Consider the following 72,089-nt stretch of genomic DNA (forward strand, 5'->3'; position numbering starts at 1 on the left):
ATGCATCCCACAGGGACTTTTAGCAATTAGAAAGTCTCCTTAAGGTAAGAGGACATTTGTTCCTCTGCCCTGGTGAAAGCCCCAGCCTCTGCTGTGGGTCAACTAGTGCCTGAACTGGTTCTATAGCTTGCATAAGTCTGCATTGATCCATGTTGGTGGATCAGGCCCAGGAAGATGAACAGGATACAGCATACTCCTGGGCCCAATCCAGCTCATAGATGCAGTGTCAAAGCAGATAAGGAATGGTTTGGGGAGGATTGGGGTGGGGAATGGGCACTGGCTTCACTCGGGGGGGGTATAGGCCGCACCGGATGTCACGTGGGGGGTTACGCGCCCTGGGGGAGGACGTGCTAACATCGCAGGGTTAGGAGCTACCTTGTCATACCATACACCGTTGGATGCGGAATGGCCAGTGGAGTACAGTGCAAAGGTCGGAATTGAAATTGCTCCTTTCATTCAAAAGTTATGGCCAAAAAACCAAAAGGAAAAAAATGCATGGAACCCTATGGAAAGTGAAAGTGAGCCGTATCGCGCGTTTACTCGCGAGAAGGCAAAATTGAATAGTCTGTTGGAAAGGGCAGGCTGAGAGGAATCCAACGACACTGGAATGGTCCCGATCCAATGAATGCAGCCCCCCAAAAACACCTGAGAAGCTCCCCCCTCCCAGCTGCAAGTCTGAGCCCAAAATGAAGCCACGTGGCCGCATTTACTCACAAGTTGGCGGAATTGCCTTAGTTGAGGCTGGCTGAGAGGCTCCAAGGACATCAGAATGGTCCTCATCCAATGAGTGCAGCCCCCCAAAACACGGGAGAAGGAGGTTCCTCCCTCCCAGCTGCCTCCCTCCCAGTCTATGGAGCCCTACGGAAAGCAAAGCAGCCTCACAGTTGTGCTTACTCACAAGTAGGCAGATGTGCCTTGGCTGGTGGTCAAGCCAGGCAAAGGGGAATGTGAGTACACCAGAAGGGTCCTGATCCGATGGAGCTGGAGTGCAACAGAAGTCAGCCTCCCCCCCCCCCCCCTAAAAAGAACCAAAAAGTGGCTAGAGCTGGTAAGGGGAGGTTTTCTGTTTTGCACTTGCAAAGCCAGCTGGGTCTTTATTCTGATATGCCTGAAATAGAAGAACTTTAAACTGGGCACTGAGAGGGCTGGAAATCTCACTGATTCTTTTTGGGGGGTTGTTATTGCAGGCAGACTTCACCAGTGAATGCAGGGTGCACTCCAGTAACCCACCAAAAATCAGCTTGTGACCCACTGGTGTGTCCTTGTCCACAGTTTGGGAAATACTGGATTAGTTTGTTGTTAGTACAGGCAAACAATACAATACACTTTACACGGAAATGGGGTTAGTAGGAGATGTTGCCTGCCATGTTATCAATTTAGATTATTCCAGCAGTAATCATGCAATTTTTCTTATTTAAACTCAATAACACCAACTTTCTTCTCACACAATGTAGGCTATTCAGCATTTACAGTCTCAAGCTTTTTTCAAGAGTAGCTGTTTGTTACCATCATTGCTCCAGATAAAACCTCTACATGTGCTAAACAACTCCTGAAAAATCACTTAGATGAAATGGTTTGCGATTACACATGCGGCAAAACAGAATGTATTGTGTAAATGCTCCCAAGCCCCTGCAGCCCCCTGAGCGTCGCGATCCTGGGGATCGCGCCGCTGCCACCTCCCTGCCTCCAGACTGCCCCTGCCCCTTAAGGGGGCAGAGGCCAGGGCCCACAGGCCCCAGTTTGAAAAGCCCTACTGTAAACCATAAACCAGAGACACTTACAAGCAGCAGCTGTGACAATAAGAGGTATATCATATATCATCTCAAGCTTGCCTCTAAATAGTCTCAACTTGCAAGTCCTTCCCATTAAAATCAGTGAGGACTCACTTCCAGCTAAGTCACCATATTATGTAACTTCCTTTTTTCCAGTAGATGCTTGTATCGTATCTTCTCTGTTTTTGTGTGCATTGATCCCCAGGGATAGAATACCCAGCTGAGTCAGTCCAGTCCCCGTGCAAGTGGCATCCTTTCAGGTGCTGACTGATATGACTGACAGCTTCTCTGTTCGGCGGGTTGAAAGCAGGAAAACAAAGGGAAGCGGGGAGTATCTGCTGAACATTCAGAAGGATGTTCTGCTGTGCTGTTGAGGAAGAGCATAATCCATAAAGCCAGTCCACGGGGTTCCACTTTGCTTTCTCGAGTTGGATCAGAGATGAAAACTTCCTGTGAGAAAGAGCAGAATTAGCCTCCCACTGCTGGCGACCGTTTCCAAAATATTGACCATCAACAAGAAGTACTTTTTGGAAAGGATCTGAAATGTAGGAATGCATTCCCCGTGATTCAAAGCAAGTCATGCTGAGATACGGGTCGCATTCCTTTTGGGGCCCTCGTTTGCGTGGTCGACGGTGTTGCTTGAAGTCGCCCTGCTCAAAATCGTGGATGTTTGTTGGGTGGATGCTCCAGTAGTTGCCTCTGCCGTCTTCACACCGTCCCGCTTTGATGAAACAATCATTGAGTGAAAGGTTGTGCCGGATGCTGTTCTTCCAACCTTGACCCTTGTCCCTGAAGAAAGGAAAGTTGTCTTCAGTGTATCTGTAAATAGCCGCCAAGTTCAACTTCTTGGTAGGGGAGGATAGAATGGCTTTGGCGATCAAGGCTACGTAGGATAGTGGCGGTTTGCTCAGAGTATCATCAGGCGTGCTGCTTGATCTGTTACTATTAGCATATAACTCAAGTCCAGCTGGTGTGGATGGTTTTAACTTTTCTTCATTGGCTTCACAGGCATTCTGAATTTCTTCACTGCTTGCAGAGATGCCAGTCATTGCAACGCATCCAAGTTTCAGTTTACTACTTGAGCTGCTCAGGGGTTTCTTGGTGAAACTATGTGTTCAGCACAGGTGTGAACAGCCAAAGTAAATGAATATGCACCTGAATGAATATGCTGCTGTAACTGGGTCAGGTGTGCATTTTATACTATGTGAAATCAGCTACCTATATTGACAGGAAGCCAAGGGGACAAATCCTTGCTGGATGGACAAAACAAAAGTGAAATAATGTTATCAAGTTAAGTATGAAGATAAGCCGACCTCGATGTTAGCCTTTCACATCCTGTGTAATCTGGGAAAACACCCTTCAGTGCTGCCCATTCAAACCTGATGACTAATGAAAAAAAAATTGAGGTTAGATAGCTTTGTGAAAGGATCAGACCCTTCACTGATATGCAGAACAAACTGAAATCATAGCTTTGGTTTCTGCATTCGACACCTAGTCAAACATGTTGCATTTGATAGAGTACATGTTTGTTTTAGAGGAAATACAAAATGAAACAAAACGTGGACCAGAGTCCACTGTAATTATCTCCAGCGTAGTACAGTGAGCAAAACACAAACAGTGTAGTTCACCATGTTGTCCCACTAAAGGAAATCCAAAAGTCACAGTATGTTAGGATCATCAAACCGAATGACACAAAAATTGCAGGCAGCAACTTTTGAGCTCACCAGAGTGCTTCATGAGGCTAAGCAAAATTAAACGCAGGGCAGGTGGGCATGGTGGCAGAGCTCAAATATCTTCAGATGGAGTGCAGGAGGAGTTGCACATTTATATCCCAATCCTATCCCCCGTTGGCCCAGAGGAAGCCCATCACCTACGGACGGAGGGCGCACTCTGGGCTGACAGGAGACCAGATGTGCCAAAAGAATTATGTAAACAATATTTTAACCGCTCTCCCTTTAGGCCTCCTTGTCTCCAGTGGATCTATACCAGCTCTTTAGCTTGTGCAAGTCTGAGAATCAAGGCAGGTCTTTCCCCTTCCTAGCCCCAAACCGCCCCCATCCTAACCTGCTCCCCCACTGGGTGATTCCAAGCTGCCTCTGCTGCCAAGTTACTAGTGGAGGTTCTTCAGGCCAGTGTCAGGTGGCCTCCAGGGCTTTGCCGTGGCAGTGGGTGGAGGGGGAGGGAGGTTTGATCAGACTGAAGCAAAGGCACTAAACTAGATGTGACTTCCTGGTCATGTGATTACCCTGAGGGACTAGAAGCCCTGAGAGCTGAAACATCAGCGTGAAGCTTTTAAAAGGTAGCTTTCATTTTATTTTAACCCATTTCTGTCCCACCTACAGGTACACATTTGATCCCTGTTGCGTATATGCAACGTTGGGCAGAAATGGCTTAACAAGACCCACTATTCTTGTGGAGGAAGATATTGCCACAATTGTGCCATGTGTCTGTGCTCTGCTTCTACATTTGTAAATGAACAACAGTTTACAAAAACAACACAAGTGTCCGGGGTTGTTTCATCCAAATTAAACTGAACCTGGTGGTGCTGCCACTGGACTTCAAATCAAAACAGTAAGGTTGAGTCTACTGTTGTGGTAGCAGTTTTGTTCCTGGCTTTTCTGCCACCCAGGGCCAGGAATACAAATGCCACCCCCTCCTGACCCAGAAGTATTTGTGGTGACATGATTATGTGTCCGTAATTAGTGCAATGCTTTGAGTGGCTGGAAGGGGGGCATGGCCTTCTGCTTTTTTTTTTTCCCCCAAAGTGAAAGAAGCCAGCAGCCACTCTGAACAGCTGAGTGCGCACTGCAGGACTAGTGGATGGTGGTGCAGCAATGCCCCCTCAGGCATACTGCCCAGGGGCACTGCCCCCCTCACCCCCCTCAGGCACACTATGTGCGGAGTGACAAGCAACATGTTGTCAACATGTTGTTGAAACAATATTGTGTTGTTGATTGGAGGCTGCATTTTATTTAAAAAGAAGGAAAGACATATTAAATAGTCATTCATGATAGTACAACTGGAGGAATAAAGCTAAAGCTTATAACAGAGGTCCCCAAAGCTTATATCCGAGGTTCCCCAGGACATCACAAGGCACTCACTGGGGTGTCATGGGATGCCCACTGCCCGAAAGTGAGACTATGCTGCAACCCTACAAACAGTGGCAGGACCTGGAATATTGTGTCTAGTTCTGGTCGTCACACTGGGAAAGGCAGGGATGGGAAAACCCAGCTTGGCTTGACTCAAGTCGAGTCTACAGTTACCATTCCATGTGACTCGACTCAAAAACGAATCATAAGAGGGGCACTTTCTGAGCCACCTAGTCACTGTTTCATGACTCTAAAGCCGGGGTGTCCAAAGTTTTTGGCAGGAGGGCCACATCGGCTCTCTGACACTGTGTTGGGGGCCAGGGGAAAAAAAAGAATTAATTTACATTTAAAATTTGAATAAATTTACATAAGTTTCCATAAATGAATATATTAAAGATGAACTTATATGAATGAATGAGGGTCTTACAATAGCTCAGTGCCTATAAAAGGCCTTGCACAAAGCAAGGCTGGCCTTTGCTTTGCTGCCACTGCTGCATCACAGATGTGAAAGAGCAAGCACTGGAGGGAGCTCTCATCCCACAGCTCACACGAGAGGTCAAACAGTAGCCCTCACGCTGAGAGAAGTTGCGTTGGGCCAGTGCGGGCTTCAACAAATCTCTGGAGGGCCAGAGGCTCATTGGAGACTGGGGGCTCCCTGAGGGACACATTGAGAGGCCTCGAGGGCCGCAAGTGGCCCCTGGGCCGGGGTTTGAGCACCCCTGCTCTAAAGGACTCAAGTTGTCCCACCCCTTTTAAAAAAGCCCACTGTGGAAAAAGTATGGGGCTGCTGCCAGGGTGTGTGTGTGTGTGTGTGTGTGTGTGTGTGTGTGTGTGTCAGAGTTCTCTTTGAATACTCCCCTGCTGTCCCTGCCCATGTGTAAACAGGGCAGAAGAGGGTGAGACAGACTGTGAGAGAGTGGGGACAGAAGCAGCAAGCGGGAGGAGGGTCATGCGCAGCATCTGTGAGGCTTACCAGAATGACCTGATCCTTGGTATCTCTACTCAGAAGTAGTCCCACCGTAGTTCCTCATTCAGTGAGGGTTCCTCCTCCCCACCAGCCATGTGGTGGAAAGTGTGATTGCTATGAACTGCCTTCTCCCTTCCCTGCCTTCTTCCCCTCCCTGGGCTTCTTCAGCCAATCGTAAGAACCCCCTTTGGCTCCTCCATCTGCTCTGCTAATCATGCATTCTGAGCTGAATGTGACGGGTCAGGAGAGAGATCTTGGGGTGCTGGTGGACAGCTCGATGAAAGTGTCGACCCAGTGTGCGGTGGCAGTGAAGTAGGCTAATTCCATGCTTGGGATAATTAAAAAAGGTATTGAGAATAAGACGGTTAATATTATGATGCTGTTGGACGGTCAGGCCACACCTGGAGTATTGTGTCCAGTTCTGGTTGCCACATCTCAAAAAGGATATAGTGGAAATGGAAGTGGTGCAGAAGAGAGAGACCAAAATGATTACTGGACTACCCTGGAATAATATAATTAAGAGCTACATCAGTGTGAGATGAGGGAAAATATTTATAAAGCACCATTTCAATGGCATGTGTCCCCATGCAGAGTCAGACTTATTTAAAGTTGGTCTCAAATACCTGTTGGAAATGCTGTTCTCCTCATGCTGATGTTTTTGACAATGTACGATGGTGGAAAGTTTGTGGAAATGGCTATTGGGAGAAATATATGAGATGACAGAATGTGCTATTAGGCACAATCCAAAAATGGTACTTTTAGGCTATTTAAAGGACTGTGTTGCTAAAGAGCATCTTGAGTTAGTGACATGCTTGTTAACTGCTACAAAAATCTGTATTGTCTCTAATTGGAAAAAAGTGTTAATGCATTTCAGGGATGGATTGGTCAAAAAAAGTCCTGATAATTGTCTTAATGACCAGTATATTACAGCAGAGCTCAAGATGAGAAATGTGCAGAAAGCTTGGTGTAAATATGGATTTTGTTTGTGATGTGAATGAAAGGAATGTTAAGATAATGTAAGATAAGATAAAATAATCCTCACGCATTGCTTTTGCTGCTATTAAAAAAAATTAAGAGATTTTGCAAGTAGGTATGATGTTATCTGTAGACCAGAAGACTTGGGCTGCAATCCTAACTACACTTTCCTGAGAGTAAACCCCATTGAACAAAATAGGACTTACTTCTGAGTAGACCTGGTTAGGTTTGTGCCCAAAATTGAGCTGGTAAGCTGACTTACAGCCCAAGTCTAAGCAGGTCTACTCAAAGTAAGTCCCATTCTGTTCAATGGTGCTTGCTCCCAGGAAAGTGTGCATAGGATCGTAGCCTAAAACTTTACATGCATTAAGCGCACAATCCTATTAACATTTACTCAGAAGTAAGTCCCACGGGGTTCAATGGAACTTTCTCCAAAGGAAGTGTGTACTGGATTACAGCCTAAGCCTTTTCTATGAGAGAGTTCACGCTGCTAACTGATCAAAGGGGAACATTTTCAAGTGGTGCTCCTCTTATTTAGCAGGGTGAGACTGTCTTTTTTCACCCCAGCACAGTGTCTTTTCTAGGGTCTGGTGTTTCTTCTACATCTTATTTGATTGTGAGCCCTTTTGAGACAGAGAACCATTTAGTTACTTTGACAGCCCAATCCCATCCTGCACTGGAAGAGGCAGACCAGCTGGCCTGCGCTGCATCCAGCACAGCTTTGGGGCTGGCTGTGGCACAACTCAGAGCAAAGGGAATTGATTCCCCTTGGTAACATGGTAGTGTCCCAAATGCGGCTACTCGAATCTGTGCTATCCAAAAAGGTGGTACTGATCTAAGCAGCTCAGTATCAGGCCAGACCGCCCAGGAGCCAGGTTGCCTGGGCCGCCTGGCTCCATCCCCCTCCTGGGCCTACTCTGCCCACAGACCCTCCTGCCCTCCCCAGAACACTCCCATTTCACCCTCCCCTCAACCTCCCCAAACTCCTGTGCCAGCCGAGGCAGGCTGGCACATACTTGTCCGTCTGGTGGTGCAGTAGGCTGGCACATACTTTCCTGTCCATCTCCACATGCCACCACAAGTCTGTGTGCTGGTCCACCTCCTCTGGCAGTGGTGCAGAAGTACCTCATGGCACTTTTGTGACACCCGGAGGCCAACACAAGGGACTTGCACCAGCCTAGGGTGCACTTTGGATTGTGCCCTTTTTCTGTAAACCTCTTTGCAAATTTTGTTGTCGTTGTTGAAAAGTGGGTTATAAATATTTTTATTTGTTAATTAACTAATTATCTCAAGGAAATGGAACAGGCCTAACTGAGAAAATGGACTGTAAATAAATATTTAGGGGACCCCAAAAGGGGGAGGGATAGAAAAGAGTAACTACCGGCTTAGAGAATCATGCTTCCCTATGTTCAAAAGCTCTATAAGAGGTCTGGTCTGTGATTCCAAGTTGTCCACTCTTGAAATAATATTTTTTATAATACCATGTTGCACTTATATTCCGACCCTCTCACCTTTTGCACATGCCAGTTTCCTTTGGGATGTGTGATGAGCCAAAAGTCAAAAAGCAAACTTTCTGACTGAAAAGCACACTTTCTAGGACATGGGCAAGTGTTTATACATGCCACTGAGCAAGTGCAACAACAGCATCCTGTGAACTGATCCAGTGTCAGAAAAATGTACATGATGTGGTACAGGGGCTATTGTACTGGTGTAACATTCTAGCTAGAGGCAGCATATCAGTCCTGACAAACCAACCCCAGCCCATTGCATCTGTGCAGAACACGGTTTAAGTCCATCAATCAACAGGCTGGCAATTTGTCATTCAAGCACGCAAAGCCATTGTACTGTATTTAACAAATGGGTGGAGAAAGGATATTGTTTTCAGAAGATGATTCATACAGTGTCCCAGACTGACTGGATACACTGCAGAGATGCAATTATAGTAGGGTTATAACTGAGAGGCTGAAGATCATGACAGATTTGCCCCACCTGCATAATGCAGGATATATTTGTATAGACATTTGTTTGCATCCAGTGATCATAATCCTGTGTTAAAATTCTGTAACCCCCTCCCCTTTTGCTCAGTTTCCCTTTCTGTTTCATAGTCTTTCATTACTTTCACACCGAGGCGTTTTCATTTCTTGTTTCAACCATAAGGACTAGAAGCTTGCCTTTTCAAAAAGCATTTAAAGTGAACATATGGATTTTCAAGATGCAAGTGGGGCAGTTGATGCTGCTGATATAGGAATGATGGGGAGCAGGGCCAGCAGTGCAGAGGAGAGGAAACAGCTATAGATTGAGTCCATTTACACTGAATCAATCATGTTATAATGAATATAGTTAATATGCAAATTTTTGTTTGTAAGCAGTGGAATGTCAGCAGATAACTGCAGGCTTGGTTTACTGAACATTTGAAATGGACTTTGTGACATATAAATACTTACTACTACTGCTACTACTAGTAGTGTAACTACTACTGGTGTAATATCACAGCTAGAGACAGTGTATCAGTACTGACAAACCAACCCCAGCCCATTGCACCTGGGCAGGACACAGTTTAAGCCCATCGATCAATAGGTTAGCACCTTGTAATTCAAGCAAGCAAAGCCATTGTACTGTAGTACAGTGTAGTAGTAGTAAGTATTTACTTCTTACTAGTAAGTACTACTAGTAACTAGTTACTACTAGTGACTAGTAACTACGACTACTAATTACTAACAGTAAGTAGTAAGTATTTAATACTACTACTACTATTACAGTACTACAGTAGTAGTAGTAGTAGTAGTAGTAGTAGTAGTAGTAAACACTGGAATTAAGTAAAATTAAAGTAAAAAAGTAAAGTTTAAGTAAAATTCCTCCACAGGCACAACTTCAGCTTCTAAGTCGTCGTCATCATCATCGTAGGTTGATGGAAACGTAGGAAACGTAGGTTGAACTTCCCAAGTATCAAACTCCTTACTACTACTGCTACTACTAGAGGAGTAGTAGTGGTGGTGGTGGTGGTAGTTACAGTATTACCCTGTTTATTGTTGTCAGTACACTCTGCAAAAGAATGTACATTGACATGGTTCATAGAGAGTGGAGACTGGATTTCTCCTATAAAAACAAATGCATCTACATCTGCATTGGAGGCCAAATGCACAGCTTGTCTTCATTGCATTTTAGCCCAGTCGCAGATATCTCATGCAATATAGAGAACACAACAAGGGACAATAAATAGTGCAGTGTGAGAATCCATGCTCTCTGCCCCACGTTTTCTGTTTGCAGAAGTTGCTGAATGAATAGCCACCATTTCATGAGTGCTTGGTTTAATGATGATTTGGTTATTAAAGCTCCGATGTTAGCATTTACCTGTATGCTGAATGAAGGTATAGCCTTCAAACTGAAAGTTTTCAGTCATGCTATCAGAATGAAGGCCTTTGGAGAACAGAGTAACATAGTTCACAAGCCATTGCCCCTATTTATAGCCCAGAGTCCCTTTTGCAATGTCAACTGTAATATTAATACTTGTTTCAAATCACAGCGTCTCAAATATCAGCTGCCACTAGTCAGACGGGTCTCTCTCGGTTTATATCAGAGAACCCAATGGAGTCTTTTGAAGAACCTGGTCATATTAGTAGGGAGAACTTATTAGAAGTTCCTCCTCTAAATGATTCTCTCTCCGAAGATGAAGATGTCAAAGTTACCATTCAGTCTCGTTTCTCCCCAAGCCCCCGAAGACGGAATTCAGATTCTTCGGAAGAAATGGAGCCAGAAGTTCCATCTACCATTGCAAGGAAAGTTTCATTTGCTGATGCATTTGGGTTTGACCTCGTATCTGTTAAGGAGTTTGATACTTGGGAAGTCCAACCTCCGTTACCAAATGATGATGATGACCTAGAAGCTGAAGTTGTGCCTGTGGAGGAATTCTACTTAACTCCACTGTTTACACCCCCTGCCACACAAGAAGAGCTTCTTCAAAAAGTGCGTGCACAGAAAGTATGGCTGCAGTCCGTAGAATTCCTACCAGGGATAACATGTATGAAGGGCACAGTTCGTGTTCTGAATGTATCCTTCAAAAAGCTGGTCTATGTCCGGATGACTTTGGACAACTGGCTGACTTACTACGACATCTTAGCAGACTATGTGCCTAACTCTTGCGATGGTGAGACTGACCAGTTCTTGTTCAAGATTTCATTGGTTCCTCCTTATCAAAGAGATGGAGCTAAAGTTGAATTTTGCATACGCTATGAGACATCTGCAGGAATATTTTGGGCCAACAATGACAACCATAATTACATTTTGATCTGCCACAAAAAAGAAACCATTACTGCACCACCAGTAGAGGACAATCAACATCAGGAAGAAGTTACAGATAAACATAGAAAAGGCTGCCTAAAGTCAACACAGAGCAGGTGAGTTCTTATCTTACCTTTACCTACTTGTTATAGTACAAAATCCCCTTTCAGATGTGAAATTTCCCATCTCCTCGATGAACCAGATACTTCTAATAGGTTTTCAATTTCTGTCACTGTGGTTTATTTTTTCTTCAAATCTCGCTCTCACCTGTGGTTTGGCCATTAAAAGGGCTTCCCTGCTTCCATACTGGTTTAAATCAAATGCATGTAATTACAGTGAATTCTTCAGAGAAATTAACGGTGAAGAAACTTTATGAGTCTGGGGGAGAATATCATCAAGTTGAATATGATCAAAATGGTATGACAGCCACACTGGTAAGTATATGCAGGTGAATCAGCTCATTAAATGGTTTCTAAAGATGTGGAGAGTATTTAGATTTTGATTTTAGCACGTCTTTTTTCATGTTATTGTAAGAGTTTAGCTGATAGATCCAGGTGCTGTGATGGTGGTTGTATAATCCCAAGAATGAATCTAAATGAGATTTATCAACAGATCATAAATTTTTTTGTTGTGAAGCTATTAAGACATTGTCTATGGTATTTGATAGAAGAGAGTACTGCTTAACTTGCCTGGAGAGCACTCTGAGAAGGGAGTGAGAGAAGTGATGAGTTAGTGACCTGCCAACCAGCTGCCTAAAGTGGTGGTCTATACAGTGGTGTAGCTAAGGGGGGCAGGGGGGTACATTGCCCCAGGTATCATGCCTTGAGGGGGTGCCAAGTGAACTCAAGGCGAAATAAATGGCCTCCTGAGGCTCAGTCATGCATGCCTCCCCAAGCACCTCCCTGCACTTTCTAAGAGGGCTTAAAAAGGTACTTCTTGTGTGGAGAGGCTACGTGCAACCTCCTGTGCCTCAGACCACCTCACAGACATGATGGGGAGTAACCAGAAGGATGTCCACTGTGAGCTGAAGCACACATTCACTTCTTTGCCATAGATGTGTCACTGAAAGCAGCATCCCCATGGAGTTCTCCACCCCTCCAGCTAGAATGTTTAGGAGCACTTACTATGCAGAATGTAGCCATTGCATAGGGAATAATATGAAGAGAGTACCCAGAGAAATGGAGCTAGGGGAAGGGATACTCATTAGATGGTGGCTGGACTGCAGGTGGTAAGAGCTCCTAAGTATTCTAGCTGGGAGTCCCATAAGCATGCTGTGTTATACTGGGGCTGGGATTTCAGGAGTTATGTTAGACAGTTGTCCAGAGTCTAGGAGGGTAAAGCAGCTGATTCAAAGGGAGGCAACAGTTGGGGGAGGCAATGGAGTGGGGTGTACTTCCTCTCCCCATTCCTGCTAGCCACCTCCTTCAGCCATCTGCCTGGCTGGCTCACCAGGGTCACCACCACGGGGGTGCTATGGTGTGTGGATCTGCTGGTGATGATCTGAGTAGCTCCATCCGACAGGCTGGAGTGTTACTTTGCATAAGGGGAAGTAACAGGCCCCTTACCCCGAGGAGACCTCCAGCCTGCTCCTTACCTATGCTGGATGGAGGGTAGGCTGTGCAGCCTGGCTGCACCAGCGCAGGTTAGGATTGGGTTGTAACAGTGAAACTAACACATCAACTTTTTGGCATCATTGTTAGGTCTCTGTGTTTGATCATGAAGGGTTTGCATACATTGAATTAAGTTCAGGGAGCCAGACCTGCCAACCTACCGATTTTGACCCTAGTGGGACAGTTCAACAACCACGAAAGATTTATATCTTGTTCATGAGTCTATGGACTCCAAGAGAGGATGGATCTGTTACTTTTGTGTCCCAGTCAAAGAGCTGTCTAAGTTTTCAAAGAGTTAATGAACTCCAAGGAACTCTCTAAGGTCCAGACTAGATGTGGTGATGGCAGTTCTGTTATTTCACATTTGCAAAATTCATATATAAGGCAAAGTTTGGGGGGGGGGGTCTGTCTCAGGGCTAAATTGAATGTTTAGGGCAACATGTAATTTGGCCCTTACTTACAGCCCAATCCTAACTAATTCTCAGTGCAGTGATGCAGTATTGTCAACATGGCATCCGCTGTATCCTGTGGGGGAGTTTTGGTCTCTAGTGGCCTCATTGGGGCAAATGAACATTTGTTGGTAAGCCCCAGCAGCTGCTATGAGTCAACTCTGACCTGCACCAGCTCAATAGCTAGCGCAAGTCCTCACTGAGCCATGCAGGTGGATCAAGTCCAGGATGGGGGTTAGGATTTGGTGGACACCACTGGGTCTAGTTGGGCCAAACCCACCGCCTTCCAGGGTCCAATCCACCTTCCTCTCTGCCCCTGTCACCTCCCCATTCCACCCACTCTCTGCCCCATTCCACCTCTCACCACCTCCCTCCCAACACCTGCATGGGCTTACTTGCGCTGGTGGGCATCTGCTGTCTACCATTGTGCAGACCCGGCCCCTTTCCTGGTTTGGTCACATTTATGACACCTATAAAGGGGTTTATGTTGCCAGAATACTCATTCCAGAGGCATAAAGGCTGTTTAGGATTGGGCCATTAAAGGTTCTTTTAAAAGCACACAGGGGAGGGATGGTGAGCCCTCCTTGCTCCTGAGTCTTATTTTCTCTCAGTCTTGCTCCAGAAGCTTTTTAGTTAACTCCTAGCATGCAAATAAGATTATTAATCTTAAAAAAAAAAAAAAATCACCATTTTTTTTTAATCCCCTAAACCAATGTTTTCCAACTTGGGGGTTTCAACCTTCCAGGGCAGGTGTGTATGCTACCCCTTTAAGGAGGGTAGCAAGCCAACCAGGGACCCCTTGGTACTGTTAGTGTGGCACTTCTTGGTTTCACTGCCACTTTTTACTTACCCATGTTCGGTGGTGATGGAGACAACAGCAAAACCCAGAAGTGCCATATTAACTGCAGCTATTGGTCCCCGGTTGGCTCACTGCCCTCCTTAAGGGGGTAGCATCCCAAATAAAGGTTGGGAACCACTGCCCTAAACTTCACCATGCATTGCAACAGTAACAGCCCTGCCTTCATTCTTCTAAGCATATGGCTTGAATATGGAAACATCTAAGGCCCAAATCCTAACCAACTTTCCAGCACTGACATAGCAGTGCCAGTGGGGTATGTGCTGCATCCTGCAGTTGGGTGTCACTCACGGAGGCCTCCTCAAAGTAAGGGAATGTTTGTTCCCTTACCTCAGAGCTGCATTGCCCTTATGTCAGTGCTGGAAAGTGGGTTAGGATTGTGTCCTAAAACAGTTTCTCAAACTGTGGGTTGTGAGCCAATTTCAGGTGGGTCCCCATTCATTTCCATGTTTTATTTTTAATATGGTAGTCTTGATGCTACCATGGTATGTGACTGCATTTGGTGAAATGTTACAGATTTGTACTTTTAACAGGCTACTCTGTATATGCTTTTAACAATGATAGTAAATGGGACTTACTCCTGGATAAGTGTGTGAAGGACTGCAGCCTAGGATTGTTAAAAATCTTCCTGCTTGATGGTGCCACTTCCGGTCATGACATCACTTCCGGTGGGTCCTGACAGATTCTCATTCTAAAAAGTGGGTCCTGGTGCTAAAAGTTTAAGAACCACTGATCTAGGATTTTATGCTTAGCCAAATTCTCCAGAGTTTTCCATAACATGAAACACTTCACTGCCAATCTAAGCTGGATATCTATCACCTTGCATAATTCATACCATGTTTTTTTTCTCCAATTTACAATCTCTTAACTGCCCAATGACATCATATTTATAGATATTTTGAAGCGAGAGGTGGGACCGAGCGCTGGTACTTTGTAGAAAATGGCATATTGTTACAGACATGCCCAGCAGGTGTTCTTTGCTTCTCCATTTTTAACAAATCTCTCCAGAGCCTCAACTGATTTGCACCTGCAAGGTGTCATTTGAAAGCCCATGGCTGCACAGGCAACAATTTCGCAGAAGTAATTCATAGGCCTCAAAATTAAAACTCTGAGAGATGTCTCTTTAGGTAAGCAATCAGGCATCTTACTCTACCTCTGTGACATCTCAGCTAGAGAGACCATGGGTCCCTCTCGATACAGATTGTGTAGGTACTGGCTGCCAGAATACACCCACTGTTTGTGGGTGGTGAACCAGGGGTGTATTTTGGGGGGAGAGTGGTGTTCCAAGACATCTCCTCCAGCAGGAGCTGTGATATCATCAGCAAGAGCACTTAGGTGCTGCCCCTGACATTATTTCAAAGGCCATTAGCTGAGAAGCAGCATAAGACTGAACAGGAGGTAAAATGAGAAATTTGCCAAGGGACACATGTCAGTGTCTAGGCCAGTGATGTCCAACGCATTTTATTCTGAGGCCTCCTCCTGTTTTTGCCTTCCAGTGCCTCGACCATAGCAGCACTGAGAAAATAATGGCTCTGGGATAACTCAGTTATCATGTGGGTTGCCCTTTTGGCAGTGACATCTTCGAAGAAGCAACAATGCTGAAAGGGCAGCCCTCATGATAATTAGGATCTCCTAGCACTGCCCTTTCAGTGATGCAGCTTCTGCTGAGATATCATTTTGCAGCTCAACAGCTGAGGCCCACTGATTGCAGTGCTAGGAGAGCCTAATTATCATGTGAACTGGATAAAGAACTTCCGTGGATCATATATGGCCCATGGCCTTATGTTTGACACCCTTGGTCTAGGCCAGAGGTTCTCAAACTTTTTAGCCCAGGACCCACTTTTTAGAATGACAACCTGTTGGGACCCATTGGAAGTGATGTCATCAACCTGGAAGAGATGTCATGCCCAGAAGTGACATCATGAAGCAGGACAAATTTTGAACAATGTTAGGCTGCAATCCTACCCACACTTACCCAGGAGCAAGCCCCATTGACTATCACATAAAAAGCATATACATAGTAGCATGTTAAAAGTACAGATCTCCCCAAATGCAGTCACATAATGTGTTGGCATCAAGTCTGATATACTAAAAATAAAATATTGAAATGAATAGGGACCTACCTGAAATTGGCTCTCGACCCATCTAGTGGGTCCCGACCCACAGTTTGAGAAACAGTGGTCTAGGGCTAGACCATTATCTTGCCCAGCTACTTGAGAAAAAATATATATCTCATGTTATATTTAGGCTACAATCATATGCAAATTGACTTGGGAGGAAGTCCTATTGAACCCCTTGGGACATATTTCTGATAAACATACATAGGCTAGTGCACTACTATATTTTTTATATTTATTTGGGATTGTTTTAATTCCAATTTATAGATTTGTTTTAAAACTATTGCAATTCATGCCAAGCATTTGGGATGAAGTGAGTTTAATTTTTAAATGAAGTAGAATAAGTTTCAAAGTAGGCATAAGTGGCAGGAGAAGAAAACACGAAGGAAAGACATTGAACTCTGAATTTTTTGTTATCTAGGCTCAGTTTCGTGTGGCTAGAGAGGACTCAGGATGAGCTCCTGCAAGTCAAAATTTACCACTGCAGCATTGCCATAAACCAGGGGTGTCCAAAGTTTTTGGCAGGAGGGCCACATCATCTCTCTGACACTGTGTCGGGGGCCGGGGGGGAAGAATTAATTTACATTTAAAATTTGAATAAATTTGCATAAGTTTACATAAATATATTAAAGATGAACTTATATGAATGAATGAAGGTCTTGCAATAGCTCAAGGCCTATGAAAGGCCTTGCACAAAGCAAGGCTGGCCTTTCCTTTGCTGCTGCTACTGTATCACAGATGTGAAACAGCAAGCAGTGGAGGGAGCCCTCATCCCACAGCTCACGTGAGAGGTCAAACAATCGCCCTCACTCTGAGAGCAGTTGCATCGGGCCAGTGTGGGCTCCAACAAATCTCTGGAGGGCCAGAGGCTCATTGGAGACTGGGGGCTCCCTGAGGGCTGCATTGAGAGGCCTCGAGGGCCGCAAGTGGCCCCAAGGCCGGGGTTTGGGCACCCCTGCCATAAACTTTTAGAATCAATGGGATTTGCCTTCAAGAAGCAGACTGAGGGGCCAGCTTATTAGCTGGGCATTTTTAATGAGCTTTCTTGTTTTCAGTAACTCAGCCAGAACATTGATTTGGAAGGGGTTTCCCAGGTGGTAAATTGCAAGTCTTCAGTGAGGGTTAAGAGCTGGCTGAAGGTCTCCTTGGGGTAAGGGGATATTTTTCTCCTTACGCCAAGTAATGTCCCAGCCTGCCCTATGGGGCTTCTTGGATATCTGCCAGCTGTTTAGCTGGCAGAAGTCTGAGCAGCCCTGTGCAAGGCGGACAGGTCTGGGATGGGGGATAGGATATGGTGGAGGCTGGCTCCACCAATCCTGATTTTTCCTGGGCCTGTCTCACCCCCTGTTCTGCCCTTGCTCATCCAAAATTGCCCCCTCCCCATATCCGGAATGCCTTTTTGAAACCCTCCCCTGCCCCTGCACCACTTGGTGCGAAACATGCCTCCATTGGCAGATCTGGGGCTGGATTCAGCGCAGCTCAGTCCTTTGCACCATCACTGCTGACTCTAGAGTAGTTGCAACACTTTATGACACTTTTGCTACACTCTAGGCCAGCGGAGCACATGCTGCACCAGTGGAACGGCGAGTTAGGATTGTGCTGTCAGAGTGACTGATGACACCTGGAAGTGACATCGGCCATAGATGCTGACAGGATGCCAACAGTCAGAAACTGGGAAGTAAATTGGTTGGCCCAGACGACACGGAAAGTGTTTGCCTGGAAAGTGTTAGGCTAAGCTGACCCTCCCGAAGTGGCTAAGTCATGGCAAAGGAGGAGAACAAAGGAAGGGAAATGGTTAACACAACCATGATCTCCACCAGTCATGGAGGTTTTCTTAAGGACTTTCAGACTGGTAGGATGTCTCAGAGAGGTGAGGAAAACGTATGCTGCAATTCCCTCTCACGAGGAAACAAGGAGTGGTGGCACAAGTGACTGGGGCAGTCCTAAGAGATTGGGATGTGCTCATCTTCAGCCCAAGAGACACAGCAAGCCTGTGGTGCTGTTTGTAACTTCCCTGCAGTGGAAATACTTATCTATATTACCTATATGGAACCTGTGAGCTGTAAAGAATGTAGCACAGTCTTCCACCCTGTCTTTACCAGATCTTCTGCAATATCATTCAGAGCCCCATGAAAGTGGGAGGAAATTCCCAGATCACAGTAATAAATTTTCGGTTATTCATTGGCCGTGATTTTGCAATTTACTTTTAATGAATGACACATGCTGACATGTTCTTCATCCATGCTGTTTCAGAGCATGGATGCTTCTTTGGGGTCCAAGTAGATACATCTGAAATATTTCTGAAGGAAAAAAGATTTTGAAAAAAGGGAGAGATTTTTTTTCTGGTAGTAGGTTACCAGATCCATTCCATCACAGGTTGATTGTAAATGAAAAGCGGATAGTCATAATTCTGAAGTTATACACTCCTAGTACAAGGAGCTATGGCCCGTGTTTGCATCTGATAGTGTCTGTGGCTTTCTGCAATTTTGTGTGTGCAGAGTTTAGCATGGAAATCTGAACTGTGATGAGGGATTTTGATCAATCAATCAATCAATCAATCAATCAATCAATCAATCAATCAATCAATCAATCAATCATAAACTTGTTTCTAGTCCATGTTTGCCCAGACATTTAGAACTGTGAGGCAATATCTTTAAACGCCTTCTTGCTTATCCAAATTTTTAGCAAAGGTACAAGCTACAGATATCACTGAGTTGTATTATGTAAGAACAAATGTGATGGACTCAGAGTCCAATCTTATTCTCCCCCCTTGTGCTGACACAGCACCAAAATGGCTACCACTGCATTCTGCAGTGGGGGGGAGGTAGGTGGGAAAGTTCAGGAAGTCCAGGAATAATCGTTCCCTTACCCAGGGGTAAGTCTCCATGCGCAATCATTCATTGAGAGTAAACCTCCATGTGCAAGGGAAATCTGCTTGGATCTGGGCTAGCTGAATAGCTGGAGCAGGTCCATGTAGAACCACACTGCAGAATTGGGTCTGGGAAAGGGTTTTAGGTGCTGCTGCCGCCGAACCTGCTCACTTCCCAGACCTGATCTGCCTCTCCCCCACCCCATCCAGTTTTGCCCCTCCCCACCCTTGTTCTGCCCACCCCTTTCCACTTCTCCTGCTGACTTACCTGCCCCGGCAAGCAACGGGAGAGACGAAATGGGCAGTAAGGCTCTAACCTTCCTACCAGCATCCCCAACAATGAGCTGAGTAATGCACTGCTTTTGCCAGCAGAAGAGGAGCACTGCCAACAGACCATAAGTATTGAATTGGGCCCTTCAATATTTGAAAGCAACCCAATATTGTTCATAATACTAAGGAAAGCACATTCTTTCCTTTTGCTGAGATCAGTGAGATGAGTCCATTGATCTCACATTAAAATTTGCCTGCAGTTAAAAAAGTAGGACACTGGGGAGAAGGCTTTAAAAATGGCGTTATCTGTGTCATGCTTTTTTACACATACAGGAAGATTTAGAATTGGGAATGCATGCAGCATAAGATTCCCTGCATGTATTCTAATGTGTAAACTCCCATTAGGGCTGTCTCAGAAACTTTAGCTAAATCTTTGAATCTGTTCTTGGTGATTCTGGGTGTGAAGCCTCTCAATGGTGTAGCCTCCGTTTTGCTCCCATTGCCCAGAATGACTCCGAAGGGGGAGGGGTCTCTTGGATGCCGCGCTGAGGCTCCCTGCAAAACTTAGTGCTTTGCACCCCCTCTAGCTATGCCACTGGAGCCTCTGCATCCTGTATGAATGCTTTCCTTGCTCAAGGTCCCCAGCCTGCCATCTTTCTATTCCTTGCCTCTCCCCCCCCCCCAAATATATAATTTTATAATATCTCAAATACTGGTGTTTGAACACAGTATGCAGAAAGCAGAATGAGTGCTTTGAAAATTTATTTAGGAATTTTCACCCCCCACCCCCACCCCTGTGGATCTCAAACAACAAAATAAAACACGTACACACACAAACCAGTGAAACAATTAAAATGATTACAATAGCTTCATAATAAACTTCCGTTCATTCATTTCCGGGCCCAATTCAAGCTGCTGGTTTTGACCTTTAAAGCCCTATACGGCTTTGAGCCAGGATATTTGAGAGACCGCCTTCTTCCATATAATCTAGCTTGTCCTCTCCAGTCATCAGAAAGGGCCCTTTTATGGGTGCTGCCGTCTATGGAGGTGGGAGGGGCAGCAACAAGGAGTAAGGACTTTCTTAGAGGCTTTCTGGTGGGACTTAAAGACATTTCTTTTTACGCTTGCCTTCTGAGTTTTGGGCTTTTTTAATACAGATATTTAATGTTTTTATGTATTAGTTTAATTGGCTTGTTCTTTTTTAGCGTTTTCCTGCTGGTTTTCTGCTTTTTGCTCCTGGCTTTTAATGAGATTTTTAGATTGTGTACTTTTTTTTTTTTTTTTTTTAAAAAAAGAGAATGTTAATGTTTATGTTAACCTGTTGTAATCGGTTTTGAATGCCCACTAGGGAGATAAAGCAGGATATGAGTTTGCAAATAAATAAATAATAATTAAAACAGAACAATGAACAGCAGAGAAGCAGAGAAACATAAACCAATTTAGCTGGGGGACAATCAAATAACTGAAATGACTGAAGAAATTAAAAAAAAAAACTTCTTGGGTACCAAAACACCACCAGTGAGGGGGCCAAGTGAGCTTCTATGGTGCAAGAGTTGTACAATCTGGGGGGGTGGGTGGAGGAAAAGGCACCATCTTACATCACCCCTAGTCAAAGCTTCCATGGAGTTGGGTAGAATGCAGAGCCTTAAATGAAGAACAAACTGTGCAGGCAGGTTTGTATGGGAGGAGCTCCCCCAGACAACCTGGTCCTGAGCCATTTAGCATGTTAAAGGTCAAAACCAACACCTCAACCTAACCCTGAAATACATTGGGTGCCAGTGCAGATATAGAACTGGAGTTACAAGCTCCTGAATTCAGATCCCAACAATAAATTGCTCAACCTGATTATGGACCAGTTGGAGCTATGCAAGCCTATCTATATTCATTCTTTGTAAGTACATCTTGGCAGAGCCTGAAATTGACAGTGCTAAGATTTGGCTGATCTGCTCTTTCCTGCAGAAAAGAAGGTTTATCTATCTATCTATCTATCTATCTATCTATCTATCTATCTATCTATCTATCTATCTATCTATCTATCTATCTGTCTGTCTGTCTGTCTGTCTGTCTGTCTGTCTGTCATAAACTTGTTTCTAGTCCATATGTTTGCCCAGATGTTTAGAACTGTGAGGCAGTTCTATCTATCTATCTATCTATCTATCTATCTATCTATCTATCTATCTATCTATCTATCTATCTATCTATCTATCTATCTATCTATCACATTTTTATACATTTTACACAATATCACATTTTAGATCACATTTGCCTTGGCACAGAGTTCAGAAAGGTGTGTTTCACTGCGCAGTTGAGGATTGTTGTGGCAAGCCCTCCATAGCTAGAGCACAGTGCCATTAGCCGGTATCTTTGGCTAAAGCCTTTTGCTATTATTAGGAAGTGATGATGTGTGTGGTGTGGTGTTTACCAGCAGAGCAGCTGTTCCCGGCTACTGCGAGGGGCAGGCTTGCATTTAAAGGGTGACAACTGAGAAAACAACTCTCCTGCTGTTCTCAGATCATCTCTAGTTATGCTTGACACTGAACTAACAGCTACTGCTAAAAGATTCACAGTGCTTTTTGGCCAGCCTGGGAATATCTTGAATGTCTGGACACTTCTACTAGAAAAAAAAAATCTGTCAAAATATATTGTTTTTCCCTTTTTGTGATCTTCAACCACCCATCACATGAATTCTCTGCTCCCATGATTCCATGGCCCATAGTCATCCAGCCCCCAAAGACACCTTGCCGGTGCACTGGCTTGCTATTTCTTAGCGTTACAAGATTTTAAATCTAGCTTTTCACTGTCTTCAGAAAAGCTCTGCACCATCAGTCAATTACTGCCCTGTCTATGCTTTTAGAATGCTTCCAAACATTTCCATGATATCACAGCATCTCAGTCAATGTCCGGGATGGGAAAGAGTGAAGAGGTGAGAAGCAGGTGATAGGCAGGGATTAACCTGTTAAATATACAAAACACTAATATAGAACTCATGAATAATGCATTTTTTCAAAAAGGTGTTCCTGGCTCTGTAGGCTAGGGGGAAGGGCCATTTTACGATGTCATTCAGGAGGCTGCAACTCTTGGCGTTTTGCCCCATCTCCAGGAATGCCGGCAGACCCACCAGAATTTGGTTGACGATCCACCTAGTGGGTCCCGACCCACAGTCTGAGAAACACTGCTCTACAGGCTTGTAGAGGTTGGGGAACAAGTTGCAATATGAAATCCTTGTGGGGTTAAAAATTCTTGCCCTTCTCTACAGATTCTGTAGCCCCAACTTTTGGAGCTATTAGGTTACTAAGAAAGTGTCCTGTATCTCTGGAAATATTCAATAAAATGATCTGGGAAGATGCATAAGCAGGCTGAAGGGTAGGCTGGAGTAAGGCGTGACTCTATGCTTGCTCAATTTAGGAGGGCTTGATCAGTCACTACAATGCACTACAGCAGTGTTTCTCAAACTGTGGGTCAGAACCCACTAGGTGGGTCATGAGCCAATTTCAGATAAGTCCCCATATATTTCAATGTGTATTTTATTTTTAATATATTAGACTTGATGTTACCATAGTATGTGACTACATTTGGGAAATGTTACAGATCCGTACTTTTAACAGGCTACTATGTATGTACTTTTAACTATGATAGTATAAGTGTATATAGAATTGCAGCTTTTGGGATATTTGGGGAATTTATTTTTTAAACAGATCAGCACCTGCTTGGGAGGGTTAGGAGGGTAATTCTTTGTTTTAAATAAATTTTTAAACTTATTGCAAACTTTTAATTTACTTAATTGATTTGATTTTTTCATACGAGGTGTTAACAATTTTCCTACTTGATGATGTCACTTGCAGTCATGACATCACTTCCTGTGGGTCTGTACTGTCTTTCTGAAAAGTGGCTCCCAGCACTAAAAGGTTTGAGAACCACTGCACTGCAGTATTTCTCTTCACTCTGTTCATTTCTCTTCACTCTGTTCACTCTTCACTCTGTTCCCAGGCTAGAAATCAAGGGCCAGAGTTTGAATCCTTTGAATCCAAATCCATTTGAATCCAAATGAATCCTCCGGAGTAAATTGGAGTGTTCAACCATGCTGTGCTGAGTGTAAAGCAGCTGCGTCTTAGCCACCAGATGAAAAGTGCTTCCAGTATTTCCATGACTGTCACACAAAGATGTAGAAGTTGTGTTTATAGGGCTGGAAACCCTGAAGTATAATCAACAGGTGGGATAATGTCCATAGTCTTCCCTGTGTCCTATATCAGTAGTTTCTCAAATCTGAACAGATGTACATACCAAGCCTGTAAATGGGATCAATGGAATGCACTGCATGCACTGAGGACCTGTAATGGTGGCATAAAGTGAGTTAAGGAAAGTAATGTTGGACCCTGATTATATTGAAGAAAAAAGAACTTTCAACATTGTTTGAAAAAAAACCAAACACTTTTCTGCAGGAATCAGAATTGAATGGCATGTCTTCTCAGAAGTAAGTCCCATTAAATTCAGTGAGACTTACTCCCAGGAAAGTGTGTATTGCACTGTAGCTTGTGATGCATTTTTAGACCTCTCTTTTTATATATACTAAATAAAATGTTATCTTTTCACAGCTGCAAAAATTGATAGCAATCAGATGGGGAAATGAGGCCAACCATACATAATAGCAATGTTGCTATGTATTATTATTATAATTATTATTAGTATTTATATACCACTTTTTAATAAAAAAAAATTACAAAGTGGTTTGCAGACAAAATCAAATAATTAAATGGTTCCCCTTCCTAAAAGGGCTCACAATCTAAATAAGGTTATGAAATCTTGCATGTAATGGCTTCATTCATTAGCTATCATGCAGCCTGATCCTACACTGGAGACATAGCCCTCATTTGTAAATAATTGTGCATATGATTGGAGTCTGAGAGCCCAATCCTATCCAATTTTTCCGTGCCTGTGCTGCTGTACCTATGGGTGTGCACTACTTCCTGTGTTGGGGAGGTAGTCACAAAGACCTCCTTAAGGTATGGAACATTTGTTCCTTTACCTTGGTGCTGTATTGTGGCTGCACCAGTGCTGGAAAGTTGGATAGGATTGGGCCCTCAATGTTCAAAATATTGGACATTATATTCTGGGGCTGGGAACAACCTGCTGTATGAAATAGGCAAATTCAGAACTGGCAGGCTTATTCAGGGATATACAGTATGTTGAATCATGGGATTTTGTCAGCTATCATTTTACTTGCAATGGATCATACTCAAAGAAAGTTAGTAGTGACAAAGGGCCCAATCCTTTTCAGCACTGATGCAGCTGTGCCAGTGGGGCATGCACTGCATCCTGTGGTGGAAGGGCAGTCATGGAGGTTTCCTCAAGGTAAGGGAATGTTTTTTTCCCTTACCTTGGGGCTGCATTGCAGCTGCATCAACACTGGAAAGTTAGATAGGATTGGGCCCTAAATTCTGTTGAAATTGAGACTAATAGAACAATCCTATGTAAGTCTATTCAGAATTAAGCTCTATTGAGGTCAATGAGATGTACTCCCAGGTAAATGTGTAACTTAAAGTTAGCTGTGAGTAACTTTTTTTTTTTGTATACTGTGGCTCATACTAATGTTTCACAAATATTTTTTGAATATAAAAACCCACCGGCCATTGGAAGCTTTTTTCACACCCTGTGTGGACACTCTTTAGAATTTATCAGATTCTACGAATGAGTTCCAAACTTTTCTGCAAGCCCATGAAGGCTACTCTCTTTCTTTTTAATGAAATCTGAGCTTCTGGAGATTATGATCAAGTCACCAATTAGCATGCTTGAAAGTCAGATTCCACCAGTCACAGCATGACTGTGTATTTATAAAACATGAACTGCAACTAACAGTTAATGCAGCAGTTAATTGAATCTAACAATTTTTTATTGTTCAGAGATTGAGTCCCATACCCCCTTCATTTGGTTTCCATATGCCTAAGGGGTATGGCTACCCCCCCCTTAATAATCCTTGTTTTAAAGTAAAAGCAGAGATACCTGTCAAAGCTTTCAGTGCTGAGCAGTGCCTGAGTCGGTATACTAAGACTGGCTGAGCAGAGGTGTTTTTTTTAATATGATCTTCCAAGGAGAAATCAAGGACAGGTTGTAACTCTTTTTCATTTGACTGCCATATAGCTTGAATATTTTGCCTGCCATCACTTCACTTAAGTGCCTTGGTATTCTCCAACTAGGCAATAGCTCTTAACGAGAGCAAGGATTCTGGCCTCATGTGTCAGCAATAAGGCTTCTTCTTGCCCAGTGTCACAAGAACAGGATTCAACACTGCAGCTTTCCACAATAATATTTTATTTGAAGTTCAACCATTATACCTTTCCCCGCTCAGTCAAATTTTAAAAATAAAAATCTGAGTTCATTGTTTAAATGAACTGGGTTTCATTTTTACATCACTTTCTTTCCTGGGCTTGTGAAAGCAAATTCCAGCATTGGTACACAAAGAAGAAAGTAGCCTTACTGATTTTTGTGGCGTGCTTCTTCTGTTACACCAGCCTTGGTGAGCATGCTTAATTTGAAACCTTCATAGACTGGATAATTGTGTGAATTATTTGGGCAGTATCCTGTGTGTTATTCTGTGTGCTACAGAATTGAGTAGTGGTCTTCCTAGGTTTGCTAGCTCCTCTTGCTAAGGAGGCAATACCTATCAAGATATTTATTACCATGTTTATATACTCCCTTTCTTGAAGATTTGTTCAACAGCAACTGCACATGCCTGATCTCATCTGATCTTGGAAGCTAAGCAGGGTCAGGCCTGGTTAGTACTTGGATGGGAGACTGCCTGGGAATCCTGGGTGCTGTAGGCTTATACCATAGTCTTTCGAGACTGAAGGTTGCCAGCCATTATTATTATTATTGTAGGCTTCAGTCTCATAGACTCAAGGCAGTCTACATAAGCAGGCTGACCATAACACCCCCCCTTTTCCAAATGTGGTGTTTACAAATGTTATTCTGTGAGAGAAATTCATAGAACCCTCCATTTTTTCATATGTTTCCCTTCATGGTGCAGTTGTTCTGGCTGCACAGCTCCTGCTCTTTCCGAGTTTCCTTAGGGCCCAATCCTATCCAACTTTCCAGCACCAGTGTTGCCGTAATGCAGTCCCAAGGTAAGAGAACAAATGTTCCCTTACCTTGAGAAGGCCTCTGAGACTGTCCTTCCACCACAAGATGCAGTGCATACCCTATTGGCATTGCTGCACCACCACTGGAAAATTAGATAGGATTGGGGCCTTAAGTGAACAAATGTTCTCACACCTTGAGGAGGTCTCCATGAGTGTACCCCCATGGCAGAATGCAGCACTCACCCCATTGGCACAGCTACATCAGTGCTGTAAAGTTGGATAGGATATGGCCCTTAGGCAGCTACAAAACATGCCCCAGGTTGGTTCACAGGATGTTTTCCATTTTTTGCCAGTGGACTCCTCTGTGTTCCTTTGTCTCTAGCCAGCAGCTTCTGGTCACCTATCCAAGGTGAGACCCATACTGATCCTGCTTAGCTTTTCAGGCAAGGTGGCAGCTCTCCCTCCAGATGACACTTTTAAATACTCCAAGATTCCAAGACAGAATGCAGGTTCTTCGTCTGCCTGCTCTGGCCTGCAGAATACTTGCTTTGCCACACAGCAGGAGGATAAAGGAGGTGGGCAAGAAAGGAATGAGGACAGAGGTACAATGGATGCATCTTGTCCTGATCTCTTAGAACATTTTAACATATAGGAAACAACTCCAGGCAAGGACCTGGCAAACCAAGATAGTTATGACTCAGTTTTGTGAAAACAGAAAAGAAATAAGATGTTTCCTCCATGAATCCTATGCTTGTGAAACCCTTTTTTGGAAACATTTACATATTCCAGCTCTGTAAATAAAAAAAGTTGCTGGGAGAAGTGATGTAGCTAAGGGGGCAAGGGATATACTGCCCCGGATACCATGCCTTGAGGGGGTGCCAAGCTGCACCCCGAACAGTGGACCTGAGGCAAAAGGCACTCAAGGCTCCCGAGGCCTCAGAATGCCTCCTAGAGGATTTAGAAAGACACTTCCAGTTTCTGTGGGCCTTCTGGCGCCTGGGGAGGCAGCGGGGGGGAGCCCTCAGAATTATTTTTGTGCACCTGGGTATTGGATGTCTTAGCTACATCACCGGCTGGAAGAACATACTGAGTCAAAATACGGCAATTGTGCCTCATGGAACCTGACTCACAAGTATTAGATCTTCAAACCGAAAATGTCCTTCCAGCTAAAACTCTGCCATTTATTCTGGAATGAATGAAATACTGAATTGAATGGGCCCGTTAATTTAATTTTTCATTCATTTGGGGTTCCCAAATAGTCCACATGGTATCATTTGTAACCCTGATTCATTTTTGGAAAGAGTTGGGGCGCTTATCTGGTACCATAGCCAAGTGGCAGACACGTTTCTCTCTTTTTAACCATTTAAAGTTAAACAAGCTTTTCCTACTTTGTGGAGGGCAAAAATCACTCATCTGGAGAAGTGCTATTCCTGAATGCCAATCACTAACCTATATTTAGAGTCAAAGTAGAGGAGTTAGATGATTGCATTTATCTTTTAGATTGCTTTTCAATTTGCTTATATTTGGTGTTGTATTTCTCTCTGGTCTTACCAGTATAAGATCACTTTAGTTCAACGGTTCTAGACTACCATAGTTCTTAAAGTTCAATAATCCTACCATATGTGCCTGAACACTTATATAATGATATATGTAATGGTACTCACATTCACCCAAAGGAATAGACCTCTAAAGAGTAAGGGGGGGGGGTGTCACAGACCAGCCACAAACTAAGGTATGCCTGATTCAAAGATGACCCCTACTTTAGAGAGGATATTACCCATAAGGGTCTAGAAGCAACTAGCTCCCTCTCTGTAGTAAATCCCAGAGGAGTATTCATTTGGAACTCACATTGTCCATGCTTGCTATGGGAAAAAATTAAAGTTCTGCTAGCCATCGCAACCAGAGATAGAGGATAGGTGAGGTGCTGGTAGGCGAGAGGGGCAAGGCATCGCAGCAGCATGCTCTCTTGAGACATTAATTTACCATCTTTTTGCAAGTTCTTGGTAACACTTGGCTTGCTGGTTAGGTCAATTGAAATCTTATTTAGCCTTATGGTGCATGTCTTGGGTAGATTGCTCTCAATGGAAGGTGATGGCATGAAAAGAATACATCATCTTCCCTTTTCTGTGTATGTTGTATGTTCCTATTAATATTTCTCATTAAAGAGTTGCATCAATCCCATTCGTACGCATCCCTCTGGATTGGAGGAGCCAAAGCTCGCATGGTTATCTGAAAGAACACATGCCTTTCATCAGAAGGTACCGTGTTCAATCTCTAGCATGGCCTGCAAAAAGATGTTTAAGGTATAAGAGCTAGAAAAGACATTTGTCTGAGGGCTGCTGCTGAGAATTTGTTAAAGAGGATCGCTACTGGACTGCACCAATGATCTGTCTCAATTCAAGGGCACTTCATCTGCTCTACATATAAATCACAGAGATGAGATTGTGTAGAGCAGCATTCCCAATCTTATTGGTGCTGCAACCCACCTAATCCTCTGCTGTGGGTCGCAAAGGTGTCAGGAAGGCCTCTATGCCAGGCCAGTGACCCACTCTACTGGCTTCTGCAGGCCTTAGAATGACCCATAGAAGCCTCCAAAAGCCACTTCCAGTTTTTGAAAGAAAACAGTTCTTTTGAAAGAAAATTGGAAGTTGTTTCCAAAAACCAGAAGTGGCTTTTGGAAGCTTCTGTGGGGGATTCTGAGGCCCACGGAGGCCAGTAGAGTGGGTTGCTGGCTGAGCGCAACCCAGAAGACGACTCTGGGACTGCTCAATGCCTCTAGAATGGCTCTTATTTGGAGACATTTTAACACAAGCGAGGGTGGGAGAGCCCAACCCGTGACCCACCTTGCATGGGCTCATGACCCACCAGTGGGTTATGACCCACAGTTTGGGAAAGGCTGGTCTAGAGCATTTTCAGTGCTGAAATTCATATGGAGTATCTGTAAGAGGGAGATCTTATAGAAATTCTTGGATTCGTACACAGATGTGGTTGTGCAATTTGACCTGGAATTTATAAGAGTCTGAAGATGTTTGTTCAGACCTACAAATAACACCTGAGGAAAAACACATGAGGAAGTCATCTATACACTGTCATTTCAAGACATGCCCCAAGCAAAATTCTATGTTGGGTTTTCTGTCACATGAATAAGGAATAATGAGACTTGAAAAGATCAAGAATGTTAATGAGCAAGAGGGCTGTAGAATCAATCAAGGTTCATTGTAAATGATGACACATTCTGTTAAAAGTATGGGTCCTATAACACTAATTATATGGTTCCATGGATTTTTCTATGACTTGGATCGGAATATATCTCTATCGAGAACTGCCATATAAGGGAATAACATAATAAAGAGAAGGGAGAAGATTTTAGGGCAATAGAGAAGGCAAGCTCTGAAAGGGGCTGTAGTAAGGAAATGTTAATTAAAATCAATGCCTGGGGTTAATTCTAGCAAAAAGGGGGGGGGAAGAATTTAGTGTGTTTTTGTATATTCATCTGGATGACTCAAGTAATTAATGCCGCAATTTTCAATGTTTTCCTTCTCACGGCACACGGACCTCTGTGGTCTTCTCTATGGTCTTCATCTCTTGCAATGTCACTTCCAGCTCCTGGGAGACTGTTCCAGGTTCTGCAGCTCTGTTTCTAGAGCTGTCTAAATGTCCGTCAAAACTATGGTCTGCCCTGCTTCCTCAACCAGCTCCTTAGGGATTTTTCTACAACTTGGACCAGAATATATCTCTATTGAAAACTGCCATATAAAGGAATATCTTGAGAAAGAGAAAGAGAAGGCAAAGCATTTATAAAGTGAAAGAGAACTTAGAGAGGAAGAGGGAAAGTCAATTAGTTACTATACAGTTACCCTAGAAATAGAGCCACCGAACCTGGTACAGTTTTCCAGCTGTTTTCAACCACTGTGCTCCAAACTCCTGTGGCACACCTGCAGTGCTTTCTTGGCTCACTAATGTGCTGCGGCACAGTGGTTGAAAATAGCTGAATTAATGTTATGCCCTTGAATTTGCCATTCTGAGCATTTATGTTTGGGGCTGGCAGGAGCAGGATTAGAAATCCAAATAAATAAATAGACAAAAGAATGAATGAGTGTTTTGCCTCTTCCTACTTCCTTAAGCAGTGGGAAGTTTAAACCACCTTTTGCTGTCATCAGTTTACATTGGAGGAGTGACTTTTGGGTGTCTTTGTAAAAACTGTGTATTCAGAGAAGTCCACAAAGTTTAGGAGGCTGTCTCAGTACAAGCAACATAACTCTCAAAGCAATGTCAGTTCAGGAGCCCAATATTGCACTAGGCCTCCTGACTCCAAGCAACAAAACTGCATGTTCAAAACTTCCTTTCCCAGCCACCTCAAAATTTTTCTGTGTTTTAAGCTCTTCTGCTCCTAACGGCTGGTGCGATTTCCACTGTAGATCTTTGCAATCCAGGTTGTATGCAGGTTGAAAGATACCTCCCTGCTCATAGAACCTCACCCACTCTTAATCAGTTGGGCAGTCCAATCCTATTCAGTGCTGGTACAGTGGGGATACATGGCCTATGCTGTATCCAGCACTGAGACTGGGCAGCCTGGAAGTCTCTTCAGAGTAGGGGAACATTTATTCCCTTATCCCATGTTGAGCCCCAGCCTGCCTAATGGCAAAATGGCTGGCACAAATCTGAGAAGCCCCATGTAGGGCTTCCAGGCCCAGGACAGCAATTCGAATATGGCAGATGCCTGCTCCACCATCGTCACCCCCTCCCAGGGATGAATTGCCCATCCCTGCCCTTCTCTCACCCAAATGACCCATCCCTGCCTCCATTTTGTCCTCCCGCCACCCTCTCCTCCACCCTCTCCTCACCCCTGGTACAGCACCTACCTCCTCTGGTGGTTGTCAGGCTAGATACCGTGCTGGCAGGATGGCAGAGGCCTTCCGGCTGACATTGCCTACTTGTAAGTTGTCACAAATGTGCTAGCTAGCATCGGCGGAGCATTTGTCTGCGCTGGCAAAGTTAGGAATGGGCTGTGAATTTCTCCCTTTCACTGGAGCCTGACTGACCCTAACCTGATCCCAAACAAAGCTAATCATTAGGTCATTCAAATGCATATAATCAAAACAGATCAGCAATAAACAGCTGCAATTCCTCAGTGCCACCCTTAAAAAGAGATAACAAAAAAATAGATATTTAATCGGCAGTGCCTGAGTTCTAGTGAGAGTTATTTTTACAAAAGAAAACCATTTGGTTCCATTCCCACAGCTGTTCTCATGATTAATTGGCTCTCTTAGTACTATTTATCATTATTTTGTATCTTTCATATATATTGTATTCATTTCTTTTCCGTACATTCAAATGTCTCATTGTATAAAAATATCTGATTGCTACTACACAGGCCAGAATGGTGGGGGGGGGGGGGGGCAGTGAGGCTGGTTGGCATGGGCCTACAAATTTGAGGGGGCCTACACTGAGAGAGTTAAGGGGCATCCTTTAGCACTAAATATTAAAATTTGACAGAAGATTAAGGGTGCAATCCAAAGGTGCCCTTGGGCCAACGCAAGTCCTTTGCTCAGCGTTGTCGCAAAAGTGCCATAAAGCACTTTCACGCCAACATAAGGGGAGATAAGCTAGTACACATTCGTGCGCCGGCCTCCCTGTGTCAACGCAGGATCCGGGGATGGGTGAGTTCCAACGGCTGAGCTCAGCTGGCACAGGGATCGGGGGGAGTGAGGGGAGGAGGTAGGAGGGAGGTGTTTCGGGGCAGGGTTGGGCAGGTAACGGGTTTCCCAGGGGTGGGCATGGAGTAAGAGGCAGAGCCAGGATCCGGCAGTTATACTGGATCCTAGCCCCATTCCTGGGCAGCCTGGGGCAGTCCCTCGATATTTGGATTTGCAGCACCAATTTAGGCGGTACATATCCGATTACACCCTTTGGGGCGGATGTGGCTCTCCCCCGGGTAAGGGGAAAATCTTCCCCTTGCCTCACACTGACCCACAAGCACCCCATAACTTGCGCTGGATATAGCGCAGGCACCCCATAACTTGCGCTGGATATAGCGCAGGCCTGCCAGCCTGCCTGTTCCAGCATGAGTTAGGATCAGACTATAATACAGATAAAATATAAGCAAATAACAGATAACAGAAACCAACTCTATGCTAAATTTAGTTGACAATTCATGGAAAGCAAGATGGACTACAGAAAAATTTAGACGAGATGTTTAGTGTTGAATATTTTGATGTTTCTGACTTTGATGATATTTATGAATTGTGATGTTGGACAATCAGAAGGTCCTTAGTGTGCAGAAATTCCCACAGTATTAAGATGATTTCATACTGGTTAATGGCTAGTTGAAATATTTAGCAGACAACCCATGACAACAATACTCTAATTCAGTGGTTCCCAAACTTGTGGGTCATGATCCACCAGACTGGGAAGCACTGGCCAATGCCCCTTTAAAGGATGGGAAGGGGGAGAAGGCAGCAATGTGATCCCCAGGATCAAGCTGCTGCCAGGGATGGGAGGGGCGCTTTCTACTAACTTGCAGCCAGCACTGCAGTCTTGGAGGTCTGGGGGGGGGGTGTGGGGAGGCCTCCGCAGGGCTCCCCAGGCCTGCAAAACTGTAAAAAAAAAGGGGGGGGAACAATGGCCACTTCAGTTTTCGCAATGAAAACCACATGTACATTTTTGTACCCATACGTACCCATACATATCATATACATATGATACATAAATCATATGTATATAGCACTGATTACAAAAGTACTTGAGAAGTACAGTTTGAAATGGGGCCTACATTTCCCATCTGGCCCCAGCCTATATCCAGCTCTACATGGCTATTACAATCTCCATCTATTAATTGTTTTGTCTTGTTTGTTGGTTTTAATTTTTGTTCTTAGAAAAAACCAAAACATGGAACATGGAGATAATATTGACGTCATTTGACATCAGTTTTCCACTGGTTCCATGCGCCGCTTGGTGTAAAGCTGCAAACCCCAATTTGTTTGACTGATTTGCTTGTGCATGAGAATGTATGAATAATGTTTATTAAAGAAATTAATGAATTTAAAATTTGCATATGCAAATAAAGGTTAGTCTTTTTCCCCTGGGACCCTTAAGAACTGTGGTTCTGTAGGTGAGGCAGGCACCAAAACGGCTACTGCTGAATCCAGCGGAACCACCAAGGCCACCAAAGGTCTTCTTGGGGGAAGGGGACTTTTGTCCCCTTCCCCTGGGGAAAGCCGTAGGCCCTGCAATGGGGCTTCTCAAGTCTGTGCCAGCTATTTTGTCAGTGCAGACTTACGAGCCTCCGAGTGGGGCTTTGCAGCCCCACATGGAGGATAGGATACAGCGGAGCAGAACTCTGCCGGCCCCACCTCCCTCCTGCCCTGGTTCCTCCCCCCACCCTGCCTTCCCCCCATCCTGACAGTATGACAGTCGTGACAGTATGCCTTCAGGAAGCACTAGAGGGAAGGCCAGAGCCTTCCCACTGGTGCCAACATAAGGAGCAAGAATGGGTAGGTTCGTCTGCTCTGTTACGCTCGCTCTCTGTCTGCCCTCCTCTTCCCTTCTCTTGCCCCTGCTGGAATGGGTAAGTTCTGCTCTGTGCAGTGCAGGGGCAGGAGAAGGGAAGAGGAGGGCAGACAGAGAGAGAGAGAGAGTGAAACAGAGCAGAGGAGGGTGGTGACATAGGCAGGGGGTGGGTGGATCATGCCCAGGATGGGGTTGAGATCGGCGGAGGTGGTGCATACCACATCCTATCCCCCTTCCCAGGCTGATTCACTGACACGGGTCAATGCGGACTTGCACTAGCAATATCGCTGGCATGAGTCCAGGTTGACCCATAGAGGTAGCTGGGGCTTTCACCAAGGCAAGGGGACAATTGTCCCCTTATCCTGAGGAGACTTTCCGCCTGCTAAATTCCCCTGTGGGATGCACCATAGCCCATGCTAGCGCTACTGTATTGGAGTGGGAGAATGTAGTCAGAATTGGTCTGCCCGTATAAGACCAGTCCATAGCACCAAGACAGCATCTCCTGGGTAGCTTCAGAATGCCAAGCAAGGTGGACAAATTGTGGTATTGTGATGGTGCAGTGGTTTCTTGTGCAGCATCTTGACAGTGCTTGGCTGGCTCAATAGCTCATAAGTTGCACTTCATTCTAAGAAGTTAAGAGTGGTGCTCGTGGAAGCATTTCAAGGAACGTTGATGAGTTGAACTGAAGAACCTATTTGTTAACAATGGAGGAGTTTTGCCAATGAATGCAGGACTTCTTCTAATTGGGTGGTGTTAAGCACTCTTGGCACTGCTTAGGGAATAACCAGGACAAACATAGCAAAAATGTCTTGCCACTTTTATGTCCCTATTTAAGAGAATGTTGACCTTTGTTATTAGCATGTAACCCATGATTTCTACAAGCACTGAAAGATCTGTTTTCTGGAAAATAAGAAAGGGTAAGTTGCTCAACCTGACCTCATGAACCAGAGAGAACAACTTTGAATTACAGGAAAAAGCTAGAAACAGTGAAAAAAAGTCTGCTCAATCAGGAATAATGTGTGTGTTTCATTAGCTCTCAATTTGCTATCTGAGCAGTAAATACAACTCATTATTTACTGCCCAGGCCTATGCCTATTTATCCCATTGTGTTCAATAGGGCTTACTTCCAGTATAAGTGCGTTTAGGGACTGCAGTTTCGTACATGACCAGGTAGAAAACCAGTACTTGGTTCAGGAAATCCAAGTGTATCCTAAGGTGTGCTTGCAAGAGTTCTTATAATGTTGCCAAGAGGATCTGAGGTAATACATAGTCAAGGTTATGTCTTTTCATGGATCAATTTACAATTTCCATTGTAAAATGTTTTAGGGTCCATTGAAAATTGTTCCTGATGAAAAATTCTGTGTAATTAAAAAAATATGCATTAGTCCTTTGCTAACAGAAGTTGGTTAAATAAAATACTTCTACAGCTTATCAATCATCCGTTGCGCTTATGGTACATAGTTAATATTTTTAGCCTGCCACAAGCATCTGCCTAGATTAAATGTATGGTTTAAATCAGCAATTTTTAACCAGTGTGCCAAGGCACATTGGTGTGCTGTGAATGGTCCACAAGGGTGCCGTGGGAGTTTGGGAAAGGGTCATTTATTAATAGGGCCATTGGGGGATGTGAGCCCCCTGCCAGCAGTGTAGTGTGCCTTGTCAAATGTCCAAAAATGGATGGTGTGCCTTGACAATTTTAGCACCTTGTCAGTGTACTGTGAGATGAGCAAGGTTGAAAATCTCTAGTTTAAATAGAGTGCACTTACTTGCTATAGAGGTGGTGGGATAACTCTGGGGGGAAAAAATGGTGTGAGGATGGAATACAACTTTTATGAGTGAAAACTGGACACAGGATCTCTGGGTTTCAATGGAAAAGGAAACTTGAGATGTGATACTTGCATCCTGTGGTATAGTTAACAGATCTTGCTCAGCACTGAGAACTGCTGTGTTTACTGCTTTGTTTACATTGGGTTGTTAACATAAGAGGCATGATTCCAAATTCTATTGACTCATCCACTCCCCCCCCCCCCATGGGCTTTCCTAAGTTCTAGTTCAGGGATATCAAACTTGTTTCATATAGAGGGCCAAAGTTAGCATTCATGGTGCCTGTTGAGGGCTGGAAGTGATGTCATTAAGCAGATGATGGGCAGAAAGAAGCACTTTATTCTCACTTAGAAACTCATAAGCTGCAAATGACGGAAGAGAAAATGTGCAAATCTTGTTCACATTTTCAAGGTATGATAGAGCTGATTATCATGCTAGGAGAACCCATTTATTATGGGGGGCAAATAAATTGCTTCCGGTGGCCTCATTTGGCCCGTGGGCCTTATGTTTGACACCCCTGCTATAGTTCCTTAGGCTTAAGCCCAATGGATTAGTCTAATGGAATCTCCTGGAATTCTAGCAACACACAGGGGTAGAGACTTGAAATGCCCTGTACGTATGTTCAATGAGCATTTAAACAGCACAACCAGTGCCTTCTGTAGGATCCTATGCATGTACCTAGTTGCAGAGGAATAGCTAAGCTGGAGCTGGGGGGGTACATTGCCCCCCACAGCGGAGTGGTGATTTTCTGTCATTTCCTCTGGGGGCTGCAGATGACAATGAAATCAGCCCTCCAACCCACCCTCAGCTCTGTATGGAGCTGTGTTTGTGGACAGGGCTGCGCACAAATGAAGGAGAGGGAGGTAACAGTGTAAGTGCAGGGGTAATGCTATGACTCAGAGGGCATCACTGCATCACCCAGCCCCGGGTACCCACCCCCCCCAGCTACACAACTGCCTAGTTGTTATTTTCATGCTCGTATGGTTTCTGTCTCATGTAACTATCATTGGCATTCATTAAGGAAAAAGAAAAATACCGAACCTATGTTTATGGTGTCAGCATTTCTGAATGTGACAATCATACTAAAATCTCCCCACTCGTGCTCTGGATTATAAATTTTTTGGTAATGCTTTTATCAGTGAGCATTTTGCCATGTCACCATTTCTCAGAATCTATGTACTCCTGATACTTGGACCCTTTTCTTCTGAGTCACTTCTAGGAATAAGTCTCATAGGATCAAATGCAGTCTCGAGAAAAGATGGAAATGTGAGAGCAACGGGTAGTTTATAAATTGTTCCAGCAACGTTGTGATCCTGTGAGGTGGCAAAATAAAGTGCAGTGGAGACTGAGGCTTAAGCCTCTCAGAAGGTACCAGGTCTCCTGGTTCTAGGTGAATAAGGCTGGGGAAAGATACTTCAGGTTAGGCAGAATGTGGGACAGTGTTCCAGAGCAGGGGTGTAGAAAGTTTTTGGCAGGAGGGCCACATCATCTTTCTGACACTGTGTCGGGGGCAGGGGAAAAAAAGAATTAATTTACATTTAAAATTTGAATAAATTTACATAAGTTTACATGAATGAATGAAGGTCTTGCAATAGCTCAAGGCCTATAAAAGGCCTCATACAAAGCAAGGCTGGCCTTTCCTTTGCTGCCGCTGCTGCATCACAGATGTGAAACTGCAAGCAGTGGAGGGAGCCCTCATCCCACAGCTCACGCAAGAGGTCAAACAGTTGCCCTCACGCTAAGAGCAGCTGCACCGGGCCAGTGGGGGCTCCAACAAATCTCTGGAGGGCCAGAGGCTCATTGGAGACTGGGGGCTCCCTGAGGGCCGCATTTGAGAGTCCTCGAGGGCCGCAAGTGGCCCCAGAGCCGGGGTTTGGGCTCTGCTCCAGAGTGATAAAAGTTGCTTCAACGAAGTACAACTGTGCATTTAAACAGTGAAGCAACTCTATTATAAATGCCCAAGCCTCACTCCTAGCTTCAGAAACAGCAAGAGTGTAAAGGGTCAGTGCTCTGACATGAAGCCTATTACTCTGCCATGATTGGGTGACCTCTAGATGTATCCGCTGACTGCTGTGCAGGAGAGTGAAGGGCCTTGGGTGATTGGAGCTGTGAGGGACTATGATTGAGGACTCTGCACCCTTGACCTCAGAGGAAGAGTTGGGTATGGAATTGACCTCTGGGTGAGGTGATGGTCCAGAGTGGACCTGAGACTGCTTGGCCATCTCTGCATAAGTCTCTTCCACACCGGTGCATCCAAAGTGCCTGGAGACTGGAATGTGACTGTTTATATAGCTTTAAGACTACATACACGATGCAACACAGCCTAGAACAAAGTATATGACCAAAATGACTGTATATCATTTGTTCATTAATTTAAGTATTGGCATCAGTGCATATAGAGCTTTACATAGAGTAAAAAGAGAGATCCCTGCCTCAAGGATCAATCTAGGAGGTGACACAAGGAAACAGCCAAGGAGGGAAGATGATGGAGGGAGGAATATATGTATGTGATTGTTTCAATTACATTTACTTAGTTGCAACAGGAAATGGGTCAAGCAGCCCAATCCTAACCTGCACTGGAACAGTGGCCAACTGACCCGCGCTATATGCAGTGCAGGTTTGGAGGTGGTTGGAAGTCAACTTCAGGAAAGGGAATATTTTTCTACTTACCCTGTGTCGCGCCCCAGCCATGCCTATGGGGCTATTCAGATCTGCACAGGTAAAATCACTGGCACAAATCTGATCAGCCTTTGTAAGGCTGCTTGGGCCAGGTTGGAGTTAGGATTTGGTACAGGTTGCTGCAGCTGATCACACCCTCTCCCAGGCCCGATTTGCCTCCCGACCCACCCTCTCCTGTCCCAAAACACCCCCTCCCCACCTCCATAATGCCTCCTGCCACCCTCTCTCACTTCCTGCACCGGTCTGCCTGGACTGGCACAAACCTACTCTGTCTGGGTGGCATGGGTGTTGGATCTGGCTTTTTTGAGCTGGCGCAGGCCTCTGACCTGACCCAACCCAGCCAACTCCAGAGTTGGTGCAAACATTCCTTATGGAGGTCTGCACCAGCTGAAGTGGCACTCTGGATTGTGCCCTTGTTGCAACAAGAAATGGGGACTAAGGCATGGTGCCAAAAGCTTATTGGAAAAAGTGGATTTTCAGTTGGAATTTGAAGATTGTGATTGTGGGAACACCCTACAGGTGTTCCGGGGGATGCTTCCAATCATAAGGGGTGGCAAGGGCGAAATGGTGGAGTCATTCAAGGGAGCAGGAAGCCTTTGGTTGAAGGTGGTGGAGCTGAAAGAGCAAAGGTGACTAGTAGAAGCATAATGGAATATGACGGCTAAGACGTCAGCAGGGGCAGCGCCATGAAGGTCTCTGAATGTAAGGACCTGTGCTTGATCTGGGAATGGGTGGGAAGCCAGTGAAGGGGTTTAAGGAGGGGGTGTTACATGATCTGTGCAACAAGCAAAAGGAGGGACCTTAGCAGCAGAGCACTGGATGAAAGGTGAGGGGACTGAGATGAGCCACCCAAAGACTAGCAAGTAGGAGATTGCCGTAATCAAAGTTGGAGACTTCCAATATGTGAACTATAGTTTTTGCAGAGGGGACAGAGAAAAAGGGTTGGGTTCTTGCAATAAAAATCAGTATATGCATGCAGTCTTAAGATGGTTGAGTCTATAATGTATTAATCCATGTACTTGGGTTTCCATAGCAGAGATGATGTTAGACAACACACACACCTTCTAAATAACAACAATCTCTATTCAGATTGAGTGTACCACTGTGAATAAGATACTAGAGTGAAGAACTGAAAGCTAGATTATAAATTTAAAAAAGTGGTGACAGGTCATATGTAGATTGTTGTAGCCAAATATAAATTTAGCAACCTACTGCTGAATATTTTTGGAGAATTATATCAATTTCTCTGCAAGATGTTTGAATAAAATGGAATGGGAAAGGTTGATGATTCATTTTAACATCAAAATCTTCTTTCATGGTAGCACATAAATATCTCCCCCAAAGAGGACAAATGGAGAGGAGGAAGGAAATGTTTCCTACAGGGCACCATATATCAGATGTGTCTCATCTCCTGCACAGACTGAAACAAATTAATTTCAATGGCCCTTGTGCAGTAGATATTCTCAGCTGTACCTACTGTATATTTGGGAGGAGGGGATGGAGAGAATTGGCAAACGGTGGAACTAGAGTGGAGCTGAAGTAATCCAGCCCATTTTCCTTCCCTGAATCAAGATGGGCTTATCATATCCAGCCCTGCCTGGGACTCCTGTGTCAGTCTATGACTCCAAATGATACTGTACATACAGCAAAGAGATAAAAAGACAAAACAAAACACATGTAGTGAGCAGTTGCTGACAGGCAGTTGTGTTTATTGTCTATCACTACTGCTACGTGATGACATCAGTAGCAAACACCACTACAAAAGAAATCCACAGAGCTCCCATATTAAAAGTACACGCAAGTATCTCAAACAAAACAAGCAGTACAAAGGATGGTGAAAAGTTGCCCACTACTGTTGACTGACGGCCCAATCCTGGCTGCCATCGTCACACCCCTTCCGCTGGTGCTGTCTGCTGTAAAGTAGTCAGCAGTCAGTCGTAAAAAGGCGTCTCAGCAGTGCGCTATTCAGTGTGCTGATGGGGAGGCCAGTGCCTTTCTGCCTATATCATCAGCTATTCCGTTACCTGCTAGAGCAGGTAAGTCAGTGGGAGAGGAGAGGGGTGTATTGAAGTGGGGAAGGTTGTAACGAAGGTGGGGAGGTTGTAGATCTGACAGTGATGGTGCCTCCCAAATTCTATTCCCTTTTCCTACTGCCTCCCTGACCCCTTTCTCTCCCTGGACTTGTGTTAGTGGAATCACTAGCACAGATCCAAGGAGACTCACTGTGGGTTGGGAGGCTTATAGAGGTTTAAGAGGATCCCCTTTAACTTCTGAAGCCTTCCAATCCCCCCCCCCCCGATACAGCATGCCTATTTTTGGCATTGTTGCAGTGGAGGGGGGAGGATAGGATTGGGTGCTGAGTTTTCTAGCAGACTACTTGCCTAGGATGTCCTTCATAAAACAAACTCTGGAGTCTTGAGTGCAGGCAGTGGGGTTATCAAGGTGAAATTGCTGTTTATCCAAGTTGCAATTCTGTGATCGCTGCTGTTAGTCTGGTGCAGTCAGTCTAAGGGCACTTCTGCAACAGACAGAATCATAAGCCAAAAGGACAGGTCTGTCCCAGCTCCAAGTATCATTCTGATTGTTACCCTGCACATGCCCAATCTTGTCTGATCTCGGAAGCTAAGCAGGGTCAGGCCTGGTTAGTACTTGGATGGGAGACCGCCTGGGAATACTGGGTGCTGTAGGCTTATACCATAGTCTTTCCATGCCCAATCTCGTCTGATCTCGGAAGCTAAGCAGGGTCAGGCCTGGTTAGTACTTGGATGGGAGACCGCCCGGGAATACTGGGTGCTGTAGGCTTATACCATAGTCTTTCCATGCCCAATCTCGTCTGATCTCGGAAGCTAAGCAGGGTCAGGCCTGGTTAGTACTTGGATGGGAGACCGCCTGGGAATACTGGGTGCTGTAGGCTTATACCATAGTCTTTCCAGACTGAAGGTTGCCAACCATAACCCTAGCATTTATTTGTGCATATTTATGTTTAAACAGGATCTTCCTAAATCGGTCTCATCCATTAGTCCTAGGCCTTCTGGTTCTCTTTATTTTGACGCTTCAGCTAATTTCTCAGAATCTGATCTTATTAAAAACATTTCGCAGAGGAAATGGGAGAAAAATTTAGTGCTGATAAAATGTGATAATACTGTTCATAACGAAAATATGGTACTATTATTATATTTACACAGTGCTATTTATATTTATTTATATGATACTATTTATGTGGTATATTAATTTATATGGTATACATATTAATAAGGTACTATTTTATTTATATGGTCTTTATAATGTTATAGTCTTGCACTTACTTCAGCAGCAGATATACTGCCATTAGATTATCTGCAAAAATTTAAGATCTACTGACATAAGGCTATATTCTAACCTTTAGCAGAAAACTGTTTTGTTATCAGAAGCTCCTTTTGGAACCAGAAGGGGTCTTGCATGGCCACATAGGGTTTTATGCAAGTGAAAGTACTCCTTGCACGACTGTGATCTTTCTTCTGTTCCCAGAAGGAGTTTTCAAGGATAGAACAGCACTCTGCAAAAGATTAGAAAGCAAGCTGTGGTTCCTCAACATGGTATCTCAGAACAAAAAGGCTCTGGTCCATCTGATTTATGAACAATCCCCATAATCAATGAACAAATGACTTTGGAGCCCTGTTAGGTTCCCCTAATCCTTACCATCCCAAAATAAAAGTTTACACTCCAGTTTAAGGGATTCCACACTGAACGAAATCAGAAAATTGCAAGAAACAGTATCCAATTGGTAAAGCAGCTTTCAGCTGTTGGTGAGCTGAGCAACTTTTGAGTTGAGTTAAACTATTGTTCCTACCTAGGAATGGCAACATGGAGCTTATCTGCTGCAGACCTCCCTGGCTCTGGTCCAAGAAAAAGACCACTTTTCAATTATGTTGGGTTGTCAGTCATCTTTCAATGACTGCAAACACTGCAAACCTGTTAATATGCATTTTTGAATCCTTTTTAATTCTTTTAGTAATGAAGGACAAATGCAATGTCATTTCAAATCAGGGGTCTCAAGTGTTCTCCTAGAGGACTCTCCAAGGCAAAAGAAAACTGAAACTGCCAGCATGATATAAAAGTGGAAAAATAAATTATTTCCCTTTCTTGCCTTCAGTCTAGGAGCATATTGACATGGAAACAGAGAGAGCATGGCTTCATGAGGCTGCAGTGTGCTTGAAAGGACCCCAGTGAATAAAAAAAACAATGTGATAGACGAGAGGTGTCAAACTTGTTTCATATAGTGGGCTGAACAGCATGCATAGCACATGCTGAGAGCTGGAAGTGACATAATTAAGCAGGAAGCAATGTCATCAAATAGATGGCCAAAAATGAGCACTTAGAGTTTCACATAGAAACTCAATAGCTGCAAATGATGGAAGAGAAAATGTGCTGGTGGCCAGCGAAGGTGACACCTCAACAGAAGTGGCACTGCTGAAAGGAGGGACAGTATGATAATTGGGCTTCCCCACCACCTTGGTAGAATCTCCTTCTCTCAGCCCTCTTGGTCTGACTGTTACCCTCTTAACATTCCTTGTGTTTTGAGACCTCCTTTCATCTCTTTCCCAGAGCCTTGGCAGAAGCAGAACTGCAAAAGGGTGGTGTGGCTAGGGCAGCACAGTTATCATGGGGGCACATAAAGAGCTTCCAGGAGCCACATTATTGTCCAGGAGCCACATGTTTGCCACCCCTGTGATAGACAATGGCCTCATGGATTAGGTGCAATAATTAATCCACATTATATGATAACCATTTTTATTTTTTGTGTGTGTTGGTGTTCTCATATTCTGCCTTCCAACTCAATCAAGATATTCATTGAGAAAAGACTTGGAGATGTTTGGGCTACCTGACAATGATCATCATCTTCTAGGATGGTCTCACAGTTTGAGATTTTAAACCACATGATGAAACAAATATTGAAAGTGATGTTTATTCAACATTTCTAATAGCTTATTTGGCATCATTAACCGTGATCTCATTAGGCTGTCAGCTAAAAGGTTTTTGATCTCTGGGTTTGGAGAGTATCACTCAGTTTCATTTCTCATTTAACAGTAAAGAAGAAATATTGACATCTGCTGATGAAGACACATGGAATAATCCCAGGACTTCAGGTATAAAACTGCATTCAGTTAGTTCTTCCTTCCTGCACATGTTAATTAAAAAAAAATGCATAGCAAAACACCCTCATGGACATTATTCAAGGTTGTCGTTTTTTTTTTTGGTTAACTCTTCAGGGTCAGACATCCCAGAAATTCTTTATTCATTTGTGGATGACAATAAAATCAAAGAAAGTGAAGAAAAGGTAAAAGGTAAAAATGTGGAACTTAATGAAGATGACAATGAAGATAATGAAAAGGAATTAGAGCTATTGGTAAGTCAGTATGCACTGTTAGATCATATAAATCCATTTATATGTAAAAGAGTGTGAAATCCTTCCCAACCTCAACAGAGTGGAGAGGTATAGTAAGTAATCTTTTAGTGTAACACCAACACTGACGCTTCAATTGCCACTTTAACTTGATCAGTGGTAAAAAGGTGCTTTGATTTTATCTATGTCATTATGTTCCAGTGGCTTTAAATAAATAACTTATCTCTCTTCTCTTTTATCACAGGCTATAAGTACCCATTTGAAAGCACTAGAAGAATAATATCTCTTTCTGGTCTCTGTGATCAGTATACGCTTAATATACATGATTTTGAATCAGGGCATTTTTGGTTCTCTATTTAGAGTATCTCTCACAAGAATATTACTGGATGTAGGTGACTTGCTGCTTGTCAATTCAACACCAAGCAATGATGTGGGGAACCAGTTCTTTTAACCATCTGGCCATTTGGTCAGGTGCCCCATTATGCTACATTTCTGATTGGTTATGAGAGCTTCCTTTCTCACCTTTCCTAGCAGTTTGGGTCCTGGGTGGAAATTGCATTAGGTAGGATTTTATGCTCCAGTTTAAGCCCAAAGTTTTCTCAAGGATCTTGGCCATAAATAGTACCTGCCAGTTGTTAAATACACATTCCCAGCATTTACTAGTCCACACAGAATCTACAAATGCAGGTGTCCCGCCCCCCATCCGCAGGTGTTCCATTCCTGCCCTCCCCGCGGATACAGGGGAACCCTTTATAAAGTACAATATTCTGTGCCCCCAACCCATGCCCATCACCTTTGTTCTTCTTTATTAGCAGTGGAAGTACACATTTTCTTGCTTAACAGACAAATAGTTTCTTACTTAACTGAGGAACGCAACACGCAACATGCAAATGGTAATGCAACCAGTCAGCCTGCATGTTAGAGGAAAGAGACCAAACAAATATTAACAGAAAGCATGAAATATTCTGACTGGGTCCCTCTAGCATCTCTCTCTCTCTCTCTCTCTCTCTCTCTCTCTCTCTCTCTGAAACAATAGCCATGAATACAAAACACACAACTCTCATTGTGCAGCTCATATCAGTGGCATCTCTAGCTAAAAAATTATGAAATGTGGTGGAGATTGCTCGGGAATATGTGAGAGCTGGAACACTGAAAGTAACAAGAGCAACTTCTGGCCCTTTTGGATACTGAGAAGGAGAATGAATTCTTCATACATAACCACAAAGCCTCCCTAGCTCTAACGTAGGAAAGTTCAAAGTTGTCACCTTGTGTGGGAGCATTCCCTGCCTCCAAGCAGCTTCTCCATATTATTTTTTTTAAAGAAAGAGCAATAAAAATCTACGAAAAAAAATCACCATATATTCTTAGTATTCCCTAAAACAATGACTTAGGCACACATTTAACAGTTTGCTCTTTAAAAAAAAAAAAATCAAAGTGATCATCTGTACAATAAATGAGGAGTGTATGTGTGTGTCATTCAGATTTTAATTTACCGTCTGTGCCATGTAATGAATTAAACAATGGCGGTCTATAATAAATGGTAATGCAACCAAATCTTTGAAAACTCATAGGCAATGGCTCACAAGACAGCTCGGCAGTTGACAAGTAACATGAGCCTTATGTGAGAAGAAGGGGAAATTGTAAGATTTGCATATAATTATTGAGATCATGCAAATGTCAGTTATGAGGAGGGAGAGAGAGGGAAAAAGCCCAGGCATCTCACTATTAAATCCTGACAGTTGGCATCACTGAAGAGCTCAGATACACTTGAGCGCCAGTTGGCAGAGGGTCATTAAAACAGAATTTGCAGAAACATTAGTTCCTTCACTTTTCTTTGAGTGACGTTATACTATTAATAGTTTGCCGAGGCTTTGCCGAAAACATATTAATAAGAGACACTGTAATGGTGGTAGCTGCAGCAAGGGTAAATGTAATAAGGGGTGCCCAAGAAACTCTCCTCTAATTGATTGGTATGGAACCATCAGTCTGCAAAATCGAAAGCAAGGGGAGGATGCCATGACAAGCTAGTGCTGCAATGTTGGGGAGACAGGGAAGAATTTGGGCTCATTTTGCACATTCTATAGACTCTCCAACATTCTGGGCTGAAGCCTGTAAAGGAGTCCTGAGAGGAACGAAGCCAAGAGAATCCTGATAATATTTTTGTCATTGTGCAAATGTATCTATTTTATTGGGCAATACTGTACACATTGCCCAGGTTTTATGTGCTGTGGCAGTGCACTCGCTTTCAAAGAAAACATGTCTCGACTGGAGTGTGTACTGTGAATGAATTAGCTTCCCTGGTAGAAAATATTCTCTTTAGGATTCACTTGGATGAAATGGACTTGCAGCTTACTAAGCTCACAAATAAAGAGGGCGGGATGGGGAAATGTGGGAAAGAAAGGAGAATTGAAAGCTATTTTAATTTGGGTTTTTTTTTAAACAGAGTCCTCTAAAGCGCGTTAGGTGCTTTGGAACAAAATAGGTGCAAACTACACTTTGTTCATGGCTAGTAACAGGAATTTCTAAAAGCTTTCAAAATGAAAACAAAATTTTCAAACTGAAAAAAACAAAACTTTGATTCAATTCTCCCTCATATGTATATATCAGTGTGTATTCACACCTTCACCAACACTTCCACAAATGTATTTTGACCATTCTTTTTGATTCTATTGTTTCAGCTAAGTCAGCACTTCACTAGAGCTAGAGGTTCTTTGAGGGATGAAAAGAGTTTATACACAACTGGACCAGTTCAATTTCAAAATGAACCACAAGACCTAGAGGACAAGCTAGACTCGGGCTTGGTTAGGCAACCTCTGCCTATCATGTCAGAATGTGTTTTACAAGAGCAAGAACTGCACAATACCCAAATGTACTCCATGGGAAAGAATTATAGCCAGTCACCCCAGGAGAAATTTATTGCAATAGATTCGGAAAACAATAGTACACCATCTTCGGAGCCTTTGAGTACCAGTGAAATCCTTTTGCCGCGAGAGTTTGGGTCTGAAACAAAAGAGAGTGAGACTTCCCATGTTACAGGTGATATCGCAAGCAAACAAGGAATGAGTCCTGCAGATTTTCCAAAGAGCGAATCTGATAGCACCCCAGAAAGCAAAACAACTGAGACGTTGTTCATCAGTGAGGATGATTATGATCACCACAAAGAAGCTGGGGAAAGAAGTCCAAAAAGTTTTTGTTCAGATGATGATAAAGTGATTCACTTTCAAGAAAAGGTATTGGAAAGACTGGATGACATGGCCAAACCAGTTCATGAAAAACACATGGATAAAACATCTCCCCCAATGCCTGAATTGGTTTTGGAAAACATTGTCAAACCTGAACCCAAAGAGGATAGATCTGAAAGCAAAAATCAAGTGTATTTGAAAAAAGAGTTAAATGCCAATCCCTTAACTGATGTCACAATAACTTCCTTAAGAAGTTCACATGCAGATGATGACATTGTCGAAGAAAACTATAGGTCAGAGTATAAAGTTGAGAAGGGAAAAGAAATCAAGCTGAGCATGTTAGAACAGTCTTCAGAAAAGGAACAGGCATGCCCTTTCACCCTAATGCCTACCAATAGGCATGAGAAATATGTTTCTGAAATGCAAAATAAACCACTTTTGCCTACATCAAGAAATGATGAAGGCAGCACAATGAATGAGTTAAATAGAGGAAGAGAAGTGATAGCACAGTGTGTGCTAGGTGAAAAAGAAGATGAAGAAGTACATGGATTTGTAGAGTCACCATGGTTAAATTACAGAGGAAGCTCAGGTAAAATAAATAAAGAGCAGAAAAGCACCAGTCCAGTTGTGGATGAATTAAGTCAGGATTGGAAGAGGACTGATAACAGATACCCTGAAGACATACAGAGCACACGTAAGTATTGCATAAATTACCCAGCTGTTGTAATAGCAAGTGGTGAAGGACTCTCTACCCATTCTCCATCAATAAATGTAGAGAATGTGTTTGATCCTAGGGGGGATTTAGAACCAGGAACATACAGTCAGAGCTGTGATCCAGCAAATGGAAGTATTTTGGAGAAAGAGTCCTGCCAAACTGAGCTTGACAGGGTTATTACGGATGATCAGAGCAGTCAGGTTGGGTGGGGGAATCAAAGTTGGAGTGGCTTAGAAAGTCAATTGGCACAAGGGGAAAGTGGTGCCAGTGAAAGAGTGCAGATGAAAGAGCGAACAGGTGGCGAAGCCATGTGGGGAATTAGAGATAATACAAGATGTTTGAATGTAACTCCCACAGATGAATTGTTTACCTGCCAAGACCCAATGAGATATGAAGAGTCTTCTGTAGCTGAGCGTGGTAGTACAGGAGAAGCCGAGGCAGTTACAGCAGCTTATATAATTAAAATGACATCAGAAAGTGCTCCAGAAAAAATGTCTGCTGGTGAGAAAGCAGTAATTGTTAAGCTACCTCAAGAGACTGCACTAAGTGACAGGCCCACAGAGGGAAAGGAAACAGTGTTTGATATACATGAAGGGAGAAATGATGGTTCACATTATCCTCTTTGTCAGTGCAATACAGTGGGTGTATTATATGACACCAAATTTGAAAAGGAATCCGTTTCAGATATTTATAATGCACGCATGCTTGAAACACTGCGAGGAGAAATGATGTCAGTATGCGGTGCGAGCGAAAAGCTTGTCAGAGAAGAATGTGACTCTGGAAACCGAGCACCACCAGGTGAAATAGTATGGACTTCTGATGTGGAAGGAAAAGCAGCTTCTGAGGAGGGTTTCTGTTCAGAAACACCTCTGGAAGCATCACCGTGTCCTCAGCAAGGCCTATACCACAAAGAGGCTGAATTGGGAGATGTGTGGGGAACATTTTCTTATGAAGGCACTAAAACTGGGAACATTTCCCCTTCTGGAATAAACATCATGGAGATCTCTTGTGAAAGCTCGTCGATGACATCGTCTGAAGAATCTGCGGGAGTCCATACAGCTGAAGACGGCAGAGCACCACATGGCAACATGGACTTGTCTGCTGATGCCGCAGCTGAATTAGGATGTGACTCCAGCTCCACAAGTGACGTAGCTCACCATATTCCAAAGGTTTCTTTAGAGGATGAACTCGGAGAACTTCCTCAGAGTTCCATGGCGCTGCCTTCTACTGAGAAAGGAGAAAGGAGCGTAGGTCATTTTTGCCATCAACCAGAGGTCAGTCAGGGCAAGATATTAGGGCCAACCATTTTAATTAGAGAGCCCACTGAAGAAAGAGACGAGACACCATCTCAGTCAGAAGGTTTAATAACTGAAGAGAAAAGATTGAACTGGGACACTGAAGGGCAGGACAAGCAATCTGTCGGTCAGGAAGACATTTCTAACCAGTCAAGTGAAGCATGCGGTTTATCAGAGTGTCTCGTTTTAAAGCATATTGGTTACAAAATCCTTTATTTCCTCTTGTTTGTTGTGTTCTGTGTAACAATGTATCACTACGATTTAATTGTCTGCTTTGCCCTCTACTTATTTTCATTGTATTGGCTATACTGTGAGGGAGAGAAAAGCAAGGAATCTGTCAAAAAGGAGTAGTGTATGGATTCCCATTATCCACATAAAGTACTTAAAATGGAATATATGTCCTACAGCAGTGGTTTCCAAACTTTTTTTGACTGGTGGCTTCCTTGACCTACTGGGTCATTGGCCGCAGCTCCCCAATAGGGCTGCAATCCTATACGTTGCATAGGGTGTCAGGTTTTTCACTAGAATTCTAGGGCTTACCTGGCTGGTTTCCACAGCTCCCCGGGCAGCCACGGCTCACGGTTTGGGAACCACTGCCCTAAAAGATAGCAAAGTCCGCTCTTAGAAACAATGCAAAATTCAACCACACCCCAACTCTTTGAAACATTGCTTAAAAGGAATGCACATGAAGTTCATATCCTTCATATCAGTAATTATTCTGCATAGGACCATTATGTTTGGATCATTAAATACCTATATTGAAAACGAGTTCTGAAGCACGTCACATTCAAATTAAATGCAGCTGCTGCCCCTTATGAGGTTACGAAGACGTGAAGCTTCAGTCTCCTTAGATTTTATTGCATCCATTTGTTTTGTAGTAAAGCTTCATTTTCTTTCTGAGCGTTTTTTTTAAAAAACAAGGTTTTATATAGCAAGTAAATAAAGAGGGAATGGCATTATGACTAACTCCGTAATAGGACATGTCCATGCAGGAGATTCCTGGATGACCCATTTGGCACAATGGCACTGCCACAGAATGATGAGAAGTCGCATCCCCCCCCCCCCAAAGAAGGCACAGGGTTTGCTTGGGAGCATCATTCCTTCATGTAGACCAGGGGTGTCCAAAGTTTTTGGCAGGAGGACCACATCACCTCTCTGACACTGTTTTGGGGGCCAGGGAAAAAAAGAATTAATTTACATTTAAAATTTGAATAAATTTACATAAGTTTACATAAATGAATATATTAAAGATGAACTTATATGAATGAATGAAGGTCTTGCAATAGCTCAAGGCCTATAAAAGGCTTTGCACAAAGCAAGGGGGGCCTTTCCTTTGCTGCCACTACTGCATCACAGATATGAAACCAAAAGCATTGGAGGGAGCCCTCATCCCACAGCTCATGCGAGAGGTCAAACAGTTGAATCAAGCCAGTGTGGGCTCCAGCAAGTCTCTGGAGGGCCACAGGCTCATTGGAGACTGGGGGCTCCCTGAGGGCCACATTGGGAGTCCTCAGGGACCACAAGTGGCCCCAGGGCCGGGGTTTGGGCACCCCTGACTGTGGGATGAAAGCAGGTAGACTATACCACCTGCTTTCATCCCACAACGTTCCCATTCTGAGAATTGGAACCAACGTTGCTATTGGTGTGCAAGGGCCTGATGCATTGAATCAGAACCCTCCTCCCCCTTCAAACAATGCCATGTGGACATGACCTTAAAATAGAGAATATCGACCATTGGCACAATCCACGGGGAAGGTGTCCTGTACGTGTGCCACTGCAATAAACGGGTGCTGTGCAAGAAAGCAAGGCTTGTACTCCATGCATTTAATATTTTTCTAGTTTAATTAACTCACACATTTTGATTGAAGAACTCAGTCCCTAGGTTAAGTAGTGTATTTTTTTCAATGTAATGGATTATGAGTAATATTAATGTCTGCACAATGTCGACTCTGTACTCCCGAGTTGTTATGATGTAACATTGTATGTGTAAAAAAAGAAAAAGCTAAGCAGAACCAGCGGCTCTTGCTTTCATCACAGAGCTGAAACAGACTGGTATAGGATGAAGGATACAAATTAGAGCCTAGTTGTCTTCAGATCTTGTTTATATTTTTTGTAAAAGAAGTCTGTATGACACAAGCAAAACATTTCACTTAACTTAGCGTTATTCCAGTTGGACTTTCTGAATGATGTTGTGACCATGCTGCTTAAGAAAGACAATCCCGAAAAGGGTTGGATAACAGTAATAAACAAAGTTTGAACGGTTTGACTGTGCGTGGAATACTTGGAAACCTAAAGGTAAAAGAAGGAGTTCTAAGAATCCTGCTCTGTTCTGCTTGGACACTGCAAAAGACTCGCAGTTCAGCTCTGCTTCTTTTGTGTGGGTAATTTGCTATGTGATTGTAAGTGCAGAATCTGTTGCGAAATTTGACAACTGGGACAGAATCCTGAAAATCTAACAACCCAATCCTCCCGGCTCTGGCCATCATCCCAGTGCCTCTTCTGCTGGTTCTGTCTGCCACAAAGCAGTCAGCACCAGTCATAAAAGGTGCTCCAACAGCAGCGCTACTCAGTGCCCTGCTGGGAATGCTGGGGGGAAAGTTGGAGTCTTCCTGCTGACACCAGTAATATAGTTAGAGAGGTGGGCAAAATGTTAAGTACTGTAGGTGCTGCGATGTGCCATGTAAGTGGGCCCCTACATGCCATTGGAGCCTTTCCAGGCTATGACAGCAACACACAGGAGACACCATTTGGTTCGGCATTGCTATTGCTGCTAGGAACAGCTCAAATGGGGGGTGGGAGGGAGTGGTATGTTGTGGCACTTGCAATACTAACCGTTTGCCCTCCTCTAGCTATGCTACTGTTGGAACTAAAGGATATGGAGCCATCCATGGATTCTTCATCCATGGAGAACATCCATTTTCCTACATCTTGGATTACATATGGATTACATATGTCCTGTATGTAATAAACCAGCAAATCAGGGAGAGGCATGCAGTAAACCTTTCACCCAATATGAGCATTCACTACATGCAGGGAGGGGTAGGCTTTTGTCTTTGCATGAGAAGCACTCTCAAATAAGACTCCCCATCTGCATTCTGAAGGGAGCCTGCCCATAATTCTGGCACCTTGCTTCGCATAATATGCAGGTTGCCTAGTTAAGTGACATTTTAGAGGAAAAAAAAGATTCTTAATAATCACATCTCCTCCCATTGCTTCCAGGAATTCAGAGTAATATTTGGTCTTCACATCAACCTCCTGAGCAAGGTTTGCCTGAAAGATACAATGTCCATGACCATTCATTGTTTTTCATTGTTCAGCACAGTGACATTGCTAGGGATGTGGGTCTCACTGGGTGACGCGCACAGGGGGGCGACACTAGTACTGGCCAAAAATTTTTAAACTGGTTTTTTCAAATAATTCCATCATGTTATACATCATTTGACGTGTAATTTGCATGCAGAATGCAATGAAACAAACCACGTTGAAATATCTCTATTCTTTCAAAAGTTATAGCCCAAAAACCAGTGTGGGCAGAGAAATGACACATCACTACACCCACCGCCCAGGGCATTTCCCCACCCACTGCATGGAAGGTCCATCATGGGGGTGAAGTGCTGGCCTCCTGCACTGGGTGATGCAAACCATAGTGATGCCAATAGTTCAACAGATTGGAACCTGGGTTTCCCACCATGTTTGAGTCATACACTGCTGTATGGTGTAATACGGGACTACGCAACTAAAATTTCATGTAACACCAGAGGAATTAGTTGTGATCAAAAAGAGAGCTGAAGGAGTAAGTGACTATTGTTAGAGGGGTTTCAAAGAAGAAAAAGAGAAAAGGATGACCTTTTTGACTCTTCACTCCCAGCACCCATTCCTTTCCTCATGAACAGTAACCTGCAGTAGCTGTAATATAGTACTTGGCTATGGAGTTAAAGAAAGTAGAATAAAATGATTCTCAGTCCTATCCCTAGTCACCAGTGCTGATACAGTACCGCCAAAAGGCATGTGCTGCACCCTACTGTGGGGGGACCACCCAAAAGTGCAAATGGGAGGTAAGTAAAAATAATTGTTATTTACCTTGGCATTGGCTGGGGGTTGCCTATGGGTCTCCTCATCAAATATATGGCATATATCTGAGAAGGGAAAAGAGCAGGGAGGTTTACAAAAGAGGAGATAAGATTTGGCATTTGCCATTGCTAAAATATCTATCCCCCACCCAGTTCCCTTTTGCTTCCTGTTAACATTCTCTGGTCATCCCAGGCTTCCTGTCTGCTTGTCTATATGTGTTATGCTCATAGTGACTAGTAAAAGCAAGACACATTCAACCCTGGCACTAGCTGTAAGAATGAAAACAAAGTAAATGGGCACTGGGGATGCAGCCCTCCCCCGATCAGCGAATAAGTGAAACCATGGATACTAGATCTTTGGATATGGGAGAGGCGCCTATACTCAGTTTTGGACTTTTTAAAATTTTCAAAAATACAGGACTCTGCAGGTAAAGCAAGTAAAATGCTGTAAACAAAGTCAACATAATTTCAAGTTATTGCTACCCACACTAGAATCTAAAGGAAGGGGTTAAAAAAACCCTACAATAAATAAATACATTTACTGCAGTGGCTCTAAATCTCCAGGTCTGACATTTACTATGTGCAAGTGTTCACAATTGGAACTTGGAACACAGTTGGAGTAAATATCTGAGAAAGGTTAGTTACAGCAAAAATCAATTTGAATGCTGTTGAACATTTCTCGGATCTGAAATGGTACTTCTGTGTTCTGTATCGGAGGTGTTTCATTTGCCTGTATGATTGCTAAATATAATTTTTGATTGTTCTGGGAACGCAAGTGCTCAAACACCAACTTTAGTATCAAAAGAATAAGGGTGCAATCCAGGAAATGACTCGGGCCAGTGCAAGTCCCTTGTGCCAGCCCAACGGTGTTGCGAAAGTGCCATAAAGCAGTCACGCCACTATCCTAGGAGGGCAGCTGGCCCAAGCGCCAGTAAGCCAGCACGAAGGTAAGTTGAGTCGGTGGCGGGGTGGGAAGGAGGCGTTTTGGGGCAGAGGAGGGTGGGTGGTGGGCAGGTCCATGGGTGGGCTGCAGATGAGAGGGGGTGCAGCCAGGATCTGGCACTTGTACCATATCCTAACCGCTGTCCTGGGCAGCCTGGAGCAGCTGTGGGCTGCTTGGATTTGTGCCACCTCTTAAGGTAGCACAGATCTGAGTAGCCCCATTGGGGCTTCTGTGGCTTTACCGAGAGTAAGAGGAAGGAGTGCACCTGGCTGAGCAGCAACTGGCCCCAGTCCTGCTCTGGATATGAGACAGGCCAGCTGGCCTCCACATTCCAGAGTGGGATAGGATTGGGCTGCCGCTTAACTAGTTTTATTCTCTTATTTAACAACTTATGAGCTATCTTTAAAAAAAAAAAATCCTCGTGCTTTTATGTATAGCATGAAAATACCATGCTGGTAAGACTGAAGGAAATATTGTATGTTCAGTTATGCCACTGACAAATGCTGTCACAGCTTCCATACGCCCTCTCCTTCCGTAAAACACTGATCGCAGTGAACCGCTGCAGCTCAGCTCTCAGAATGTTTCCATTTACCTAGCAGCGGTCCTGTCTTGACACAGAAGCAGTAGGGATCGTGTGTGCCTATCACTTTCCTGTCAATTGGTACCTAGGGTCACTTATTTGGAAAGGAAGGCAGGCTTATTTTTAATTACACCAAACATATGGAACAGGGAATATCCCAATAGGTTCTCTTTGAATGACAATACCATCAATTACCATTTTCCCTGTTGCATTCCCTGTATTCCTTGTCTCAAACATTTCCCCTTAGCTGAATTTAGTGTGGAGAGAATGCTAAAGAGAAGGAGCTTTGTCAATGGAGATCAAATTTCAGGTTCCTATACCCAGGCATAGGTGCCTCCTGCATTTCCTGACCAGTTGACCCCACTGTTTACAATGTTTATTCTCTATTTTTATTTCTTAGAGTAGTTATATATCACCTTTCTCATAGATTCAAGGCAGTTTACATCGGCAGGCTGACCCTAAAAGTCCATTTTCAATGGGGTTTTATAAGTGTTGTTCTATGAGCGCAACTCATAGAAACCTCAGTTTCTACAGATTTTCTCTTCATAGTGCAGTCATCAACCTAGTTTGTCCTTGTGCTTCTGAACTTTCGCAGGCAGCTGCAAACCAAGCCTCAGTTGTTATCTTGCCAGCTGACTCCTCCACATTCCTTCACACTCTTCTGCAGTGATCCATCAGTGGTTTCAATCTTCGGCTTTCAGTCTCCTGTCAATCTCCCATCCACGGTTGCAGAACCTGCTTAGCTATTTCAGGCAAGGTGACAGCTCAGCCTGCATACCACACCTTCTTCCTGTATATCAGTTCTTCATCCTGTGGGTCATGACCAAATGAAGTTCACAAAGCCCCATTTAGGGGGTCATGGCAACCTTTCAAAGCCTGTACAAGAGAGGGCTTGGATCCAATCCAATAATGTTACCACATAATCAAAACTGAGCTCTTTATATAATCCTGCACAGCCTCTTCTTGCTGTCCCACATCCCCTAAAGCTGGCCCTGCTCACGATGCCACCTCAAAGGGTTGTTGTGAAGACACAAGAGGTAGGGGGAAATGGGGTGGGTGCGGGTGGGCAGTGACATAGGAGGTCCCAGGAGGGGACGGAGAACAGTTGGTCGCCGCATGAGTGACTAGCATGTGAGTATGTGCTAAAAGCCAAATTTAGGGTAAGGTTCCTGCATTCTCCCCTGCATGTGATAGGCTCATAACTCCTTTGCCATTTCGGTCGTGCAGCCCTGACCTTTGCTTCAATCACATGCTGCAATGCACTGAAAACCCTGTGAACGGCAGAGCACCGTCCGACTAATTTGATAATGTGCGCGTTGTCATGGAAAAGACGTGTTTAGAGAAAGCGGTTCATTAGTTTCAAATTGTCCGACATCAGAAGGCTTTAAAGTGCAAGAAATTCAACACTAGGAAATGCTGTCGTGACCTTTTAGTCTCGCTGATCTGGTCAGTCGTCCACCTGCAGCTGTATGTCAAGCCTCGGGGCGAGCACATGGGTTGCACAGTCACACACAAGGAAAGACAGAATAATTTTCTGTAGGTGGCTGTTGTATGACTTTGCATGCTTTAGGACATTACTTTTGCCCCCTAAGCGGAATCATGTCACTGCTTCCCAATATGCATTTCTATGAATTTTCTGACCCATAGAAAGCATAACACTATTTTGAGCATTTCTTTTTATTTTATTATTTTTCATTTTTCACATTTTTATACCAGCCTTCCTCCAAAGAGCTCAGGGTGGTGTACACAGCTGCTCCCCTCCTTTTGTCCTCACAACAACCCTGTGAGGTAGGTGAGATTGAGAGTGACTGGCCCAAGGTTACCCAGGAGGATTTGAACCTGGATCTTCCAGGTCTAAGTCCACCTCCCAAATCACTACACCACCCTGGCTTTTAAAGGGCACAATCTTTAAGAGCACAATCCTAACCAACCTTCCAGCACCAAGGTAAGGGCAATGCAGCTCCAAGGTAAGGGAACAGACATTGCCTGACCTTGAGGAGACCTCCATGACTGCCCCCCAAATGCAGGATGCAGCACATGCCTCACTGGCACAGCTATGCCAGTGCTGGAAAGTTGGTTAGGATTGCGTCCTTAGTGCCTTAATCCCAACCCAGCGAAGAAACCACGTCTGATTGCTAACCTGTAAGTTCATGCCAAAATGTCCTAACAATGCTGTCTACTTGCAACTTGCAGACATTAGTAATAATAATAATAATATACAGTATTTATATACCGCCTTTCTTGGTCTTTATTCAAGACTTTATTCAAGGCGGTTTACATAGGCAGGCTTATTAAATCCACGCAGGGATTTTTACAAATTGAAAGAAGGTTCTTTCTTTCAAGAACCACCACATTCAAGGTGTTACACTCCGATCTGGTTTCACATTCTGGCCTCCATCCTCCCACGCTCCGAGCAGATGGAACAGCTCAGCTGCAGCTTGCCAGCTGCTTCAAGGTCGCACGGTGCCGGTGGCCTCGAACTGGCGACCTTGTGGGTGTTAATCTTCAGGCAATGGAGGCTCTACCCTCTAGACCAGACCTCCTACCTCAAACATTAAGAGCATACAGAGCTCTGCAAAGTTCTTCTCATTTGGAGATCCCCCAAAGTCAGGGTTTGAGCAGCTTTAGTAAGTGTTCAGGACTGTTTCTGCACCACCCAATAAATACCCGAGACAACTGATATGGGAGAAAGGGCAACTTTATTGTCAAAAGTTACAGAAAGCAGAGAAAGAGATAATGAGACCTGCAGCTCTTATTGCAGTAGAGCACCTGTAGTTCAGAGACTGGATCATTGAGAGGCACCAGAATTGCATCTGGCCCCTGGGTAGGGCGTGCACCTGACTCAGAGCCTTGCCCCTCTTCAGGTGGCACAGCTTATCTCTGTCAACCCCATGCGGGGCTGAGACAGCTGGACTGTGCAGGACCACCTCGTGCCGCTGAGCCTTTGAGGCAGTCCCCACAGTCCCAGCAAGGGGCCACCTGAGGGCTGGGTGGGTTCAGCCCTGCCATTGCTGCTTCTAAGGTGCACACCAATGGCCATGCTCATGCCATCTAAGCTGCACTATCCTGCAAACATAAAGTGACCAAGGGTTAGTTGAGCTAGAGAGAAAAGAACTCCATTGCCAGAAGTCAGGGGTAAAAACTGCTCATCAATGGCCAATCTTGGTGGACATAAAAATTCCTACCCAGCCCCAATAGGCAACCAATAAGACTCAGACTGCTCTAAGGGTGGGTGTGCAGGTTTCAGTAGCTTGCACTACACATGCAAAATGGGTGCGAGCCTGGAGCAGATGCCTTCAGAATCCTCAGGTCCTGCCCAGCTCCAGCTTTCCACCAATCCCCCACAGCAGCATCTCTTACCCTGGCTTTGGCCAAACAAACCTCAGTCATGTATTTTGTAAGTGCTTACAGATTGGGCTGTCTTTGACCAGGGTTAAGAGTGTACAGGCTTGAGAGGTTTAACATTTGCTATGTTTTTGACCTTTTTAGTTGACTTACTTAACATTTGATATAACTGAAAATTTACAGAGTGATTGATGTGTTTTCAAATATTACAATTTTATTCAGCATGCTTCAAGTAAAAATGACACAGAGTACACAGAGAGTGCACCACTATATTTATTTAATGGATCACTTTCCTTCAAAATGCTAGAGGTAAGCTCCTGAGTTGTACAGAGTTGAAATAGATGTCTATGGAAAGTTCTCAAGTAAATTCTCAGACCTCAAATCTGCAATCAAAAATTCAAGTTTATAGTCTCTGACTTAAATCACTCATCATAATTCCTAAATATGGATATTAGTGAATGCAGTAATTTTCGGGAAAAAACCGAAAGCCTTATTCTGATTACATAACCAGGGTAGGTGAGTGTGCAAAGAAAGAGTTACATTTGTTCAGTTGAATCCCTGAATGACATCTATACATACCCAAATGTAAGTATGTAGGGCTTTCTCCCCATGACTAGGAAACCTGTTTTTCCAGTGTACATGCAGTGGCATAGCTAAGGGGGTGCAGGGGGTAGCAGTTGCACCGGGCATCAAGCTTTAGGGGGGCAACAAGCTGAGCTTGACACTAGTGACCAAAATTGTGAAAATCATGGTATGTATTAATAATGCCATCATATTATATAAAATTGGAAAGGTAATTTAATGCAGAATGCAATGAAACAAACTGCATTGGAATATCTGTATTCTATCAAACGTTATGGCCAATTAACCAGAAAATGAAAACACAACTGCTTTGTGGCACAAAAAGTGGATTTGCTTAACTCCAAACTTCCCTATGAGACTGATTGTTCTGAGATGTTATTATGATACAGCATGGAACCAATAACTTTTTATTTATTTACTTAATTAAATTTGATTTTGTCATGCAGGGGAGGCTACAGAATCTTCTTTGACCCCAGGTAGCAGATAGATGCCTTAGCTATGCCACTGACTGGGGAAAGGAAGCAGAGCAAGTGGGTGGTGAGCTGCTGGGGGGAGGAGGTGGTTTCCTCCCAATTTTCACTTTTTATAAAGCCCGGGTGTGATGTCACTTCCGGTTGCGACATCATTTCCGGGGCAACATTTTGAGCTTGGCATCGGGCTAGGCAATCGTTAACTATGCTACTGCGTACACACGTAGACTCTATGCAGAGATTGAACTGAACTTTGCTGGAGCAGGGGCAGGGCCTGCCCGCATTATGCTGCTCGGTCCCCTACATGCATTCATTCTCCCAATGTTGTGAAAACAGAGCTACAACATTGGTGCATAATGAGAGTCCAGTTTGCTGCAGAGTGGCCAAGAAATGGAGGGTCTGTGATATGCTCAGCACAAAGTCATTACCTTTCTCTGCTCTTCCTCCTCGCTCTCAGCCACATTAGTTTCAATTCATTTAAACCAGCCACACCAATGCTGTGAGCCAAATACGAAGAGGGTAGCAGAACTATCCATCATTCACTTATCTATGTTATCATCAAAATCAATACATAGTCATTCAGGAAGACTGACGCTAAAGTTCCTGCTTTGCTAAGTTTCAGAATATGGATGCTTTCCTATATCATCTTGGAAAGTGAAATAGGTTATTTTTACACAGGGGGAAATCAATCCAGGATCTCTACCCATGCTCCTCTGCTGTCAATATCCAATCACCTCTAAGCCCCCAACAAATAATATTGTTCCAGCAGTGGCATAGCTAAGAGATCTGGCACCCAGGGGTACAAAATTCTTTAACACTCCCCTGGGGTGTTAACACCCCCAGGGGCCAGGAATCCCAGAACATCCCTCCAACAGAAAATTGGTAGTTCCTTTCTAAGGCCTCTGGCAGACCTTCTGCAACCTTCCGAGGCTCAAGGAGGCTGCACATGCCTTCCTCAGGCCTTAGAAGTCCTGCTGGAGGCCTCCGTCTGCCTCAGGATATGCCGTCGGGGGTGCAGTTTGGAACGCCTTCAAGGCATAGTCCCTGGAGCAATGTACCCCCCGCCACCTCTCAGCTATGCTACTGTGTTCCAGCAAAAAGAAAGAAGAAATGCAGTGGATCTTCTAATCAAACTCCCTGTCTGTAGATAGAAACTGAAATGAATAATTTAAAAAAGTTTGAATGAATAATTAAATAAAGTTAATGGGGGCGACCTCAACTCCAGTGATGCCCCTGCATTTAGGCTGTGCATACGGTATTGTAATTTATTCTGTACGGTCTGGTACGAGAGGAGGTCTATCATGAGGGTGACAAGATGAGCTCTTACACCAGGGAATGCAGACCCTAGGGACACCTCTGCCCCTTATGCATGGGTTCTTAACCTTTTTACAATTACAGACCCCCAATGGATCACCCAATATGTCCCCATCCCCTCTTCAAAGGACTGCCAAACTCATCATCATCACCTGTCGTATTATGTCCCAGTGTGACTTCAAAAGATGTCAATAGTTTGGTTTTGCTTGGACAGCTAGGCGCTGAACACCTCAATTCATATTGATAATTGTGATTGTTAATCTAACAGCAATTTTTAATTAAAAAAAAGTTCCCATACCCCCCATCATTTGGTTCCCATATAGCCCCAAGGGGTTAGGATACCCCTGGTTAAGAATCCCTGCCTTAACATTTAATTGTAGGGCCACATCGCAAACACATTGGTTTGCCTCCCCCCCCCTTAAAAATCACTGTGTGAGGCATCTGAACTGGGGCAAAACTGTGCTGGGGTCATTAACATTTTGCCCCCAGTGTGGTTCCAATGTTGCACACCTCATGCTGTGGCAGGCGCATAGTGTTAATGCCCCCATCACAATTTTGCCAAATTTTGGTCACCTCCCCAATGCTATTTATCGGGAGAAACAAGCCAAACTATTGTGCTGCTGGAAGTGTGTAGTTTGGTCATCATCTGACCAATTCTCCCCTGAAGACCAGGGCACATTTTAATGGTGACCCCTCTGAGATGCTTGAGTCACTGCAGCTGTCTAACAACTCAATCCTACCTAACTCCTGCATGGCAATACAGAGACACCCGTGTGGTGTCCACTGCATCTCACTGAGGAGTTTGGGTCTCCAGAGGCCTCCTTGGGGGAAGGGAACATTCCTTGGTGGCCCAGTGGGTCAACTCAGACCTGTGCCAGTGATATTGTCAGGCCCTGGAAGGGGGTGACGATTCAGCAGATGCTGCTGCCGCCAATCATGGGCCTGATCCACTCTTCTCCCTGCCCTGTCACCTCCCTGATCTATCCACCCCCAATCCATTCTGCCCTCCCCATTTCCGTCCTGCTCCCTTCATTATTCTGCCTCGAGCAGCCGGTGTCTGGTGTCTGTCGCCATGCAGAGCTAGCTGCTCACTTCCACCCGCAGCCAGCCCATGTGCTCTGGTGTGTCATGTTTGTGACTGCCAGAAAGTGCGAGTATTCTGGCAGTGTAAATGGCCCAGAGAATTAGGCCGTAAGTGTGGTGTGTGCTGATGCTAGCCGTACCCTCCTCTTAAAGCCTTCCTGATTTCTTGTCAATTCTATATGGCCTAGAGCTGACATCAGTACTCTTAACGAGTTACGGAGGTTTCCAGGTGAATGAAACAATCATTTACTGGTTCCCCTCACTACATACCCTATTTATTCCTAGTGCATTTTTTTAGGAGCTGCTATTAATGAAGTAAGAAAATCTAGTAATCCTGAACAGAAATAAAATCCCAAATCCCTTTCCTTACTTTTAACCTGAGTTGAAAAGAGCCACTCTTGGTGACTTTTTTTGTTCGTTTGTTTTGGTGGTGTCTTCAAAAGTGTGTCGGTTCATGAAATATTGCCTTCCTTCAAATTGACTTCTTTTGACTCATTAACATGGTCATATGACCAAATCTGATTGATTATGTAAGTGTGTGGTGCCATCCCACTCACTATGTGATTCCTGATTGGCTGTGGTCACTTATGTGTTTAGCTCAGGAAGCATTGCCCCCCCCACTGAGTTTCTTTCCATGATTTTATCACGTAAACAAACCTGAATCATTACATAGTGTCATAATGTCATCCAAATTACTCACTACATAATTGGTTGGGATTGGTTTGGATCCCCCATGTGATTAATCCAGGAAGGAGGTAGAGGAGGCATAAGGCAGGGGTGCCCAAACCCTGGCCCTGAGGCCACTTGCGGCCCTCAAGGCCTCTCAATGCAGCCCTCAGGAAGCCCCCAGTCTCCAATGAGCCTCTGGCACTCCAGAGATTTGTTGGAGCCCGCACTGGCCCGACGCAACTGCTCGCAGCATGAGGGTGACTGTTTGATCTCTCACATGAGCTGTGGGATGAGGGCTCCCTCCACTTCTTGCTGTTTCACATCTGTGATGCAGTAGCGGCAGCAAAGGAAAGGCCAGCCTTGCTTTGTGCTAGGCCTTTTATAGACCTTGAGCTATTGCAAGACCTTCATTCATTCATATAAGTTCATCTTTAATATATTCATTTATGTAAACTTATTCAAATTTATTCAAATTTTAAATGTAAATTAATTCTTTTTTTCCCCTGCCGCCGACACAGTGTCAGATAGCTGATGTGGCCCTCCTGCCAAAAACTTTGAACACCTCTGGCATAAGGCATTAGCACATAAGAGAATAACAAGGGGACAGAATCTAGGGCAGCCATTTTCAACCACTGTGCCATGGTACACTGGTGTGCCGTGAATGGTCTGCAGGTGTGCCGCGGGAGTTTGGGGGAGGGTCATTTATTAGTAGGGCAATTGGGGGATGTGAGCCCCCACCAACAGCATGGTGTGCCTTGTCAATTTTCAAAAACCTGATGGTGTGACTTGACAATTTTAGTATCTTGTCAGTGTGCCATGAGACAAAAAAGGTTGAAAATCACTGATCTAGGAAATCCAGAACAGATTCTAGGGAATCCAAACAGAATCTAGGAAATCTAGAACAGAAACATTCTCTCAATTCACTTTTGTGTACCAAAAGTAGCAACTGGGAGTTGGCATCAGTGGTTGGCCAGATTGGGCAACAGCCAAGTCCCCATATCCACCAGAGATCCCACCTGGCTGGGGCCAATTCTTGAATCCTAAGCACCTATGGCCAATGTAATCACCACCAAGGTGGAGGCAGGATCATAACAGGAGGCCTGGCTTTTGCAACATGGAACAGACATGGGTAGAAGGGAAGCCAGGAAGGGCAGGTGGGCACAACCAACAGCGCACACAGCCCTCAGCTCACAGAGCAGAACCTCTATTCTGTGATCTGCACACTTGCACTGCTGAGCAGCTGAGCACCCCACGGCCCACATCCCCCCTGGACACAGTGACCAATCACAATGACCAGTTCAGGAAACTCTGGTCTCATTTGCCTTCCTTAGCTCTGCATACCAAAGGTCACCTTAGAGGTACCACATCCCAGTACATCAGTCTATGGGACTTATGTCCTCTTCTTGCAATGTTTGAAAAGTGTGACTTTTAACATTTATGGTACGCAAACTGGAAAAAGAAAATTGTGGACAATTAAGCAGGTCATCCTCTTGCCAAGCTTTTATTATTAGCTATGGTCCTGTGCCTTGAAATGGAGCCTATGAATAAATCTATTGAGTTAGCCTTCTCAGAGGCATCGCTAGAGGGGGGGGCGGTGCACTAAGTTTTGCAGAGAGCCTCCCTGCAGCGTGCAAGCAGCTCCTCCTGTCCCCTTTGGAGTCATATGGGCGGGGATTGGGGAAATGGAGGCAAATGGCTCCTGACAGGGGGGCCCTCTGCAAAACCTAGTGTACCACCACCCCTCTAGCGATGCCTCTGAGCCTTCTCTTTGCATTCCTTTTGAATGGTTGTGACTGACGACAAAAGCGACTTGGAGCTGGCTTTGGTACATGCAGTCAGGAGTCAAATGAGCAGCCCAGCCTAGTAGCATGCCTGAAAGTCCAACACTATGAGCACCTGGGGTGAGCCCCATTCATTCACAACATGGATCAGCAGCAGCCATAATGGGTAGCCTTTCGTGGGGTCAAAAAGAGGTCTTGAGTCCTCTCTCTCCAACGTAGCCCCCTTTGCTCGTCAAACTGATGTGCTTTGGCACGCTACATCCAATAAAAATGTAGTGATCTTGTAACTAAGCCAGCAGTGCCTGTTGAGGTTGTCTTCACAAACGCCTAGGGCAGGGGTGTCAAACCTGTTTCATGCAGCAGGCCAAATAGCATTCATGATGCCTGCTGAGGGTCAGATGTGAGGTCATAAAGCAGGAAGTGAGGTCATTAAACAGCTGATGACCAGAAATATGCACGTTTATTTATGAGCTACAAATTACAGAAGAGAAAATATGCAGATCTTGAGCATATTTTAAAGATACTGAAGAGCCCAATTATCATGTGGGCTGCCCTTTCAGCGGCAACACCCTCAGCACAGCTCAGCAGCTGATGGTGGTGCTGGGAGAGCCCGAGGGCTAGATCGGGGGTTTCCGGGGACCACATCCAGCCCACAGGCCTTATGTTTGACACCCTCACATGGAATCCATGCTTGAATTCTGAGTTTACCAAAGCCCTGGAACTCATTTACAGAGCACTGCAAAGGAAGCAGCATCAGCAAGCTGTGGGGAAAGCAGCCATTACATTAGCTGAGCTGACCCCCCCCAAAAAATTTGCATAATCTGAAACAATGATGCCGGCAAGCAAGTTCATTTGTTTATGCAGTTGAGCCGGGATTGGAGTTTATTTTTAGAAAGTTTGCTCTGCGCAGGACTCTGTTTGCTGCGACGGATTCGGCTTCCTGTCTGTCGCCCCGAAAAATGCGCGCAATGAAGATGTGACTTGCCAAGATGAGCACTCATTAGGCCAGACCCCTGGTAACACACACTGTAAGTTTCATTTTGAAACTCTCTCCGTTGCTGACACTAACTAACAGCATTCACAACAGCATTTGCTATTCATGTCTGAAATGCCCCTAAACCAGAGAAATGAAGAGAGAGCAGGGTAATGCAATTAAGCACCTGCCATCTATCTAGATGGAAGGACTGGGGAGAGGCCTTCTTGGTCAGTGAAATGAATTACCCATTACCTGTGTCAGAAATTGGATATCTTCTTTCTTTCTTTCTTTCTTTCTTTCTTTCTTTCTTTCTTTCTTTCTTTCTTTCTTTCTTTCTTTCTTTCTTTCTTCTCTTAATGAAGAAATTAATTCTTGATTGGAAGCGATACATGCCTCATGTTATCAAACATTCCTGAGGATGGAGAGGCATATTTTCTTAAAAACCTCGGGAAAGTTATTTTTAGAATGATGGGATTAATTGTAGGGGAACATTTTCTATTTCCCGTGGTAAGTCAGAGTCCCAGTAAGTTCCAGGAACAATACAGTGTGTGTTGGCTGGTGCAGGATGCATTCTGGCAATTCTAATTTTATGTAAATTTGGGGAAATGTATATGCATGTGCTGGAGTTGGTCTTTGTTCTTCCCCTGTTTTAGCATGACTAAGTAGGAGAGACTGCCACAAAACATTGTTTTCAAAAACAGCAGATGGAGGAGATCTGTTCCCTAAGGAACACTAATTTCCTCTGGAGGAAAAAAAAATCTTTTATTTGTTATCTTGTCACTGTAGGGATTTTTTTAAAATTTATTATTATTTTTAAAAACGGCTTTCTTACACTGAAACTTTCGCCATTTTTTACATGGCAACACTAAACTACAATCCCTGCATTTAGAGATAATGCTACATTCTCCAATCCAAGCTGATTATTGGTTTTGGAGAAAAAAGAAAACAACCAACAACTTTGAAGTCTGCAGTTGAAAAGTGCCTCCTTGCAATAGTCATTTTATGCAGATTTAGAAAATAAATACAGTTTCAATGGGTTTTTTCTTTGTTCAGCCACTGTTCGGGCATGTCAGCTTAGTCGCGGATAGCACACAGCAGGGACTATGAAATACTGCCTGGAAAAAAAAAAGCAGATGAGGTTTAGAGTCATTTTAGTCCCTGTCAAGCCCAGAGTTTCTATGCAAAAGGACACAGATTTAATACGGTTGTAATCAGGGCACTTGAAACCTTTTAAAGTCTCCGTGTTTGTGTTGTCAGATTATTTGCTGTAGTTGCATAACCAAGCAAGCAAAAAATGGCTTATATTTACTGTGTTCTTTTCTATAGCTTCAGCCTCAAGAAGATTTATGGCTAACCGAACTTTGATGTGGGATGTTGAGTCTTTATCCGTGCAATCCTCACTTTGTGCATCTTCATTCCCGATAGAAAATGCAAAGATGGCTCAGAGTCTTGTTGTCAGTCGAAGGGAGTCTATAAATATTCAAGAGTCACCATGTTGTTTGGGGGTGGGGATGGGGAGGGTGGTAGGTTGCTATACATTGCTTTTATATAAATACATACTTTCCAGCCAATTATAGATGCTTCTGAAATAGTGCACAGTACCAAAAATCTTGCACTTAGATTAAGAACAAGTTCTAACTTGGGGGTTGTTGAATGGGGGGGGGGGCATCGAAGAGCACAGGTAGCATAGTAAAAACCAGGTGGCAAAGACTGGTGGTATCCAAAGAACTATAAGTGCTAATTCAATGGGGCTTTTATACCCCCTCCTTCCTGCTACCACACTTTGCAAAAAAAAAAAAAAAGTTTCTATTGGTCAGAGGACCTTGCAGAAAAGCCTACAATGGAGCATGTGGGGACATGTATTATCTTGATGTAGTCTCTAAGGCAGCCATTTTCAACTGATGTGCCATGGCACTTTGGTGTGCTGCAGCATGTCTACAGTATAGTTGAAAATCACTGAAAGACTCTTCCATGTTCTGTGGCTCTGGGTCTAAGTCAACTGTCTGTAGTGATGAATTGTCTGTTCCTGCCAGCAGAGGAAGAGGGAAGGAAACAGAGCCGCAGAATATAATAATAATAATAATAATAATAATAATAATAATAATAATAATAATAATACTTTATTTATACCCCGCCCTTGTCCAGGGCAGCTTACAACAGGTTAAAAGCAGATTAAAACATAATATTAAAAAACAGATAAAAAACATTGACATATTAACAAAGATCATAAAAATAGTAATCAAATAAAAAAATAGGTAAAAGGAGCATCAAGCAGCAGATCATAGGAATCAGGCCTGTAAAAAATACTAAGAGATGCAGAAAAGATGTTAAAAAGATGTTAAAAAGGCCATGAACTCAGAAGGCTTGTTTAAACAGAAGGGTCTTCAGTCCCCGCCGAAACGTCTCAAGAGAGGGAGCCATTCTTAAGTCAAGGGGAAGGGAGTTCCATAGCGTTGGTGCCACTACTGAGAAGGCCCTATTTCTTGCCGCTGCCCCACGTACCTCCCTAGGCGGCGGCACTTGTAAAAAGGCCTTCTCTGATGACCTAAGAGGACGAGCCGGATTGTACGGAAGTAGGCGGTCCCTAAGATACCCTGGCCCTCATTAAGATGAGAGGAGAACTCTCATTAAGAGGAGAACTCATTAAGGTCTCTTGAAAGCAACATCACAAGAGGCAAAGAAGACCATAGAGAAGACCATAGAGATCAGTGTGCCATGAAAAGAAAAATGTTGAAAATTGCTGCTCTAAGGGAAGTACTTTTATCTTCCACATAGAACTGGGAGCCGAGACTAAGAGAGAGTGGTTTGCCCAAGGCCACCTGGTAACTTAATGGCAATGAGATCTGAACCTGATTCATAGCCCAGTTTCTTAGCCACTACCAGGGCCAGACTAGCCACGAGGCCAGCTGAAACAACCAGCTGTTAGAAAGCAAATTGGGAGGTGCACAAACTACAAAGGATGCTCTGCAACCTCCACCTGCTCATGGCCCCCCTCCAGTCCACCATCCATGAAATATCCTCAAATGTCCACTTGTGCAGAAATTGTTGATAGCCTGGGCTGACCATATGTGCGGTTTTCCAATCTTGCACAGTCTCAACTGCTCTGGAAAGATCTTCCCTTCTTTCTTGGTAGATAAGGATGGATGTGCAGCTGTCTGTCAAGATATTCAGCGGTTGTATCAAGGGCATAATGTATTGTACATGTGAAGAGTGGTCCTAGATCAATGTGGGGCATGGACAGACATTAAGAAATAGCACAAAAGATGCTGGTGAAAGCATATTAAAAAGAGTAAAATTTATAATATATTCATAAGGAGTAGGGTGAATTAACTTCCTTTTAACATAGCAATATTCACAAAGATTTCCTTTTTAGGTCTCGTATTATATTGAGGAATTCAATTGTTTTCCCAAAGATGTGGTTCCATTGTCCTTTGAAGTGCCAGACTAGACCTGATAGAAGAATTGCATGATGGGAACTCCCAATATATATTTACTTTTCAAAAAGTAGTGCAGAGAATTCTCATTTGAAAAGGGTCTGTAGCATAAGAAACATGATTTAACCCATCACTGAAGGTGGGAGAGGTGGTTTTATTTTTTTGTGGATTTCTGTGTTTTCTGAAGGTAGGTGTGCAGAAAGTGGTGTTACGTGTTTTTATTCACAATATACATTATAATTACAAATTATAATCACTTTAAAAGTGTACTGCATGGATGATATAGGTGGTATAGTGTCAGCAGATGCAAACACAGTCATTACCCATGCACTCCCCCATTAAATCTAAAGAATAAACCACATAAAATGACTTTATTTTTTTGCAGATTTTGGGTTTTTTATTTTTTACAAAAATGAGAAGTGCAGAAAGCAGTTATGTGTTTTTATTTTGTTATCACTGCTTTCTCCCACCTCTACCCATCACATCTGCACTGACCATTGGACTTCAGTTCTTCCTCCTGCACTGCTGTGAGTCATGGAGGGGGGCACTTAGAGATACCTCATAGCTATACAAGTGTTGGCAGTTGGGTTAGCTATCCTCAACGTCCCTGCCCTCGCATACATGAACAGCTGCTATCAGGAATTCTGGACACTGTCATGAGCAACCAAATTGTGACCTACTGTAACCCATGTCACTGAATCAATCAGCTTCCTCTTTCTGCATTGCTTTGTACCCACCTTGGGTAGAAAGCACAATTAGCTGGTGGTTGAATTCATTGCAACAGAATGTGATGATGATCACTGGTATGGATGGCTTTGAAAGGGGATTGGACAGATTCACGGAGGGCAGGCCTATCGATAGCTAGTCATGTCAGCCATGTGCTACCTCCAGGTTCAGTGGCAATGTGCTTCTGAATACCAGTTGCAGGGGAACAATGGTGCCAGATAATTCTCTTCAGCTTGTGGACTTCCCAGAGGTAACTGGTGGAGTAAAAGATTTCACTCACACATTGCTGGCAATACAGCTGTGTTGACATATGGCTATAACTTTGTATTTGTCTATATCATGACATTAAATATGCTTCTCTTGCAGGCAGCTGCAGCAGGGTCATCCCTGCTGCAACACCATATTGGGGTGGCTTCTTGAACACCCCTGAAGCCTGGCATCCGGGGCCAGGGAACCCCCTCACCACCCACTTCGTACGCCACTGTGGCAGCCCAATCCTTTTGAGGCCTGCCACCAGCAGAATGTATGTTCTGCTGACAGTGACTACTGTAAAGCTGCCCAAAAGGGCCTCCCGGCAGCACACAGAGTAGCGTGCTGCAAGAGTGCAGGCCAGAAGGCCAGAGCTTCCCTGCCTGCATCAGAGGATCCTGAAGGAGGTCCTAGTAACAGCCAACATAAACCCCATTGCACACCTACAATGCCTAAAGAAGCACTTTAGATTGTGGTCCATATAAATAAATGACACTTTTTACCGAAACAAAGCAGGCAGTCTGGGGAACCTGAAGCACACATTCAGCACAAATTAATTAGGAAATCACACATTGAGAAGTGGAATGCTGTACAGGAAAAAAATCTCAACGTGAGATGGGCTGAAATTCAGTAGCTTCATGTATAAATGCTTGGAAAAGTAATTAACAAAAGTATGTGTCTGTTGACAATTAGGAGGTCTGTGTGTGGTTTTCAGTTACCAGGAAAAACTCTTGATAGCGGCATTCTGAGCTGATTTGATATCGCCTCTGTTGTTAGTTTACATTCTGTTTTATCTTTCTGAGCAGGTGTTTGCCTTCACTTCTAGGATACAATCTAGCTCACAGGCTCAGTTTGATACTGAGTATTTGTTTTCCTGGAATCTCTGAACCACATGTTTATGATGAGACTTTTTAACTAGGATACTCAAAAGTGCCTTTTTATACCAAATTAATTGCAGTCCAAGGTTGCAGATATAACCACATCATTGCTAGATATTCCCTTCATTTAAATGATTGTTGCAGAGTAAAAGGAGTCTGGAGACCAAATCTCTCCGTGGTATGATTTTATTAACGGAGCATTTTAAGATTGCACTTAATTGTAAATTCATCTATTTTACATATCTGTCTATCAACCTGGAAACTTATACAGATCCATGAATGTGTCTTCACAGAATATTTATTCGGTTCTGCAGGAATAAACGGAAAAAATAAAAAAAGCCGCCTTTCATATCTATCAACAAACGTCCACGTATCGAGTATTAATTAAACTTTGTAAACATCTTGTCTATAAAACCTACATAGAATTGAAAATTGTGCCTTCCAAACTATGCTATCCTTTGTTTCTGCCTGCATATTGAAACAATTTTCACCTATTTTATGCTCCCCTTTGAACGCCATCTGTGCTTTCCTGTCAGAAATATCTGAGTCAATAATTATGGTGAGAAAAAAAAATTCTTAAAATGTAATTTCCTTCCCTGAGACAACATCAGTGGTTTAAACAGTATGCAAATGTCTGTTGTTCAGGGGACTTCAAAAGAATCTGGAAATAATTTTGCCCCTTGAGGAGTTACGATGTATTCCACCATTTCGAAGAATTCTTTCCTTGATGAAAACGAAGTCCTATCTGACTAGAAGTCAAGGTGGCTTTTACTGACCACCTTCACTGGGCATATTCTGTTCATTACAATTTCTGTCCTACTGGGACATAGGCTATGTTTGCCCCGTCTACACAATAAACTATAGACCAGCCATTTTCAATCTTTTCCATCTCAAGGCATACTGACAAGGTGCTAAAATTGTCAAGGTACGCCATCAACTTTTTTACAATTGCCAAGGCACACCATGCTGTTAGTGGGGGCTCACATCCCCCAATGGCCCTATTAATAAATTACCCTCCCTCAAATTCCCATGGTACACCTGCAGACTATTCGCGGCACACCGGTGTGCCATGGCAAAGTGGTTGAAAATGGCTGCCATAGACTATTGTATAGCAGAGGTGACTGGGATTTTAGGACTTCTAAGATAGTTGCTCTGATTTACAATTACCAACTAGACAACTTGGAATTATTGTATTGTTAAAAATGCTCTTTTATATGGTCTTTTTTTTTTTTTAATGAACTGAGAAAACAAAAAAAGCTGCCACCTCCTCCCCTTCACCCTGTTCCATGTCCACCTGGCTGCTTGGGAATGTAGTGGATAGGAGAGGTGAAGTACACATCCATTCCTGTTTCCCTACCTGGCCACTTTCTTAATCAGTGAACAGGATGAGGATCGGAGAGCCAATTGAGGAGATCTGGTGGGTGGTGGGCTGTAGAGGGGCCATGGGCAGGTGCAGGGTGCAGAGCATCCATTTTGCAGCTATAAACTTTATAGGTTGCCGCTAAAAGGGGTAGTGGAAGAGGGACAGACTATTACTACAGACAGTTGATCTAGAAATAGAGCCACAGAACCCAGGAAAAGTCTCCCAGAAGTTGGAAGTGATATCACAATGTGCAAAGACCATTGAGGTCAGTGTGCCATGACAAGAAAAACACTGACTATCCTTGATCAAGAGGCAAAATCTAGCCATGATATGAATGTAGTGGAATCTTCCTTGTGGAAGATTTCCCTAGAGGCAAGAGTGTGGCAGCAGTGGGCCCTTCTTTTTGACAGGTCTGGGAGGTATGGAGTTAACCCCAGAGCCTTTGGTTTGCCATGGGTATGGCTTACTGCTGCAACTTAGTAGGAATAATGAGGACCTTGGGGATAAAAGTGAGAGAATCACTGCCAGAGGGTGTATGAAATAGAAAGGTTGGAGAGGTGATGGCCTGCTTGAGACTGATGTGGGGCTACCATGCCCAGGAGCTGCTGAGAATCCAGGTGCTGCTGCTGCGACCAAAGAAGCTGCTGAGAGGGGAGGAATGAGGACCTCTGCAGCAGCTTCACCAGGCAAGCTGCTCTGGTGGTTGGATTCAGT

General features: G+C 43.9%; 1 protein-coding gene across 1 annotated transcript; it reads left to right on the forward strand.

Moving 5' to 3' along the window:
• Positions 1–10,388: 10,388 nt before the first annotated feature.
• PPP1R3A (protein phosphatase 1 regulatory subunit 3A) lies at positions 10,389–51,178 on the forward strand. The gene is made up of 4 exons (XM_066633679.1): positions 10,389–11,197; positions 43,405–43,463; positions 43,587–43,723; positions 46,399–51,178. Exons 1-4 carry the CDS (start codon positions 10,389–10,391, stop codon positions 49,261–49,263), a joined length of 3,870 nt encoding a protein of 1,289 aa, XP_066489776.1. The 3' UTR covers positions 49,264–51,178.
• The last annotated feature ends 20,911 nt before the right edge of the window (positions 51,179–72,089 follow it).

The sequence above is a fragment of the Tiliqua scincoides genome, chromosome 7 (genome assembly GCF_035046505.1).
Source record: "Tiliqua scincoides isolate rTilSci1 chromosome 7, rTilSci1.hap2, whole genome shotgun sequence".
NCBI lineage: Eukaryota > Metazoa > Chordata > Lepidosauria > Squamata > Scincidae > Tiliqua > Tiliqua scincoides.

Excerpts from the sequence above, each read along its gene's own strand:
- PPP1R3A (XM_066633679.1), top strand. The coding sequence starts at position 10,389 with ATGGAGTCTTTTGAAGAACCTGGTCATATTAGTAGGGAGAACTTATTA. Across the intron at positions 11,198-43,404 it reads CTAAAGTCAACACAGAGCAG|TAAAGAAGAAATATTGACAT; the intron begins GTGAGTTCTTAT and ends CTCATTTAACAG. Across the intron at positions 43,464-43,586 it reads GAATAATCCCAGGACTTCAG|GGTCAGACATCCCAGAAATT; the intron begins GTATAAAACTGC and ends TTAACTCTTCAG.